This window comes from Plecotus auritus, assembly GCF_963455305.1.
Source record: "Plecotus auritus genome assembly, chromosome: 6".
NCBI lineage: Eukaryota > Metazoa > Chordata > Mammalia > Chiroptera > Vespertilionidae > Plecotus > Plecotus auritus.
Window position 1 is genome coordinate 35633223 of NC_137773.1, and position 72089 is coordinate 35705311.

Consider the following 72089-nt stretch of genomic DNA (forward strand, 5'->3'; position numbering starts at 1 on the left):
TTTCTTTAAGCGCGGGTCGTAGCTGCTTCTACCACCGAAGGTTTCAGGATGGGTGCGTCCATTTCCTTCCACCCTTCCCTTTAGAAAGTAGCCCAAGGCGGGCAGGTGTGTGTGTGTGTGTGTGTGTGTGTGTGTGTGTGTGTGAGTGTGTGTTGGGGGCGGGGGGAGGATAGGGGGATGTCTCTCATTCCCAGGAGGAACTGGAGTCAGAGGAAAGAGCACACTTGTGGTAGAAGGCCAAAACGGGCGAGGCTGCGAGGGGTGTTTGGAAGCTAGGCGAGGTCGGGGGCCCTGAGAAAAACCCAAGCCTCTGCCCAGCCATTGTAGTCGACCAGCCATCTAGGAGCAGGGAAAGGTGTGTGCCAGGGGAGTCAGATGCACTGCGCAGCACTCCCCCGGGAGGTACACCCTCCTCCGCCTACGAGTGACCTAATTACAAGGTGCCAACCAGAGGTGGAGGTGGCCTCCACCCAGGCTACAACTCAGCGCTTGTTCCTTCCCACAAAGATGCAGGAATCCCAAGCAATTCCAGCGCTGCTGCACCGTGGAGGAGCGGTGAGGTCGCAATTCTCGTTTCCGATTTGGTTGCAGTAGCCGGTGAAGAGCCGAGGCGTAGCCTTTCGTAAAAGGTCTCTGGCAGTTGGGAGGCCCCTCCCGCCAGGACTGCGCTGCGCCAGGCCCCCGCCCCGCCGCGTAGGACTTCGTGCCCCAGGATTAGCCCAGTTCCCCGCCGCGATCACAGCGCTGGCTGGGGCTCGGCCCGCCCTTCCCCCTGGACCCCACCCTTCTGGAGGACCACGCCCTATGTCCAAGGTGCCTGTTACCAGCGGGCTATGTTGCGCTTGCGCCTTGGTCCCGGGTTCCCGCCCCTATTCCGGTCTGGCGGCCGCCCAGGGTCGGCTCCGCAGTTGCGCAGCTCGTGCCGCGGCCCTTCCACCCCTCCGCATCCCGCCGCCTCCTGACGCCTGGCGTGACGTCACCACGCCGGCGGCCGCCATTACAGAGAGCCGAGCTCGGGATCTATAGCTAGCTGAGGAAGACAGCGGCCAGCGGCCGAGCACTGCGGGGAGAGCCAGCGGACCAGAGCTAGCGCCGAGCAACCGCCAGTAACCACACCAATACCTCGGGAACCGGCGGCGGCGTGTGCGTGTGGCCCGTGTGCGGGCGGCGGCGCGGGTGTAGCGCGGAGCGGCAGCCTGTTCAGGCGGGTGGCATCATGGACGAGAAGGTGTTCACCAAGGAACTGGACCAATGGATCGAGCAGCTGAATGAGTGCAAGCAGCTCTCTGAGCCCCAGGTCAAGAGCCTCTGCGAGAAGGTGAGCTACACTCCGGCTGCGGGAGCCGCCGTGGGCTGAGCCCGCCGAGAAAGAGGTTGCCGTCGGGAGGGTGCAACATGGCGGAGGCCGCCAGCCCGGGCCCCCGGCGCTTCCCAGACCGGGGTCCGGCGCGGCGCGGTCCGGCGGTGATTCCCAGGCGACCCGGCGCCCCCTGCCTCTCGCGCAGAGATTGGTTGTCCCTGCCACTGCCGCCTAAAATGGCGCCGTTCACCCCACTCGGAGGCTTCGGAGCCTCCCGGCCTCGGCGTCGGACGGGTGCTGGGGGAGCGGAGACCCGGGTGGGGGACGGTTTTGAGATCGGGGCAAGAGACCTTGGGTTCTACAGCATGGAGACAGAGCCTGAGACCACTGTGAGGTGGGCAAGAGGCTTTTCACTTGGGCTCAGGACTAAGCCTTAGCTCCAAAGCTGTCCAGAGGGTCCCCCCCAAAGGCAAGCTTGTATGCCAGACCCCAAGACCTATCGAAAGGCCCCACTGCTTTAGTACTATCCTAGGTGGATGGCGCTAAATTCACTGAGCAATCTTTTCCAGTCTTTTTGTAAAGCGTGTTTTTTAAGGATTTAAAAACAAATCTCTAACCTAGTTTCTACGAAGGTCATGGTGGTAGATAGATATAGGGAGGAATATAAGTTGTTTTTCATAGAAGAAATGGAGAATTTGGTGAATCATACTATATATGGAGTTTTGGGATTGGAAATCAAATGTCAGTTGAATTTATGATTTATATGCTGACTCAAACTGGGTAGTGTGAAATCTTTCTCTAAGCTTAACGTACTTGGCATTTTGCCATTTATTTTTTTTAAATGAGCAACAAACTAAGAGCAGCAGATTTTGTATCCTGGCTCTTTGTTAGGAAAGTTACTTGTTTGTATTTTTGTGGCTTTAAGTGGTAGTATCAATAATAGCTATCGATTGAGCGTTTACTGTGTTGCGGACTTGTGCTTACAGATGCTGAAAACAGAATCTTATAGTCCATTTCATAAGTCCATTTTAGTTACCCTTTTTAAAAGTGAACTTTGCAGCATTTTAATTTAATACAGAATTGTGAAATATTGTGTTATCACTTTGTATTAGTGAAGAAAGTTATTACAGAGCAATTATGCTGACTTGTTTGTGGTTTGATGTGAAAATTAGGTTCATGAGTTTGGCCTATATACCCCTAAAATAGGCTTTTAAAGAAATTTTGCTATAAATAATTGCAGTTTAAGTGAATCAAATTCAGATTTATTTATCCCAAGCCCAAACAAAACTCTCCTAGTTAATGAGGTGGCACATCATCTATTGGAGCTGCATTGTAATGGTAGCTTCTTGATCCTTAATTCCCCTGCATAAAATGAGGATGGTGTTTATTTTAAAGATTTATAAATAAGCTTTTCAAAATTATTTAATGTATATTATCAGGTCTTAATTTGTAGGTACCATAAGTGATTATTGTAATGACTTTTAGAGTTTAATACTTTACATAAAGACTTAGTCAGCAGTTGGCTAGATGACTAGTCATTTGTGTAGAAAATATTTGAAGAGAAGTAATGATGTAATAGGAAAATCATGGGACTGCAAAGTTAGACTTGGACACTAGTGAATAATTGTGACTGACCTTGGGGCAACCACTTCACTTGGTCCATTTTCTTTTTTGAAACATCGATTTGTTGTTCCACTTATTTATGGATTCACTGGTTGATTCTTGTATGTGCCCTGATGGAGGATTGATCCCACAGTCTATTGGGATTACGCTCTAACCAACTAAGCTACCCTACCAGGACCCATTTTCTTGTCTATAGACTTAAAACATGTTTAATTTGAGATTATACAATTCGATTTTAAATGAGTGCTTTGTGTTTAAATATTGAAAACCTACTGAATATCCAAGATTGCTTCCTTTTATGAGAGGAATGGAAAGCAATGAGGATATAATGTTTATTCTCAAGAAGTCTGAATCTAGTTGGAAATCAGTAGTAAATGGACCACAGAAGTAGAGTGTTTGTGTTGGAGACTACAGACGAAATACTTGATGCTAAGGTAGGGTGTATAAAGCTTGGTGCACCTAGTAAATGTTCGTTGTTTTCCACATTTTTGTGAAACTTAAGATGAGTGAGATTAATCAGTTTATGCTTAGATTTCTATTGCTCATCCAGCCTGTCCAGATTTTAATTCTCAGAGCCAAAAAGATGGAAATAATATTTGGAGTTAGGTTTCCAAGAAATGGATGAGCCTTTTGGGGGGATACCATCACACAGCCTTCCTATTGTCTTTAGCTTTTAAGTATTTCAACTTTTGGAATTAGATTAACCTTCCAGACTAAATTAATTTGAAGGCAGTTTTTTAGGTATGTGAGATGAGTTAGGATACGTGACTTGAAATGATCTTTTGTACAAGTCTTCCTAGTAAAAAAATTCTCTTTTCACTGTTAATATTTGTATGGCTAATAACCCATCTGGTGAAAGCTACATATTTTAAAAATCTAGAGGGAAAATTTTTTTCATTAGTACAATAGTTTTTTATTTTAAGAAAAGATACTTGTTGGAAATAGCTACTTAGTAATAGTTGATGATTTCTTTGATTATGAGAAGGCATGATAATTTCAAAACCTTTTATATATCTGAAAATGCCTGATCTGAATGAAATATTTAAAGTTAAGTAGTAAAGATCATCATAAGAGATTATTGTAATTTTTTAAAATGCAGAGGCCATTATTATGGTATCTCATCAACACTGAACAGTGGTAGGTGTTCAAATGCAGAGAATCCAAGAGTGAACATAGTTTTTTTTTGTTTTTTTAATATATTTTATTGATTTTTTTAACAGAGAGGAAGGAAGAGGGATAGAGAGTTAGAAACATCCATCAGCTGCCTCCTGCACACCCCCTACTGGGGATGTGCCCACAACCAAGGTACATGCCCTTGACCAGAATCGAACCTGGGATCCTTAAGTCCGCAGGCAGACGCTCTATCCACTGAGCCAAACCAGTTAGGGCAAGTGAACATAGTTTTACATTATTAACAAGTCAAGCTCCCCCACCCTTCAGATGTGATAAAGGTTTATATCAAAGCCAAGGTGGTTGTGTGTGTGCAGTATGCCTTGTCATTTTTGGGATCATAATTTGTTGATTGTTTAAAAATTTGTGGTGAGTGAGTGCAGTTTTGTGTCAGGCACAATTCTGTAGTCAGTAACATGACTACATCTGTGTAACTGGACTGGTATATTTCCATCTCCAGATGGGAAAAAATATTAGTGTCAACTTGGCTTTCACATTAACTACAGTAAACAGTCTTTTATTATATGACTTCAGCAGTGGTTTAATTTAGGTATGATTTTTGGCTTTGTGCTTTCAGTTCTTACCAAACTTGTGGAGAATGTTGTTTGATAGCCAGATTTTTTTTCCTTAAAGCAGTTCTTTAACTAGGAATGCTGTTTTCCATTGCTCTACAAGCACTATAAATAAAATGGAGTCATTAGGCCTCACTTAGTGTTAACCTTTTTTACATGAGTATATAGAAAACAAATCCCTTCTTTCTAATTAGATGAGCTACAAAATATTTGAGCAAACGTAATTTATGAAGTGTAATATGATTTTTGCTAGTCTGTATATGTTTTTGGTTTACAACATTGTTTGGTTCATTTACATAAAAGTAATATGAACATTGAAAACAGTTGGCAGGGAAGCGTAATACAGAATATTATGTTCATCATACTTTCACATGCATAGTTCTCTTAAGTTTATGTAACAGTTATTGTCCTCAATTATAAATAGAAACTAGAGGCTCAGAAAGGTAAAGTTATTGACTGCAGGGGCCTAAATTGAGATTGCCTAGATTTAAGGATTCTAAGACCAATGTTCTAGCCTTGCTTCACAGCCCCCCTTTAGATTCTTAGGTAGTATTAATAAAAGATGCAGGTGAATTGAGGCCAGACTGAATTGTAGAATCAACAGCTCTGTAAAATAAAGCATTACTTTTATTTTGATTGCTTGAAAGTTCCCTATTCCTGTCACATACTGTTGTTTTACTGTGTCCTGGAGGAGTAAACAATAATTACTCTTCAGTTTTGGATGTGGCTAACTGCATTCCCCCCCAAAAAAAAGATTAATGAGGTGAAAACTCCAGTTTATTTTCTATGTATTCTCAGATGGCGTAAATTGTGATCCATAGACTGAGCTCTGAAATATTCTAATAAAGCATAACTGACATTGTTTATTACAACGTGTAAAATGCCTTTCTTTTTATCCTCATAGCTTCCACAGTCAAAGCTGTTTGTGCCTCTGTGTTTCATGGTCTTCCAGGCATAAAGCAGTAATGCCATTAGTTTTGAGTTGACTTAATGAGGAAACACCAAAAAGGTGAACAGTACTATTCAGATACACAAGTTCTGCAACTCTTTTTTTCTCAGAGTCAAGAGTTCTGTGTCTACAAATATTGGTAGTAGGGCTAAAGTGAAACTCATGCTGGAGAAAGAATGATGAGCACTTCAGGAGTGTATGGGATAATATTTGCATCACTACTCTGGTGTTCACCCTTTTTATGACAGCAGGTATTTCCCTATCTCATAAGTCACATGGAATATTAGTTTAGTTTAGAGGAGTTAAGCTCGGAAAACCAGGAGACAATTGGATTTGGGTTGAAGAAATGGTAGGCAAGAGTCTTTTTTTTTTTTTTTTAAGGTACTTAGGAGAGATAGGAAATGTTTTGTGTGGCAGAGGACCCCTCCCCCCCTTCTTTAACTCTTTTCTACTTGGTCCAGTTCTCTCTTTTCACTTTTTAAAAAATTCTTTATTGTTTAAAGTATTACATATGTCTCCTTTTTTCCCCATTGACCTCTCCCCCATCATCCCCTCTTCCCCCCAGCACGTGCCCTCACACCCCCCCACCACCACTGTCTGTGTCCATGGGTTATGCTTATATCACTTTTTTTCTTTAATTTCTCATTACCATCCTTGTCTGAAAAAAATCCTCAACCTGTACTTCTACGCAAGTGAAATCTGAATTGGACTAGAAATAGGAAGGAGAAAGATTTCCTTTTGTTGTTTTAAATAGCTTTCTCTCTACTTCTGGAGCAGAAGTAGTAGAAGAAGCTGAAGTTGAGACTTATGGCTTGTCAATAAATGGTTAGGTTCTGAAAGAACTACAAAGTAACAACCTGGGGTTAATAGCTTAATTTCACAATACCAAGTTACTATTGCCTAGTAAAGTTATATATTGGTATTGTGGTTTGAAATGGATGAACAAGGCAGTGACAGAGAAATGTGTGTCTAAAGTTTGTACATGACCAGCTGGCCAGGCGCTCTGGCACCACTCCCTGTCCCCACCTCTGCCTTAATCACTTAATTACTACTACAGATTGGAATTTTTACATTTATGTTGTTGGGGCTGAAAGAAGCGTGAGAACCTTTGTTCTAGAGTGCCCTGGGAAACAGTTTATTTAGCTAGAGTCATATACAGAAGTGTAGTTGACAAAGATTATGGAGTGTCATTTGATGCTATTAACACTGTGACACTGTACATTTGTTTTTGGAATTCATTCAACCAAAATTTTTAAGCCCCTATTACATGCATTACTGACTTTCAGTATTTAGCTTTGTCTAAATAGCATCATAGGGATTTGTTAGTTTGCTTTTTGTTTTGTTTTGTGTTTTTTTTTTTTTAAATATATTTTATTGATATTTTACAGAGAGGAAGGGAGAGGGATGGAGAGCTAGAAACATTGATGAGAGAGAAACATCGATCAGCTGCCTCCTGCACACCTCCCACTGGGGATGTGCCTGCAACCAAGGTACATGCCCTTGACCGGAATCGAACCCGGGACCCTTCAGTCCCCAGGCCGACGCTCTATCCACTGAGCAAAACCGGTTTCGGCTGTTTTGTGGTTTTTTTTAAATCCTCACGGGAGGATATTTTTCCATTGATTTTTAGAGAGTGGAAGAGAAGGGGGAGGGGGGGAGAGACAGAAATATTGATGTTTCTCAATGAGAGAAACATATTGATTGGTTGTCTCCTGCACACTTCCTGACCAGGGCCCAAGCTGGGGAGGAGCCTGCAACCAAGGTATGTGCCCTTGACTCAGATCAAACCCAAGACCCTTCTGTCTGCAAGCCGTTGCTCTATCCATTGTGACAAAGGGGTTAGGGCTGCTTTTTGTTCTTAATAGCAGGGTTTCAGATAAGTCAGGAGGTTGAACTTTTGTAAACTATATAGGAAAGATTTTAGAACATTTGTGCTAGTGGTGATCAAGGGAATTTTATTTCTCTGCATCCATCATTTGTAAACTAGTAGTAATGCCCACCATCTATTTTGTTGTGTGGCTCTGAGTTTTCATTAAAAGACTTTTAAGAAGGACTTTAGGATGTAGTAGAATTTTAGTGTTAGAAGGAAACTTAAAGACCTAGGCCAAGTCATCTTTTATGTATCAGAGAGGAAACAGACCTAGAGTGGCTGAATCTAGTTGTATGTTGTGAGAATTTTTTAATCAACTATGTATGTAGCAACATTTCTCAGTTTAGTAGTTTAACGTTTTTTTTCTCCCCATGCAGGAATGATTGGGAATGTTTAATTCATGCACATGTGTAGGTTGGTTAGTAAAGATTGAGGTCAGATATATGGCTTTAAAGAAAATGATCATTAATTTTGGTTAGAGATGAAGATTATTTGAAGCTTAATCATACAGATTTTAATCAAAGAAGACTGAATTGTTTCATAAAATATTAGAACCATCTGTTTGGTATAATTAAAGACAAGTAGTATAAAAAAAGGTTTGATAATTGAAGATAACTAACATAAATTCATTTGCTTCCAGAGCTAATATGCACTACCTTATGTATCACACCAAAATAAAAATCTAGCCATATATATTAATTTACCATAAAACATAATTTTTGCATGGTTATGAAAATCAAAGAAACCTATCTTTTGTCTTTTTTAAAGCAGCAAAAAGCAAAGTTAAATTCTTTTAAGATATTGAAAAAAGTATTCTTGCCTGCAAATTTAATTATTTTGCTGTAAATGAAAACTTTAAATTAAAAGTTTTAAAATGTCTTGAATTGTTTAAACTGAGAAGTAAAATTCAAAGATTGCATTTTTCTCAGCTTCTCTTATGCCTTTATGGCTATATTGGTGAAGATGTACTCAACTATGATTAGAGTGTGAAATGTTAGATTTATTTGAACTAGAGTTTCAGTGAATATTAGCATTAATAATCAGATTTTTAATAGAAAAATACATAAGATCATCACCCAACTCTGTGACTACTTGAAGAGTATGTGTGGACAATTTGTATAAGAGGAGAAATAACTGGTAGTAAATAAACATGGAATAAAAGGTTAGAAATCTTAAAGGAAAAGTGCCAGTTAAATCAGGAGATAGCATTTTATATCTGAAACTAGAGGCCCAGTGCACAAATTCGTGCATGGGTAGGTTCCCTAGGCCTGGCTGGTGATCAGGGTCGATCTATGGGGTGACTGGCGGGGCGATCGGGGCCCCCACTCACACCCACCTTGGCTGGCCTGGGGCCGCCTGCTCGCTGGCCCCGCCCCCCACCAGTCCGGGCCTGCAGGCTGGGGGCAGCTCCTGCATTGAGTGTCTGCCCCCTGGTGGTCAGTGCGCGTCATAGCGACCGGTCGTTCTGCCGTTCAGTCAATTTGCATATTAGGCTTTTATTATATAGGATAGCTGAGCCTGTTGAATAACAAGTTGGGCATAATCTAGTGTGTATGTGTGTGTGCGTGTCCATGCACTATCTTGTGTGCGTTACAGGCCCAAACTGTTAGATACAAGTATACATTCCTGCTTAATACAGGAAGAAAAGGTTTACACATTATTAACTTTTCCAGTTAACGTGCAAACATAAATAATAATGATCTCAGTTTATAAGTTTACTAGGGCCAGAGCAATTGGCCAGTGTCTCTTTACTGCTAGACTTACTGGCTATAAATTGCAGATGAATTTGTGTCCTCTTCTCTCATTCTTGTCCAGAGACATTTTGATGTACAGTTGCAGTACAGCACCTCCAGCCAAAGGTAATGTTTTTAGATAAGTACTTGGTTGCTCTGAATTTTACTTACCATTATAACCTATTTAATCACAGAAGAACCCCTACAAAGGTTGAGTTCAAGGTCGCATACAATAACAGGTGATCACAGTTTTGAAGTCTGAGATCACAGATTAAAAACCACTGGTGTACCATTTATATAAGATGCTGATTGTCTCTTAAACTACATATTGACTCCTTGTGAACATATTACAAATAAAGTAGTGCATCTAGGACAATCAGTTGCACAGTTCACACAGCCCTGGAAAGTTTTTCAGTGCCAACTAACAGTTGGTCATGAGACGCGAGTGAACTTGAGATTCTGTCCATTTTTTAAGATTTAGTCAGAATTGGCTAAACCATTGGAACACCTCTTGCTTATGTAGGCTCTGTCCTTCCCCTCTTTCCCTCACAGTTTAGTGTTTGTATTGTTTTGGTTGCACATGACAGAATGCTTTTGATCATTTTGCAAATCAGGAAAACCAATGATCTAAGACTATGACAGGATCTTAAGTAGGCTGATTTGTCCATTTCAGTTTGCTGGTTGGTGGGCCCCTCTAAGGACCTTCATTTTTCCTTCAAGTATCCCAGAAGATGAGTCTGAGCATCATCCCATCTCTTTTTTTTTTTTTTTTTTAATTGAACTTATTATGGTGACATTGGTTTGCAAAACCACATTAAAACTGGAATGTCCAGCCCAGTATATTAAAAAATCACCCACACAACAAAGTTTCTATAGTCTTCACAAAACCTGGAATTTCCACAAGATGTCTGATCTTTATAATCCAAGCAGTCATCCTTGAAGTTAAACTTCCAGGAGGCAGTTTGGTCCTTATAATCCAAGCAGTTAAGTAGTTGAAACCAGGCTTGAAGCTATATATCCCTGGGTGGAAAGAGAATCTGAGTACTGATTGAGATGGCTGGTGACTGTAGTGGTACCAATAGGTTGTGTGTGACTCCTGGTCCAGGAAGCTGGTGATGCAGAGGTGTCAAGTAAGATCTGTAATCCATGCCCCCAAAGTAGAAAGTTGAGCTATTGTATTCTTAACTATAACCTGAAACCTCAGTATAGGCTATGAGCTATAGGTCATGCATGCAGGAAGAGAAGGTGGACAAGGGATCTAACAGTGGGGAGATGGAAGCTGGACTCCAGATAGATACAGGAGCACTGCTGCTGGAAATGGTTGGAACTGGGATGCTAGAGGGGTGAGTGAATTGGCCACTTGCTCCACTTCCTGAACTCACTTTCTGGGCTGGAAATTCCTTTTGGCAGGTATCACTTTTTTTTTTTTTTTAACCTCCATTCTGTTGCTGCTGCTGTTGGTGCCACTTAGTTCTTTGATTTTTAAACTGTATTCTGGTAGCCCAGGAATTCGGCAAGTCTATGCCAAAAGTGGTCAGATTCAGCCCATTGACTGCATAAGGCAGTTGTTTAAGATAAAGCATCATGCTAAGGTTGTTAGGACATACAAAGTCAGCCTAAATGGGGAGTGGGTGAGGGGGGTAGGATCCAGCTAGGAGGTCTTGCTTCACCCAGGGTAGACAGATTCAAGGGCCCTTGGGTGGGAGGGTTTGGAGTGGTGGAACCAAGTGAAAAAGCTTGCTTACTGCTTCAGAGGCAGCAGCAGCTCTTCTACATTCCACCACTAACAAAAAGCATAATCCTGTTGTACAGTACATATGAAACTAAAAAATACTATCTTGCTCTATAATCCCATAATTGAAAATTTTCTGAAAGGAAATCATTCAAATAACAATAATACGTGCATAAATCTGTTCAGGAGGATGTTATACAGCAGTTTAAAATGATCACTATAATGCTGTAGGAAATTGGGTTAGTGAATAGAGATGTTGACCAATTGTAGACATGAGGTCTGTGTGTAGGTAAAAACTGGAAGAAATGAGAGTAGTTTTGTTGGTGTGGTAGGATTAAGACAGTCATATTATTATTTAAAGTTTTTCCACTGAAATTAATAATCTCAACATTTTAATGCTTTTTGGTCTTTTTATTAAAATTTTTTTTCTTAGTTGTAATCATATTGTATTTTTAAATGTTTGCTTGATTATAAGTGGTTAGTGAATCTGTTGGTTCATGTTTTTTTTTCACTTTTACTTCCTTAAAAAATCTTGGCTTGGATGATCTGTGAGGTCTAATTTAAGACTGCTTTGCTTGTAATTTCATGTTCTTATGGTGGCTAGGGATGACCTATATCTAAGAATGTCAAACATCTATATAAGTCATTCACCTTATACTTGATTGCTTTATAGCAGGTTGAAATACAGTCTGATTTCTGAATCTGAACTCAGAATGCTGAGAGGATGTTGAAAATAAATTAATACCCCTAAAGGTTCCTTTCCTTCAGGTGATTTTCCAAATTGTTTATTAGAATGGTATAAAATTTTAGCTTCACACTGTTATTTGTGATGGCCTCTTATTAATAAAACAGTCTATTCCCACTTTAACCATGTTCCAGGAAGTTTTTTTAAAAATACATTTTTATTGATTTTAGAGAACAGGGAAAGGGAGAGAGAGATAGAAACATTCAGTGATGATAGATAATCATTGATTGGCTGCCTCCTATTGGGGATCAAGCCCACAACCTGGGCATGTGCCCTGACCAGGAATCACCTGAGACCTCCTAGTTTGACATTCAACCACTGAGCCACACTGGCCAAGCTAGGAAATTTTACATCAAATCTTTTTTCCTTGAATTCATTCATTTCATTATTTACCACTTGACTGAATTTCAGTAGGGTTCCAATTTTTAAAAAATGAATATGGTGCTAATTACACTGTGTTTTTTAAACTTGATCCTTTTTTTCCAAATGTTAAGTAGCTGAGACATTTGAAGGTCTGAAAAAATGTTTTAGGGGTTTAGGAGAAGCAAAAATGTTTGGGAGTGTGTGTGTGTTTTGGTTTTTTGTTTCCATGCATAATTCAGGGACATAGGCTTTAAATTATAGCAGTCAGAATACCAGAGCATGAGTCCTGCCAGTGTAGCTCAGTGGTTGAGTGTCGACCTATGAAACAAGAGCTCATGGTTCAATTCCCAGTTAGGGCACATGCCTGGGTTGCAGGCTTGATCTCCAGTTAGAGGTGTGCATGAGGCAACTGATCAATGATTCTCTCTCATCAATGTTTCTCTCTCCCTCTTTAATGTTTTATCTCTCTCTCCCTCTCCTTTCCTCTCTGAAATCAATAAAAATATATTTTTAAAAAAGAAGAAAAAAGTGCAAACTACTAGATATACTAATAAGTCCACTTCATACAGGAAATGTGCCTTCATATGTATACAAGGGAGCAAATACTAGGACATACATACAGCTGCCCTCTCCCCCCAGAGTATTATCTTCTATCTATCTATATATATTCTATATATACAAAAGGCGAATATGCAAAGTGTCCCCTCGGGAGTTCAACCTGGAGTTCGATCACTTGCTATGACATGCGCTGACCACCAGGGAGCGGCAGCTGGAAGGCCCCGATCAGCCCTGATCACTGGCCAGGCCTAGGGACCCTACCCGAGCACGAATTTCATGCACCAGGCCTCTAGTCCCTCAGATAATACTCCATGTCCAATGTGAGAAATTAACCAGGTCTATATATATATATGCATTCTGAACTCCAAGATCTATTGGTAAGGAGAAAAGCAGACTGCTGAACAATATTGTTTCTAGTTTAAATATGCAATTATATTTCTTCAGACACATAATATGACTTAAAATGTGTAAACAAGGTTTTGAAAGGATATACATCAGAATGCTATTGGTGGTTACTCTGTCCAAGTGGGGGAGTGGGGTTGTGGAGAGGGTCAATAACGTTTGAAAATTTCTTTGAAGTAAGGCCTGTCATTTCATTCATACTATTTTCATTAGTATGTAGACATGGTATTAATGCCAAACAGTAATAGAATATGTCTTGTGAACTGCTTTTTAGTAATAATAAACCAAGGAAGGTTGGAATTACACTAGAGATGTAGATTATATGTATTTCTTTAGAAATATCCCTTTTTGAGGGCAGTGAATATTTTTCTACATTTAAAAATGTTAGAGCAAATTAATAATTTTGGATGTCAGTGGTTGGTGAATGTACTGAAATAGGCTCCAAAATATTTAAAGACTTGAAAACAGTGGTTCTTAAACTTGGCTGCACGTGAGAGCACCCGTATGGGGTGGGGAAGGGAGACTTTAAAAAATTATTGATGCTTGCCTGAAGTGCCTTCTACATCTCAGGCATTGTTCTAGCAAGGTTCTGTATACACAGTTGTAACTAAAATGAATCTGGTGAACATTGTAAAAATTGTCAGTTTGTTGCATGGAACATAGATTAGAGACAGGAAAATGGGACAGGGAGGCCAGCATAGTAATCTAGGTGAGATGATGCTGGCTTGGCTCAGGGTAGTAGCAAAAAAGATAGAAGCAAATAGATTTGAGATATGTTTCAGGAGGAGACTGGGCAAGACTTGCCTGTGGATTGGTCCTGGAATACTATTGGCCTTTAAGCTCTACTCCATTTCAGATACCCACAATACTACATTCTATAGCCCCTACCTCTGAAATACTATATTCACTCATCAACTTTGCTGCCAGTGGATCTTTGTTCCAGTACCACTTTGACTAGACTTGTTTTTCAGTCTATATCCATGCTTCATTCTCCACCTACATTTTCTACTTGGAGTGACCAACTGTCATGGTTTGCATGGGCACAGCATAGGCATTTCCTGGGATGCAGGATTTTCAGTGTTAAAACCAGGGTAGTTGGTTACCCTACCTCCACCCCAGTCCACCCTCTTCTTTTACTCTTGTGTGTTATGCTTCATCCATGTTAATTTTTCCCTCCTTTAACTCCTGAGACATTTCTACAAGTAATTGCATCTGCCTGTGTAGGACCTCCTCCCATGTTCTACTTTCATCCCCTTTGTGGAACTAAATCACTCATTTTTTGGACCTCAGGCTCAGTCAGTTTTTCCAGCTGTCCCAGGGATTGTGATCCTGGAACACTGCTGCTTACTCTAGCATGTCTTAGCACTTGGCCCTTTACAGATCACTTTTTAAAAAATATTTTTATTGACTTCAGAGAGGAAGGGAGAGGGAGAGTTAGATAGAAACATTAATGATGAGAGCCCTGACCGGTTTGGCTCAGTGGATAGAGCGTCAGCCTGCAGACTGAAGAGTCCCAGGTTCGATTCCAGTCAAGGGCATGTACCTTGGTTGCGGGCACATCCCCAGTAGGGGGTGTGCAAGAGGCAGCTGATCGATGTTTCTCTCTCATCGATGTTTCTAACTCTCTATCCCTCTCCCTTCCTCTCTGTAAAAAAATCAATAAAATATATTTTAAAAACAAGAAACATTAATGATGAGAGAGAATCATTGATCGGCTGCCTCCTGCATGCCCCCTGCTGGGGATCAAGCCTGCAATCCATGCATGTGCCCTTGACCGGAATCGAACCCTGTACCTTTTGGTCCACAGGCTGATGCTCTATCCACTTAACCAGGGCTGTAATGATCATTTTATTGTCTATCTCTACTGTGTGCTTTTTGAGCTGTCTTGTTAGTTGTGATATCTTATTTAAAGTGGCCTCCACCAGTTACTGTCTCCCTTTCATTGCATTTAACCGTCTGTACTCTGTTACTTAGATGCTTGTTTGTGGGCCCGCACCCCCTACCCCACCATGGGAATGACCTACCTTGTTCACTATACCTTCAGTAGATAGCACAGAGTCTGCCTGACACATAATATCATTCAGATAAATGTAACAAATGAGTGATATCTTCCAGTGCTCTTTACAGTTTCTGACAAACAGTAATCCTATTTAATAAAGAGGGAATATGCTAATTAACCATCACTCCATAACAAAGATGGCTGCAGCCACAGCTGAGGCCAAGTTCCCATAAGGAGCCTTAACAAGCAATCAGCAGGGACCTGAGGCTACGCCCTCCCCCGCCCCCCGTGGGGCTTGACAGGGGACCTCAGGCTGTGCCCCCCCCCCTCCCCAGCAGGGCTTGACTGGGGCCTCAAGGTGTGCTTCCCATCCTGGTGCTGGGCTAGGGGACTTCAGACTGCTCCCCCTGCCCCAGTGCCAGGCCAGGGGACTTAAGGCCGCGCCCCCCACCAGATGGGGCTTGACAGGGGACCTTAAGGTGCACCCCCAGTACTGGCTTGGGGGAACTCAGGCCACACCCCCCGCCCAGGGGGGGACCTCAGGCCATGCCCCCCACCCAGCAGGGTTTGACAGGGGATATGAGGCCATGTCCCATACCTGGCAGGGCTTGACGGGGGACCTCAAGGCATGCCCCCCCACCCCAGTCGGCTGGGGGACCTCAGGCCATGCCCCCCATCCTGGCACTGGGCCAGGGGACCTGAGGCTATGTTCCCTGCCCGGCGGGGCTTGACAAGGGTGGGACTAGCCAGGTCTGGATCTATCCCAATGAGGGCGGGGGGCAGCCGGGTCTGGGTCTCATTCGATTTTGAGGCACATGTGAGTGGGCGGGGACTTGACTCTGGGTCCCGTGGTGTGCCCCAGACCCTGATAGGAGGAAGGTTTTCACATATATTTTACTAAATTTTCTTTCATCTCTGACACTTCTATTATAGAGAAAGGGCAAATAGCAATATTAAATTATTTCCTCCCTTTTAATGTGCACGAATTTCGTGCACCAGGCCGCTAGTGTTCAATAAGTGTGTTGACTGAATGAAATGGTATTGAGAGATAAATTATGTTGTCCTTAAAAGTAATGTTTGAATTTGTGACTTTGTGGAGGAATGCAATCAAACAGTCTTCTAAAAGCAGTATAAAACCCATGTATATTGAATAGGTACAAACTGTAAAATAAGAAGCTTGTATTTTAGTATACTGTGAAGTGTAAAAAGTATATTAACATACAGATAAAATTTTAATGTCTTTCAACAATTAAAGTCAAGCAGGACTAAGAAACCTCCTCATAGCTTGGATTTTTGGAATGCCAGCATTATAGTTAGAACTCTAAAGCTAAGGAATTAGGTACCTGAATGTCTTGCTCCATTTTCATTGATCTTTTTTTTTTTTTTTTAAATATATTTTATTGATTTCTTCACAGAGAGGAAGGGAGAGGGATAGAGAGTTAGAAACATCGATCAGCTGCCTCCCGCACACCCCCTACTGGGGATGTGCCTGCAACCAGGGTACATGCCCTTGACCGGAATCGAACCTGGGACCCTTGAGTCCACAGGCCGACGCTCTATCCACTGAGCCAAACCGGTTAGGGCTCATTGATCTTTATATAGCTACTAATAATATAATCTCTTTAGTGTTTACTTCGATGACAACTAATAGGCCTAAAAACTCTTGATACTGATGAGAGAAATAGGGCTGTGCATCTTGATACACATTTGTTTTTGGATTCAGGGGAGAGATAACCAATGGAATAAAATCTTGCCCTCTTATAATGGGATCATAATTACCTGCAATTTCATTTTCTACTGAGATTGCCCCTTACACTACATTAAGTATGAAGAAACATATCTTTGTTAGTGTTGTTTAATGTCAAGTGTATTGGTTTATTTTATTTTTTCTCTCCCATCTGTAGGCTAAAGAAATCCTGACAAAAGAATCCAACGTGCAAGAGGTTCGATGTCCAGTCACCGTCTGTGGAGATGTGCATGGGCAATTTCATGATCTCATGGAACTGTTTAGAATTGGTGGCAAGTCACCAGATACAAATTACTTGTTTATGGGAGATTATGTTGACAGAGGATACTACTCAGTTGAAACAGTTACTTTGCTTGTAGCTCTTAAGGTAACTTCAATTTTATGTTCAGATATTTTAAACTGGGTAATACAGTCCTTTTGAATGTTCTTTTTTCCAGAGATTTGTGATTTTCTCTGTCTGAATATTAAGTTTTAGAATAAAACTTTAAATTTAGGATTGCAAGTATTCAGATTTGGGACTTAGAAATCATAGGTCTGTCTTCTTTTTGAGTAAGGGGATGGTATAGAATAAAAACAAAAAGGGTTTTGTGTTTATGGAGAGTTTTTTTTGTTTTTTGTTTTTTTTTAAAAAATACTCTTTTTTTAAAAATATATTTTATTGATTTTTTACAGAGAGGAAAGGAGAGGGATAGAGAGTTAGAAACATCAATGAGAGAGAAACATCGATCAGCTGCCTCCTGCACACCCCCCACTGGGGACGTGCCTGCAACCAAGGTACATGCCCTTGACCGGAATCGAACCTGGGACCCTTTCAGTCCGCAGGCCGACGCTCTATCCACTGAGCCAAACCGGTTTCGGCTGTTGTTTTTTTTTTTGTTAATCCTAACCTAAGGATATTTTTTTTTATTGATTTTTAGAGAGTGGGAGGGAGGGAGAGAGTGAGTGAGAGAAGCATCAGTGTGAGAGAGACATATCGATTGATTGCCTTTCCACACACGCCTCACCTGGGGCTGGGGATTGAACCTGCAACCCAGGTACATGCCCGTGGCCAGAAATCGAACCTAAGACTCCGTGGTGTTTGGGCTGATGTTTTAACCATTTAGCAACACTAGCCAGGGCAAAAAAAGCTTATTCCTTAAGGAAGAAAATAACTTTCGATTATTTGAAAAAACATTAGAGGGCTGGTCAAATAGATTTTAGATCAATAAATTGGGATATGGAGGGAATATAATTACTTTTCTAGACACTTTTGAAGTATTTTAAAGGAATGAAATATCAGTTGTTGGAATGTTTATATCCTTTGAGACAGTAGTCCTATTACAATTTTATTGAGGTAGAAATTCAAGAGGAAAAGAGCTTTATTTATATGAAAACATAAATTGCAGCACTATTTTTAATATGAGAAAGAGAATTGACCTAAATATCTAACACAAAGTGAATATCTAAATTATAACTTTTCTCAATGGACTAGTTTATAACCATTAAGCATGACATGATAATCTAGAACAATAGAAATGATAATTAAAGCAAGTTGCTTTATATCAGGTATAGCTTTGGGAAATGTACAAAGGTCTGAAGGTGAAACATGAAATGGTAAATAGCGTTCAGTATGGTAGGCTTCTGTCTTTTCCATAAAAAAAATTGACTTTACCTTTTGGGGAAAAGATTTTATTAAATTTGCAGAATGGTAAAATGGCTTCCAAAGACTTCTAATATTGGAGAAGCAGTGAGGTGTGGTTTTGGCAAGAGCTGAATTATAGGCAACTGATATAATGTATGTGTTTGAAGCTACTAGTCGGAATCATTTAAAGTGCTACAGAACATTTTTGGAGGTCATTATGTTCTGCATCTTCTATAAAATAAAGAAGTTAGATTAAATGATGGAAACTTTCTGTGGTAGCTCTAGATATTACAAGAGCAGACTTATAAACTGACCTTAAAGCCCAGGGTGAATCCCAGTGCTCAGAAGGAATGAATATGTTACCTTTAAGAATTCACGTATGAAGCTATTAAGGGTTGAATTGTGCCGCTACTACCACCAAATTTCATATGTTGAAGACCTAACCCCCATTACCTCAGAATGTGACTGTGTTTGGAGATAGGGTCTTCAAAGATGTAATTAAAATGAGGTCAGATGGGGAGCCCTAATACAATATGACTGGTGTCCTTATAAGAAGAGATTTGGACACAGATACAGAGGAAAGATGATAAGACTGTTGGAGAAGATAGACATTTACTAGCAAAGGAGAGGGGCCTTCAGATGTAACCAATCCTGCCAACATCCTCTATAACTGTGAGGAAATACATTTGATATTTAAGCCACCCAGTCTGTGATGCTTCGTTATGACAGCCTATTCTTTGTTATGACAGACTAATATAGGAGGAAGGAAACTAACAAATAGTGATAGAACAGGAGCATCCAGTTACAAACAAAAAGAAGAGAGAGGGGGAACTTAAGTACCTCATACCATACAAATGGATCATAATTGATCATAGACCTAAATATGAGAGCTAAACCTATGAATTTTCTAGAATAAAACTTAGAAAATCTTTGTAACCTTGGGTTAGGCATAGATTACTTAGCTATGATACCAGAAGCATGATCCATTAAAAAATTAATAAATTTACTTCATCAGAATTAAATTATTTTTGGTCTTCAAAAAGCATCATTAAGAAAAATATATTTGTATTCATATATATTTTTCAAAACCTGTTATAACTAAGATGACAATAATTTAAAGATGGACGAAGTATTTGGATATTTCACCCAAGAAAATATCAGTAAGTACATAAAAAGATGCTCAAAATCATTAATCACCAGGGAAACGTAAATTAAAGTCACAGTCACAGCCAGGCAAATGGCTGTCATCAATAAGGCTGATAATACCAAGTGTTAATGAATTTGTGGAGAGATTGAATCTTTATGCGTTGCTGGTGGGAATATAAAATGCTCTGCACTTTGAAAAAGTTTGGCAATTTCTCAAAAAGTTAAAGATATGCCTACCATATGGCCCAGCAGTTATACTCAGTTGGGAATCTACCCAGGAGAAATGAAAATATGTTCATATAAAAACTTACATGGCCTTAGCTGGTTTGGCTCAGTGGATAGAGCGTTGGCCTGTGGACTGAAGGGTCTCGGGTTCGATTCCAGTCAAGGGCACGTGCCCTGGTTGCGGGCTCGATCCCCACTGGGGGGATGTGTAGGAGGCAGCCGATCAATGATTCTTTCTCAACATTGATGTTTCTATCTATCTCTCCTCCTCCCTTTCTCTCTGAAATCAATTAAAAATATTTAAAAATTAAATTAAAAACTTACATGCATTAACTTGGGGTGGTAAACACCCAGTACAATATATAGATCATGTATTAATTTTAACCATGCACATTCAAATGATTATAGTAACATTCATTGTAGCCCCAAACTGCATACAATCCAAGTATTCATTCAACCGGTGAATAAAGAAACAAAAGGTGGTATGGCCATACAATGGAATACTATGCAGCAATTAAGAAGGACAAACCACTGATCCATATACAGTTGAGCATCAAAAATATTCTGCCTAAGTGAAAGAAACCAGGCACAAATTACTGCATGTTGTGTGATTTATATGAGATTTCTAAAAAAGCAAGTCAATAGAAAGTAAATCAGTGGTTGGTGGGAGTGACTGCAAATAGGCACGAGGGATCTTTTGGGGATAATGGAATGATTATAAAGCTCGACTGTGATGGTTGTTGCATAGCTATAGATTTACCAAAAATTATTTAACAAATAATTCATGAACAGAGTGTTATAGCTGATAATTCTCTTGGTGTAAAATTGGTGGTAGCAGGATTTGATTTAGTTGAGATGGGGTTGACAGATACCTCATGGACAAATGCCTGTAGATCTGTGGTATCAGTTCATTGTGATGTAAGGATTTGGAATGGTTTTTTTTTTTGTTTGTTTTTTTTTTTTTGCCCCCAATAAAATTGGAACTCTGGATTTCCCTGTGGAAGGTTTGCTGAATTATTGTTTGGTTTTTGAAGGAGCCAGCATTTCATGTTGTTTTTCATTTTGTTGTTTCAGGTTCGTTACCGTGAACGCATCACTATTCTTCGAGGAAATCATGAGAGCAGACAGATCACACAAGTATATGGTTTCTATGATGAGTGTTTAAGGAAATATGGAAATGCAAATGTTTGGAAATATTTTACAGATCTTTTTGACTATCTTCCTCTCACTGCTTTGGTGGATGGGCAGGTATGTAGGTCTTCTTAAAACTTACATTGCTGATTAAGTACCAGTAACTTCTTTTTCCACTCACATCCCTTTGGGGCCTCTTTGAAGTGCCTTTGTATCAGGCCCTGAACTATATGTTGGGACTACATCCATCCTCTCAAATTGTTTCTGGACACATCTAGGAGATGTAATTAAGGAAACTGTAATAAAATTCTGTGCAAAAGAAGATAATAGTCTGTGGTGAGAGTGAAATCAGAGAAACATTTTCTTGGAGGAGCAGATTGAAGTGGAGTCTGCATAAAGTAGAGATGGTTTATCAGGAAGAAAGGGAGTGTACTCAATAGTTTAGAGTGGGTTGGGAGGAAGATGGCTTAGAGTGAGGTACAGAGACAAGCCTGGTTGTGGAAGAACACAGAAATACAAGTGGGGTCAAATAATGTGGGCTACTGTCTGCACCTTAGTCCAGAATGTTTCAACTTTTTTTTAGGTGAGGTTAACATTATAAACCACTCTTTTCAGATCTTCTGTCTACATGGTGGCCTCTCGCCATCCATAGATACACTGGATCACATCAGAGCACTTGATCGCCTACAAGAAGTTCCCCATGAGGTAATGACTTTTATTTGGGTAATAAAATCTTTTTAGCAAACTTCTTGGAGGAGGAAAAATTGAATTGTAACTTAGTTCATTATATGTATTTTGTTTAATTCTCAAAAATAACCCCATGTAGTGTGAACACTCTTGTCCACCCATTCTTCAGAAGAAGCTAATATAAGGAACCTGCCAAGCTACCATACTTGTGGGACTGGACTTAGGACATAGGGTGTAGTTTTCTTCAGAGTCTCTGCCTTAATTACTAGACTCTAGTGCCTAACATTGACATTTGTATACTATAGGCAAATTATTAGTTAGGGTTTGTTGCCATTGGGGTTCATTGATTGGGGCTATTTCTCTTAAAGACATCTGGAAATAGTTTATTTATTTGACATAGATATTTGACTTGAACTATAAAACCTTTTACTGTTTTAAGCAAACACCACTTAAAAAGAAATAAACCAAAATATTTTAAGTAGTCTTTGGATGGTAAGATTACAGTGATTTGAAAGAAGAAAAAGGAAAAATGGGCTCAATTCTTAGCATAGAACATTGATTTTTAGCATACAAATAAAATTAGGGTCCTGTTTAGATTAATTCTAATACAATTCTGTGATGATCAATAAAGTCTGCTTTTGATGAATTATTCAAATCATTTATTAACCATTTTTGCAAGTCTGTTTAACTTAACTTGCTTTTTTAGGGTCCAATGTGTGACTTGCTGTGGTCAGATCCCGATGACCGTGGTGGTTGGGGTATATCTCCTCGAGGAGCTGGTTATACCTTTGGGCAAGATATTTCTGAGACATTTAATCATGCCAATGGCCTCACGTTGGTGTCTAGAGCTCACCAGTTGGTGATGGAGGTATGTTCTGTTCTTTGAAACCTGATTTGCTTTCTATGTAAACTTAATGAAGGAAGATATTAGGGAGTTTTAAATGAATGATATTAATGAGAACATATAGCCTGAGCCTTTTCAGTAGGTGCACACTAGAAGTAAAATCTCAAGCTTTGGTCACCATGAAATTCATAGTTAATGTTTTCAGAGATTCTTTTTTTAAGTTTACTTGAGTCAATGTTGATTAGTAACATCATCTAAATTTCAAGTGTACAATTACAATATTGTGTGCTCACCACCAAAGTCTAATCTCCCTCCGTCACCATAAATTTGACAGAGATTCTTTTTTAATGTGTTTTTATTGACCTCAGCGAGAGAGAGATAGACACATCAGTGAGTGAGCCCAGGTTGGCTTGGCTCAATGGTTGAGCATAGACCTATGAACCAGGTCACAGTTTGATTCCCGATCAGGGCACATGCCTGGGTTGCGGGCTTGATCCCCAGTAGAAGGCTTGCAGGAGATAGCTGATCAATGATTCTCTCTCATCATTGATGTTTTTATCTCTCCCTCTCCCTCCCTCTCTGAAATCAATAAAAGTACATTTTTTTAAAAAGAAACATCAGTGAGCATCATCGATCCAGCTCTCTCCTGTATGTCCCCTACTGGGTATTGAGCCTGCAACTGAGGCATGTGCCCTAACCAGGAATTGAATCGTGACCTCCTAATTCATATGTCGACGCTCATCCACTGAGCCACACCAACCAGGCTTGACAGATTCTTAATGACCGGATAGTACTTGGGATTTAAGAGTGGGAAAGTAAGATTCAGGGGGCAGGAGAAGGGGGAATGTAATATTTTATTATCTCAATTTTGTTACTTCCTATATTTAATGTGTATGTGTGGAAGAAGAGTTTGGGAAGAAATAAACCAAAATATTTTAAGTAGTCTTGAATGGTAAGGTTACAGTGATTTGAAAGAAGAAAAAGGAAAAATGGGCTCTTAACATAGAACATTGATTTTTAGCATACAAATAAAATTAGGATCCTGTTTAGATTAATTCTAATACAATTCTGTGGTTATCAATAAAGTCTGACTTTGCTAAAGATAGGGAAAGAAATTTGTGAACAATACTTTAAAAGTAACTCATGCATTTGAATAGACTGAGGGAATAAAGCCAGAAATGCTAGAGCATCTATTCTTTTTACCTGGGCAGTGACCAACTTGGGACCTTTACTTACAACTGATGAGAGTTAATAAGGTTGTAGTCTCCTAGGAGTATTTATCTGCCTTTACAAGGAATGGCCATATACTCATTCTTGGATCATGTTTAGAGCCACTGCAGTAGGAGAGGCTGATGAGACAGATACTGCTATTTACAGAAGGCCAGATATTTAAGAAGATATATTGGTTATTGGTTCTAATTTAAAAAGTTGTGTAAAGCACAGAAAATTATTGTTGTCTAGAAACAGTGTTGCTATTTTTCAAGCCTTTTTGAGAGAGGAGTTTTTTTTTCTTGAGTGGAGTCACATTTAGTTATGTAAATAAGGGAGTAAAATGTATTTTTATGTCCTTTCTTTTTTCCTTGTAGGGATATAACTGGTGCCATGACCGGAATGTAGTAACGATTTTCAGTGCTCCAAACTATTGTTATCGTTGTGGTAACCAAGCTGCAATCATGGAACTTGATGATACTCTAAAATACTCTTTGTAAGTATTTACACCTGAGTAGTTGATTGCTATTATTTGAATATATAGTTTTAATGGGAGTTTTAAGAGTTGAAAAGCTCATGCTAAATACATTCCAATTTGATTTTTAAGTTTCCTTTGAAACAGACCTATGGTATTTTGAAATACATCAACAGAAACTTGTGATATATAGATCCTAATATAAATTAGAACTTTAAACCTATATTTTACTTATTTAGTAGAGCCCATCTTACAAATGATTATATAAGGAAGCCTAGTATATAAAAGCATATCCTCTCTGGCTGAAGTTACCTTGGCTTTTTGAGGAGGCATTCAGCTAGAAGACCCTTATTAAAAGCATGATTGAACTATAGTTTTGTTACATTAAGGCAAGCTGAAATTTGATAGGAAAAAATAGTGTGAAGTTTGAAAGAATAATGTTCTTGATTTTGATTGTCCGTACAATGGTATCTTCAAGTATAAACAACAAATATGTCTTGTTTTCAGCTTGCAGTTTGACCCAGCACCTCGCAGGGGCGAGCCACATGTTACTCGTCGTACCCCAGACTACTTCCTGTAATGAAATTTTAAACTTGTACAGTATTGCCATGAACCATATGTTGACCTAACGGAAATTGGAAGAGCAACAGTAACTCCAAAGTGTCAGAGAATAGTTAACATTCAAAAAACTTGTTTTCACATGGACCAAAAGATGTGCCATATAAAAATACAGAGCCTCTGTCATCAACAGCCGTGACCACTTTAGAATGAACCAGTTCATTGCATGCTGAAGCGACATTGTTGGTCAAGAAACCAGTTTCTGGCATAACGTTATTTGTAGTTACTTTTGCTTTCTATGAGAGACTGCAGATAATAAGATGTAAACATTAACACCTCGTGAATACAATTTAACTTCCATTTAGCTATAGCTTTACTCAGCATGACTGTAGATAAGGATAGCAACAAACAATCATTGGAGCTTAATGAACATTTTTAAAAATAAGTACCAAGGCCTCCCCTCTACTTGTGAGTTTTGAAATCGTTCTGTTTATTTTCAGGGATACCGTTTAATTTAATTGTATGATTTGTCTGCACTCAGTTTATCTCCCTTCTCAAATCTCAGCCTCATGTTGTTCTTTGTTATTGTCAAAACCTGGTGAGTTGCTTTGAACAGAACTGTTTTTCCCCCTCCTGTAAGACAATGTTAACTGCACAAGAGCACTGCAGTGTTTTTCATAATAAACTTGTGAACTAAGAACTGAGAAAGTCAAATTTTAATTGTATCAATGGGCAAGACTGGTGCTGTTTATTTAAAAGATACATCAGTTGATAAATTTTAGAATTTGTAGGATGCTAGGTAAAGAAAAATAAAAATCAAGTCCATTACATAATCTCTCTGGTAACTCCTTAACATTCTTCAGATGAATTTCATGATTTATAGTTCAGATAGTACAATTTATCAGATTGCCAGTGTGTTCTTTGTGGGTTCTTCCTGCATATTAACTTGTTTGCAAGAAAGAAAATCTGTGTGCTACCACAGTGAGAACGGACTGTAAAACCATGTAACTTGAGATTTAAGGTTTTTGGGTTTTTTAATAAAACAGCATGTTTTCCGGTAGAGCCACAAAGTAAATAATGTGTCTACTTATCATTCAGTGCAGTTTCTGGTTATAAATATATTGTTATATATGGACTCTTTAAAATGATTGACAGATTGGTAAGTTCTTAAATATTTGTACATTACTTGTCATGTGTTCTAAAGTTAAATTTGTCTCAGATGAGAAAGCAGTTAACTTATTAACCTATTATTAAGCTCTTTAAGTGAGACTAATTAAACCAAATAGAAAATTATTGCTGGATCATTGTTTAGTGTAAATATGCAGGACAAAAATGGCATTTGAAATGAAGGGCAGAGACCACTTAATGAGTAGTTTCCCCTCCCTCCTTTTATCCTTTGGGGTCTGGAAATTAAAACAATTCTCCTATAGAAACTAATATTTAATCATCTTAAAGCTATCTGAGTAAACTTCAGGACACTTAATCATTATTCATGTTAGCGTAGAAATAAAAGGGTTTTTGGCTTTGTACTGTGTTGAATTTAGAACTGACAAGGAAGTTTTTCTATTTCTCTTTCATAAGTGGCTTTTGGAAAATATACATACTATGTATTTTCTTAAATGGTCCACTTTTTATCTCTTCTGAGATGGCTTACAGAGTTGATTGTACAAAGCAAAAAGCCCTTAGTTTTTCTATATGTTTCCATTTCACTTTATTATTTAATGCTTTCACAAGAAATACATCTATCTCTCTTTTTTGCTTTCTCACTTTATGCCCTTTCTCTCTGACTAAATAATTAATCAGTGCCGTAGTTTTAATCCAATGGCCCTGTGATCTAGATACCAAGCAGCTGTTTTAGATATCAGAATTCGCTCTAAAGCAATGGTCACCAACCAGTGGTCCGTGAGGTCCAAAAGGTTGGAGACGGCTGTTCTAAAGGAAATGCAGATCTTGTAATAGACATGTACTCTCATTCAGATACATATTTCTCTAAAGTAAGTCTTTGTGATATCAGAAGAGGGTTTGTGGCCAGAATGGTTTGGATTTAGAATGATGACCAGAGTTTAAATTGTCTAATTGTAGATACTGTGGGCTTTGGTCATCTAAATTAGAAAGCATTAGTAATCTACCTGATTATGAAATAAGTAAAGAAAATGCATTGGTAAGTATAGTAATTTCCTTTAAAAATTTGTAATTGCTGTTGTTAATTTCTCGGTAACAGATTAAATAAAATTTTCATAATATTTTAAAAGCTTCTTGTTCAAAAAAAAGATCAAAGACTTGTCAAGTAAAAATGAGTATTTTGAATATACTGAGGACTTGAGGAAGTTTGCTTTGGAATGTATGGGTAAAATGAATTGGTAAAATTATGGGCTCATTTCTTAGGTTGAATATCCTAAGCAAAGATAGATGACCTTTTTCTTGGTTGCAGTAGTGTGTTTTAAATTAAAGTGTAGTATGTCAATATTAGCATGTCAGAAAGACTTAGCCTTAGCTTTGTAGGAAAACAGTGGTATTTCTGTGGTTTTCATCCTTGTTGCAGAGGTTCTGATTTAGTTTGGAGGAGGAGGGCTCAGGTATATGTATTTTTAAGTTTCCCAATTGATTTTAATTTACATGTAGATTTAAGAACTCAGTTTTCCAACTTCACATTTAAGAAAATGGTTTTTTGTGGTGGATGATGATGGTTGTGGGTTTTGGTAAATAATTAAGATATATCACGTGACTCTTACTTTGTTTCAATAGTGACTTTTACCTGTCCTGTATATAGTAAGCAGTCCATTAATTTCTACTGTAGTGTGGTCCTAGAATTGGACCTTAAAATTTAGTAATAGGCATGTTTATTTTGAGGTGGAATCTGTTCCCATGAGTTAAAATTATTTTCATTAAAGCCTTAATCTTTTCAAATCTTAGGGTTTTTTTTTCCTTCAGTTAATACATTTATTCTATTGAACTAGAGGCCCTGCACCCTCTCCAATCTGGGACCCCTAGGGGGATGTCCGACTGCTGGCTCCCAACCACTCGCCTGCCTGCCTGACTGCACCTAACTGCTTCTGCCTGCCAGCCTGATCACCCCCTAACCACTCCCCTGCCAGCCTGATCGACACCTAACTGCCCTCCCCTGCAGACCTGGTCCCCTCCAACTGCCCTCCCCTGCTGGCCTGGTCGCCCCCAACTGCCCTGCCCTGCAGGCCTGGTTGCCCCCAACTGCCCTCCCCTTCAGGCCTGGTCCCCCCCAACTGCCCTCCCCTGCAGGCCTGGGTCCCCCACAACTGCCCTCCCCTGCTGGCCTGATCGCCCACAACTGCCCTCCCTGCAGGGCATCTTGTGGCGGCCATCTTACTTGTTGGAGTGACAGACAATTTGCATATTACCCCTTTATTAGATAGGATAGCCTTATAAATATTGTAGATGTATTATCTTGGGCGTGCCTGATGATCTCTATATTTGTTGCCATTATAATTTTTAAGCCTTATGTCTTAGGGCTAAGTACATTTTATTTATGCTTTTTATTATATACTAGAGGCCTGGTGCATGAAATTTGTGCACGGGGGTGTGTGTCCCTCAGCCCAGCCTGCACCCTCTCCAATCTGGGACATCCCTCTCTCAATCCAGGACTGCTGGCTCCCAACTGCTCGCCTGCCTGCCTTCCTGATTGCCCCTAACCGCTTCTGCCTGCCAGCCTGATCATCCCCTAACCACTCCCATGCCAGCCTGATTGATGCCTAACTGTCCACTGCCAGCTTGTTTGCCCCTAACTGCTGTCCCCTGCAGGCCTGGTCATCCCTAACTGCCCTCCCCTGCAGGCCTGGTCACCCCTAACTGCCCTCCCCTGCAGGCCTGGTCCCCCCCAACTGCTCTCCCCTGCAGGCCTGGGTTCCCCCCCAACTGCCCTCCCCTGCAGGCCTGGTTGCCCCCAACTTCCTCCTCTGCCAGCCTGGTCACCCCTAACTGCCCTCCCCTGCAGGCTTGATTGCCCACAACTGCCCTCCCTTGCAGGCCTGGTCCCTCCCAACTGCCCTCCCCTGCTGGCCATCTTGTGGTGGCCATCTTGTGTCCACATGGGGGCAGCCATCTTGTGTGTTGGAGTGATGGTTAATTTGCATATTACTCTTTTATTAGATAGGCTATTTGGTTAATTGCATAGGTACTGACTGCCATGTAGACAAAAAATGGGATGTTGACTTGCAGTCCTAGTGCTATCCTATAAATAGGTCACAGTGTTCATTTATCAGCTGTTGTATAAAATTGAGGGAAGGAAAAAGTGGATTATGGATATTTATAATGTATACATTTTTTACAGGTTGAACATACAACTTACAAGTAGACTGGGCAGCAAACTCCAGGTTTATATTTCCTGTCATACTTGGACTAGAATGCCTTTCCCAGGAGGTAAAAAAATAAAAATTAAAAATAAAAGGTAGTTATAGCTAGTGATTGAATGCTCAAAATAAGGCCATGTTTCTTTAAGACAAACCACAGATTGTCATGGCTGAAGTTTAACTGAATGGAGTTTGTATCCTAAACAGGTTTAGGATAAGTAGCTGATCTGTTTCTCCACCTAGAATGCTGCTAATGTAACAAACCACTTCATGTGGCTTATTTTGCTACTTGGACTCTGGAAATTTCTCTTGAGATAGCCTCAGTCAACCAGAGTATTGTTATTAGAAAAGTCCATTTAGGCTTTAACGGACAAATCAGTTGTTCTTACTAATGTTAGAGGTGATTGAGTGCAGTGGTAGGCTGCAGCTACCACAAGTCCAGTGCCCATTGGTGGAAGTCAAAGACCAGAATTGTGATAGAAAGGGAAGTTAAAGGAAGGGTACTTGCTCTGCAGACACTTGAAGACCAAAGTAGAAAGTATAATTAAATCGCTTGGAAATGCCAGAGGCCAATGAGTGCTTCTACTTCAAGGCTTAGCATATTCTTTTTAACAGGCTTAATCCACTTTATTTTTCTTGTATAAAATTATATGGTAGCTACAGCTAGAGCCTGGATCCTCTGCACAGAAACTGTGGTTTGAGTCTTCACAAGATGATTAGTGAATTCTTGAAAGGGAGACTTTGTGAACACAGTCTCTTTCTAGAGGTCAGGGGTGAGATAGCTGAGGTCTTAGAGGTGGCATCAAAGGTGGCCTTGGTGAAGTTGCTCAGGGTGGCAGTGCAGCCCCTGGCCAAGGTGTAGCAGTCATTAGTACTGGCCATCAGCAGCTGCAGCATCTTGGACATGGGCTGAGACAATGCCAGTGCCCCTGGGGGCAGGGATGAGGCACACCAGCACAGCCACAGTGGCAGTCACCCTGCAAGGGACAGTGTGCGGCTTGTCAATGTTGTTCTCACAGTAGCCTCGCCACACAGGGACAATAGAGAGTTTGGCTGGTATGATGGCCCCACAGATGGGCTACTTCCTCTGAGTACTTAACACCCAGACCAACATGTCCATTGTAGTTCCCAATAGTGATAAATGCCTTCAACCAGGTGCTCTGGCCAGCACTCCTGCTTTTACACAGACACACCTTTAAAACCTCGTTTTTGAGGGTTGCCGGCAAGGAATGTCATTATCTCAGATGCTTTGATGGGCAGGGAGAAGAGAGATCTCCAGGAACTTGATCTTCAGGTCCTTGGCCTTGCCTCCTCGAGCTCTGCAACCTCAGCCTGGGAGCGACCTTGGCCCTAGATGCCACTGCCAAATCCTCCACTGAAGCCACCAGGATGTCCCATTCCACGGCTCTCCGGGCCCTCCCACAGTACCATCGTCACCCGCCATTTGGTGTTTCCTCAAAAGAAGCAAGGCTTAGCATGCTTTCTGAGCTGTAAGGAAACTCAGTGATTTAATTTGTTTTTGGTATTTTGCAGTAGATTCAGAACTGCTTCAGCATGGCAGTGGTACTTAGGGGGCAGGGGTAAGGGCCAGTGGTTAGGTTTTGTAAGCCTCGTCAAGGGTAGACCTGACTACAAAGTCAGATATGTCCAAACATGTCTCAGGAGAAAAGCCAGGTTAAGGTTAGTCCCTTGCCAACAGCAGTGAGGGTCTGGGGTGTGTATTGAGTGCAGCAGGCAGGAGTGGGAAGGGAAGCTATATAATGGATGTATTTGGTCTTGGGCATTCTTTATTTCCCAGAACCACATGTGAAATAAGTGTGATTAATCTTTACCCTGGTTAAAATAAAACTACCATTTTAATTTTAATCCTCTCAATGATCTAACTGAAAGTACACCACAAAGACAAACCTAAGCCCCAGCTCACTATTCCTTCCCCATAGCCACACTGGAGCTGGTTGTAAAGGGCTGGAGAGATAGACATTTAAATCAGTTCATCAAGAACTTTGAGGTGGCAGTGCAGTAGCTCAGGGATTTTCAATTGGTGTGCGGCAAGTATTTTTAAGATATGCAATAACAATTTAGTTGGTCATGTTCTCTTTTCCTGTTGATTGTCAAATAAGAAAAGGACGATAGCTAACACAACAATAACATCCAGTGTGAAAGAATCAAAATTACACCTATTTGTTTTGTCAGATGGGGAACAAATATACATACTTTGGGTGTGCTGCAGAATTGTAATAGTTTATGTGTGCCATGAGATGAAAAAGGTTGAAAATCGCTGCAATAGCTCATAACCTCTGAAAAGGTCATAGTGATGAGAGATCTGGTTATGACCTCTCTGCCTGGTGCCACGCCACGGCATCATATTTTGTCTTTGGCACTGAACTTCTTTAAAACAAAACCTTAGTGATTGTGTGTAGGCCTTTGGGTTTTTCCAACTTCACCTCAGATCCTAGGAAAAGTAACCTTACTCTAGCCCCGTGGTCGGCAAACTGGTGGCTCGCGAGCCGCGGTTTGCTGCTCTGTTGACTAATGAGTTTGCCGACCACTGACCTAGACTCTCGATTCCAATAATTACAGGCTGTTGTTCCTTGTGATTAAGCCCCTATCCCAGTGTTCGGCAAACTCATTAGTCAGCAGAGCGGCAAACCGCGGCTTGCAAGCTGCATGTGGCTCACGAGCCGCAGTTTGCCTACCACTGCTCTAGACAACCAGAAGCCAAGGTGTTGTGTTTGTGTGTGTGTGTGTTTTTAATTTAAAGAGTGGAAGGGAGGGAGAGAGAGGAATAGTGATGTGAGAGAGACACATCAGTTGGTTGTCTCCCTCGTGCCCCAGAGATCATATGGCCCCTTGAATGGGAATCAAACCCGTGACCCTTCAGTGAGCAGGCTAACACTCTTAACTACCAAGCAATACAGGCCAGACAGAAGCCAAGATTTTTAAAATAGGGTTGGGAATGGATAGATGACTTGGATCTTCATAATGAATTTGTTTAAGCCACCTCTTGGAAGCATTTGGACATTTCTGCTATCAACCTGGGTGGCAGATGGACCTACATCATTAGGTATCTTAGAAGAGTACGTGGCTTCTAAAATACATAATTTTGATATTGCAATCCTAAAAGATATAGTTGACATTCTGAGTTGGGTTAGGGTTCTGGTGCACTCAGCATGTGAATGAGAGTAGAGTACTGAAATGACCATTACTGTAAAGGGTTGCGTTGAATTTAGAGTGCCCAAGAGAGCAATAGTCCTTGAAATGGCAGAAATAGCTAAGTGAATAATGTCTAACAGTGAGCGTTTCCCATGTGCCAAGCATTTTACATGAATTATTTTAAGCTGTTTCAACAGTTTGAAAAATGACTCAGAAAGCATTAGAGTTCTTTTTAGTTTGGTGAAATATATATTTAGTGGCCTTTGAAGGGTGGGCAAGAGCCTACTATAAAATACTAAACCAAATTAAACCATTGAGTTTCCTTACAGTTTTTGGGTCTAGAGAAAGTGACGTGTGTGCCTCACCCCTGCTTCAGGAAGTCAAATGTGTGGCAAACCCTTTGGGAATTATAGTGAGGAAGGTTTGTTTGCACACTGGCCCTCTTGAGTTTGGACCAAGTCAAGTATAATCTGGTCACTGCATTCCCAGAGCTCATGGAATGACTTGACTGTGTGTCTCAAGGACATTTATATGAGCCAGATTTGAAAAAGCTAAGTCTGATCAAGAAAATGATTTTCAATTCAGCGCCAGCCACAACAGCCTAACCATTGTTCCTGAGGATAAAGGAACTTTCACAGTGGACTTAGATCAACAGATAGCTTAGAAATGAAAGGGGTTTCTTTTAAGGAGGTATATATGGAATGAGACACCCCATTCCAAATTTTAAGAGAAGTATTGAATTCACAGCAAAATTGAGAAGAAGGTACAGAGATTGCCCATATGCCCGCTGGCCCCACATAGAATCTCCCCACCTATTAACATCCCCTACCAGAATGGCACACTTATTAAAATTGCACCTATATTAACAATCACTCAGAATCCATAATTTACATTAGGATTCACTTGCTCTTGGTGAACATTCTGTGGATTTAAGCTGTACATTCAATTCATGGTTGTACATTCTATGGGTTTGGACACGTGTATTTATTTACATGTATCCACCATTATACAGAGTATTTTCACTGCTCAAAAAACCTTTGTGCTATTTACCACTCCTCTACCTCCATCTGTTATTATCTAAGTGAAATAATTTCGCCTTTCTCCCTGAAGCCAATTTGATTTTGGAGTATTCTTGGAGAATTATTTTGTTTTTTTTAGACTCTAGTAATCTGGTATTCTGTATAAGACTGTTAGAAACTAGTCAGCTGTTTAGGCTTTAACAAAGTGTAGTAAATGGAATCTTATGCTAGCCCTTCATCACCTGACCATTTCCTCACCTTACTGAAAACCCTTGTAGGCACAGAGGCCTTTCTCACCCTCACAAACTTGACGGAATCCAAGCTCTGCTTTGGCTCTTATCTGGGTTCCTGGTGATGGAGTGAGGGAAGTGGTATCTAGATGAATTGACAGATGTGAGTTGTGAATCCTAAATCTATCTGTTGGTTGGCCTGGTGTCTTGGATCAGCAGGGACCTGTCTTTAAAGCCTATGACTCCCTGATACCCAACATTCCAAACCTTGTGCATATTCATGCTCTTGTTTATGAGAGAATGTTAAGGCTTTCCAAGCCTTGAGGCAAAGGACAGATATATTTGTCTAAAGGGGAGATCAGAGGTAAGAATAAATAGGCAGGATTCATTGTATAGGAAGAAGGGGAAAGCAGGGTTTCTGTGTGTTAGAGGGGTTGGGTATGTGATTCTAGCAAAAGGGCTTAGCTTTCTTAGCCAGAGTGTAGTTAGGGGCTGCTGTCATCTGGGCGAGTGTGGCAAATGAGTTGAGCAAGAAGAGATGTTGCCATGGTGTTTTAATAATGTCCATGGGAGTAAGTAAGCCACTGCCAGGTACCAGCTGAGCTGAGTGGTTTGGTAGAGTGCTGGTAGTGGCTGGTCAGGTAGTGTATCACAGATACCTTGAGTCAGACAAGTGACTAGATGGCATGGGTGGACTTAGAAGCTATTTTTACTTCATTGCAGCTGTGTCCTGTCCTTGTAAGACAGAACTGTTGTATGTGCAAAGGAAACAGAAGGGTAGTGAAGCCCCCAATCCCAGGTCCTGGGTAATCGCAGCTCTGAAATTTCATTAGCCACTTCTCTGTGTTAGCCAGGAGCCTTTTAAAATATAACAACCTTTAAAGGGAAAACATAAGGAAATGCCTTTAAACAGTCAACAACTCTTTGCTGAGTACCTGTTATATGCCAGGTACTACTATTAGGCACTGGGAATAATACAGAGGTATACAACACCAAGTGTCTGCCCTCGCAGAGCTTATCTGAGAGACAAATATAAAAGGAATATCATTTGCTATGAAGAGAAATAAAGCAGGGCAGGAGGCAAGAGAATGAAAAGAAGTACTCTTTTAGCCAGAGCTGGTGGTCTGCACAATTCAATTAGTTTGTGAATTAAATTTTAAATTTTATTTTAAAAAATTTTATTGATTCCAGAGAGGAAGGGAGAGGGAGAGAGAGATAGAAACATCAGTGATAAGAGAGAATCATCAATCGGCTGCCTCCTGCACGCCCCCCACTGGGATCAAGCACGAAACCTGGGCATGTGCCCTGACCAAGAATTGAACCAGTGACCTCTTGGTTCCTGGATCAACGCTCAACTGCTGAGCCACATCCAGCTGGGCTAAAATTTTAAATTTAGGTAAATTTGAATTAAATTTAACAATGCACTGATTGGGTGAGTAATAAGGCTGGTGGTTTCTGAGGAGGTGACATTGAGCTGAAACCTAAAGGATGAAAAGGCACTGTCCTTTTTCACCCATCTGTATGAGATACTATCATATTATTTAGACATTTTATTTTATTTTTAAATATATTTTTATTGATTCCAGAGAGGAAGGGAGAGGGAGAGAGAAAGAAACATCAATGACAAGAGAGAATCATTGATCCACTGCCTCTCGCACACCCCCTACTGGGGATCAAGCCCAGAACCTGGGCATGTGACCTTTGGTGCTCAACCTTTGAGCCACACTGGCCAGGCTATTTAGACATTTATATATATAATAAATTATACATATATATATATATATATATATATATATATATATGTATAATTTATTTTATTTTATTTTTTTATTTTTTTACAGAGAGGAAGGGAGAGGGATAGAGAGTTAGAAACATTGATGAGAGAGAAACAGATAAGCTGCCTCCTGCACACCTCCTCCTGGGAATGTGCTCCCAACCAAGGTACAGGCCCTTGACCGGAATCGAACCTGGGACCTTTCAGTCGCAGGCCAGCGCTCTATCCACTGAGCCAAACCTGTTAGGGCTATTTAGACCTTTGAAAAGAAAAAAACCTGAAATCTGCTTTGTAGAGCCAGCACTGACTGTGACCTGACAACATCTTTAGGGAGTTCTTCAGCTGCGGGGGGCAGAAGGTCAGGGACAACAGGAGGGAAGTTGCTGGTTGGGAACCTGTTGTAGTCCAGACTGGGATTTTCTGACCAGAACCTGATGCCTACATCTGAGCAGTAGGGCATGGCTAGAGATACTGACACAACTATAATAATGGTAGGGACGCATTTATACAAATGTCAAAGAAACCATAGTTACTGCCAGACAATCCCCTCCACTTCCTGAGATTCTTTCTCAGGCTTCAAAAGGACTGATTCACATGTTCTCTTCTCAAATTGCCAGTACCTCCCCTCCAGAACTCTAAAACTCTGATGACCTTGCCTATTAATACTTCAGAGTACAATCAGACAATATCTCTTTCTTCTTCCTGCCACCACCTCCACGAACTTCTTTGCAGCTGCACCTATAAAGTGGACCTCCTCAACTGGATTATTCCTAGTAGCATACAAACAAGGCTCCAGTATCTTTAATCCTAAAAACAAACTTCTCTTCATTGCAAACCTCGTATCTGCCCCTTTTCTATGCTCCTCTTGTTAGCAAAACTAAAATTGTTATCTATTCTCTGTCTACTCATATTACATTTCACTGGGCCACTCCACTAAAGTAATTGGCTATATCAAGATGATTTTCCCATTGCTTAGTAGATATTTTTCTGACTATTAAATTCTAGTTTTAGCATTTGAAGTGATGAACAAAATGATGTCCTGGAAATAATTTGTCTATCATTACACTAGACTTGTTTTTTTACTTTTTGACTGTTGCTGCCAAACTTCCTTTGCTAATTCTTTTTTTTTTTTTTAAGTATGTTTTTATTTCAGAGAGGAAGGGAGAGGGAAAGAATCAATTATGAGAATCACTGATCAGCTGCTTCCTGCATGCCCCCTACTGGGGATTGACCCTGCAACCCAGGCATGTGCCCTTGACCAGAACCGAACCCAGGACCCTTCAGTCCGCAGGCCGATGCCCTATCTCCTGGGCAAAACCAGCTAGGGCCATTGCTAATTCTTATGTCCTCTAAATCAAGCATGTTAAGGTGACCTAATGTTTATCTCTCTCTCTTTCTCTCTCTCTCTCTCTCTCCTCTACCTAGGTGATCTTATCTAGTCCCATTTATATGCTGAAGAATCCCAAGTTTATATCCTTAGACTAACTTCTCAAACCCTGTGCTCCAGAATCATATACCCAGCTGCCTCCATGATGTGACTCAAGTGTCTAACATAGATCTCAAACTGAATTCCTGAGCTCCCACTCAAACTCCTGGTGCTCCCTACCTCAGTAAATAGTACCACCATTCATGCAGTTATTATCCACATGTAGTCCATTAGCTATACCTCCAAATATGTCTTTCTTTTCATCTTACAGATCTTGTCCTAGTTTAAGCCTCCTAAAAGATCTTACTACTTTCCTTCTTCCTCCAACTACAACCCATTCTCCATACAGTCACAAGAATGATCTTTAAATTGTAGATTAGATCATTCCACTTGCTAACCCTCCATCCCCTGAGGTTGCTAAATGCAAATAGAATAAAATCCAACTTTCTTATGGTGTCCTCCCTATAAAGCTCTTCATGATTTGATCCTTACCTGCTTTTCTGCCTTCATCTCTTTTCACTCTCCCCCATTCATTCAGTTCTAATGATGCTGGCCTTACTATTTCTAGGACATACCAAGCTCATTCTTTTTTAAAAATATATTTTTATTGTTTTCAGAGAGGGGGAGAGAAGTAGAAACATCAGTGATGAGAATCAATGATCGGCCCCCACTAAGGATGGAGTTCGAAACCTCGGCATGTGCCCTGACCAGGAATCAAACCGTGACCTGTTGGTTCATAGGTCGATGCTCAACCATTGAGTCACACTGGCTGGGCCCAAGCTCATTCTTATCTTAGAGACTTTGCAAGTGCTCCACTTGAATACTTATCCCACCTCTTCCCATGACTGGTGCCTTCCTCTGCAAGTTTCTGCTTAACTGTATTTCATCCCCGCCCTTCCACCTTTACTTTCTAGACAACTCTTTTTTTTTTTTTTTTTGTAATCTTTTTTTATTTTTATTTTTATTTATTTATTTATTAAATAAATCTTTATTCAGATTATTACAATTATTTCTCCTTTTTCCCCCCATAGCTCCCCTCCACCCATTTCCCACCCCACCTTCTGCCCTTACCTCCCCCCCACTGTCCTCATCCATAGGTGTATGATTTTTGTACAGTCTCTTCATGAACCCCCCATACCTCTTTCCCCCTGAGAATTATCAGTCCACTCCCTTTCTATGCCCCTGATTCTATTATATTCACCAGATTATTCTGTCCCTCAGGTTTTTAATTCACTTGATTTTTAGGTTCACTTGTTGATAGATATGTATTTGTTGTTCATAATTTTTATCTTTACTTTTTTCTTCTTCCTCTTCTTTAAGAATACCTTTCAGCATTTCATATAATACTGGTTTGGTTGTGATGAACTCCTTTAGCTTTTTCTTGTCTGTGAAACTCTTTATCTGCCCTTCAATTCTGAAAGATAGCTTTGCTGGGTAGAGTAATCTTGGTTGTAGGTTCTTGCTATTCATCACATTGAAAATTTCTTGCCACTCCCGTCTGGCCTGCATAGTTTCTGTTGAAAAGTCAGCTGACAGTCGTATGGGTGCTCCCTTGTAGGTAACTAACTGTTTTTCTCTTGCTGCTTTTAATATTCTCTCTTTGTCTTTTGCTCTTGGCATTTTAATTATGATGTGTCTTGGTGTGGTCCTCTTTGGATTCCTTTTGTTTGGGGTTCTGTGGGCTTCCTGGACTTGTAAGTCTATTTCTTTCACCAGGTGGGGGAAGTTTTCGGTCATTATTTCTTCAAATAGGTTTTCAGTATCTTGCTCTCTCTCTTCTTCTGGCACCCCCATAATTCTGATGTTGGTACGCTTGAAGTTGTCCCAGAGTCTTCTTACATTATCTTCAACTTTTTGGATTTTTTTTTTTTGCTTTTTGCTTTTTCGGTTGAGTGTTTTTTGCTTCTTTGTAATTCAATTCTTTGACTTGATTTTTGTGTTCCTCTTGTCTGTTTTTGGGTCTCTATATAATATTTTTTATTTCAGTCAGTGTATGTTTATTTCTAGTTGGTCCTTTTTCATATCTTCGAGGGTCTCGTTATATTTATCGGCCTTTTCTAGGATATTCTTAAAAAGCCTTATAACCGTGGTTTTGAATTCTATATCCAGTCGTTTGTTTTCCTCCATTTCTTTTTTTTTTTTTTTAATATATTTTATTGATATTTTACAGAGAGGAAGGGAGAGGGACAGAGAGCTAGAAACATCGATGAAAGAGAAACATCGACCAGCCGCCTCCTGCACACCTCCCACCAGGGATGTGCCCACAACCAATGCACATGCCCTTGACCGGAATCGAACCCGGGACCCCCCAGTCCGCAGGCCGACGCTCTATCCACTGAGCCAAACCGGTTTCGGCTCAATTTCTTTCGTTTGTGATCTGATTCTTTGACGCTGCATTTTGACTGCTTCCCTGAGTTGGTAAGGTAGATTTGTGGGCTAGGTTTCCAATATGGCCCAGTGGGTCTGCCTCCCCAGTTAACCTGAGGTGGACACTCTTGGTGCACCCCTTTGTGGACTGTGTGTACAGCCTTGTTGTAATTAACTCTTGATTGTTGTTGGTATCACTGGGAAGAATTGACCTCTAGGCCAGTTGGCTGTAAGGATCAGCTGTGTCTATGCTGGGAGAAGTTCGGTGCTGGAGACAGCCTTATAGGATTAGACTTGCCAAATTGCAATAGCCTCTGTGCTCAGCTTGGATAGGGTGGAGTCTCAGTCTTGGCTTCCCGTCAGCCTTGCCCTTGCGCGCACGTGCGTGCCTTCAGACCTCTGCCTTCCCGGCTCCCGAGTCTCCGCCCGAGAGTCCAGGCTCCCCCTACAAGAGCGTGGGTCCCCAGGGGCTCGCCTGGAACTGGGGTTCACTGCAGTCAGAACTGGGGCTCAGTGCATTCAGGAGCCTCTGACTCCCTTCCACTAGGGAAAGCCTGTGGCAACCTCCACAGCCTTTGTGCGCACTGGCGCGCGCGCGCTTTCAGTCCTCCGCCTTCCCCGGCTCCCGAGTCTCCGCCCTAGAGTCCAGACTCCCCCCGTAAGAGCGTGGGTCCCCAGGGGCTCGCCCGGAACTGGGGTTCAGTGCAGTCAGAACTGGGGTTCAGTGCGGTCGGGGGCTTCCTTCCCCCTTCCGCCAGAGAGTCAGCCAGGCTCTCAGCCGCCCTTCCTCTCTGCGCGCACAAAGACCCTTTGCCGTACCTCCAATTCTCTGTGAGCTTTTCTCTTTCCTTCTAGTTGTAGAATTTTCACGCAGCCAGCTTTCCTGTGGTTCTGGATGGTGTCCGTTCTGTCTTTTAGTTGTAGTTTTGAAATTGTTGTGCGAGGCAGCAGTTTAGGTGTTTACCTATGCCGCCATCTTGGTTTCTCTCCTCTAGATCAACTCTTGACAGTACTTATCTACCTAACATTCTTTAATTTAAGCTTATTCTATCTACCCCACTAGAATACAAACTCCCTGAAGGCAGAAATCCTTTTTCTGTTTTGTTTACCACTGCCTAGGACTTGAGCAGAGAGGATACTAGGTAAATATTTACTGACTGACTGGCACAGTCCAAACTGGTAGCTTTCTGAGCCAGTTAGTGGGCCATTGGCTGGGCCTGGACTCAGAGATTCTCCTCGGGAAATCTTTGCCACTCAGTGGCCCCTTGGCAGGCAGGTCTTCCTGACTGGGCATTCAGCATTCACAAACTGGCACTTGGCTTATAGGACATGCTGAAGTCACACTCGCCTTAACCTCATGGATGTCTCCTGCATCTGGCACAGGAATGCTCAGCATCTCAGGGCCTGGCCTGGGGCTCCATGGGTAGCCAGCTGGCAGGCTGGGCTGCAGTCTTTTCAGACAGATTGTCCTCTCTGGTGGTCTTTTCCCCAGTGTGCTGGTTCCAAATGTCGCATTGGTGCTGGGGTCCTCCGGAACCCCATAGAATCAGACAGATGGGAGGACATAGCAGGAGATGGTAGGTCATGTCTGTCATGGTTTTGTCATCTGTAAAAGACGCCTTGATGCACTGCACTACCCCACTCTTGACGGAGCCTACCCAATCCCTGCTGCTAGGATTTGCTGTGAACTTGATTTCACAGAGGGACACTAGCCCATAGGGTTAGAGGCTGTTTCCAGGGTCACACTGTGGGTGTATGATCAAGCTGCCCTGGCACCCAGTCTCTGATGGCCATCCCAGGGATCTGGTCAGGAGTCTGGGACCTGGAGAGAGAGGACAGCTTCTGGAGGCATCTCAGTGAGGGGGTAGGTTTAGTGATGATGCTCTCTTTGGATAGCCATCTGACCCTCTAGCACCATCTGCTGGCTGGAGCCAATCAGCACTAGTACTTCTTGGGGACTGGTCAAGACCGGACTGCGGGCAACCCCAACCCTGACCCTATTTTTGCTGGGACCAGCATGACCACTCTCAGACCACAGTGGGCACCCATGTATCCCCATAGACTCCTTCTGGAGGAGGGAGTGGAACAGAGGGTAGCCCATGCTATTGTGGGAAGCTTTGACTCATCTATGGTGAGTCAGACCTAGGTTCAATTCCCTACTGTGTGGCCTGGGGCAGGTTACATAATCCATTTCAGCCTCATGGGCAGGTCCACTCTGATAACCTTCCAGTCCATCTGGGGCCCACAGTCCTCTGATGGTGATGGGTACAGATAGATATGAGCTTAAAAGTTTTCTCCTTTACCATTTACTAGTAGGTGGGATGTCACTTCTGCCTAGAGGTTGCTTCCATAGCAGCTTCACAAGGATGGGCCCATAGCCCACCAGGGAAGGCACTGCACTGGCTGACTGAGATAGAAGCAAAGAAGCTGATGAGTGTTCCTTTCTATAGCTTTATCCAAGGCCTCAGTTGAACTCCTGGGCAATGGGCAGATAAGTCCTCTCTGGGCCTGTGCAACAACCCCCACTTTCCCTTCCAATATCTTCCATGAGCCTTGACTGTGAACTGTTGGGCAGCCATGTGAAGGAGAGGCTACAGGGCCTCAAAGTTCCTTCAGGAACTGACACTGACGTCGTGCTTAGCATACACTATCACATTTTTCACATCCTCCCTTTGAAATTTGAGTTATGACTTACATGCAGTACACAATGAATGTGATTATAGCTCGGTGAATTTTTATATATACATAGGCCCATGAAACTACCACCTGTATCAAGATAGAGAGTTTATAGCATCCCAGAAGCTTCCCTCATCAATACCTGCCTCTCTGCCAAAGGTAACTATTATTTCATCATCTCTAACCTAGATTAGTTTGTGCCTGGTTTTGGTCTTCATTTCAGTGGACTCATATGATCAGTTATCTTGTTTCTAGCTTCTTTTGCTCAATATTATTTCTGTGAAATGAATCCATAATGGTGTTTATTTCAAGTTTCTTTCATTGCTGTTTGGTATTCCATTGTATTAATATACTGAAGTTTAGCCGAAACCGGTTTGGCTCAGTGGATAGAGCGTCGGCCTGCGGACTGAAGGGTCCCGGGTTCGATTCTGGTCAAGGGCATGTACCTTGGTTGCGGGTGCATCCCCAGTGGGGGGTGTGCAGGAGGCAGCTGATCGATGTTTCTCTCTCATCGATGTTTCTAACTCTCCATACCTCTCCCTTCCTCTCTGTAAAAAATCAATAAAATATATTTTAAAAAAATATACTGAAGTTTATTTTTCATCTTACAGTTGATGGGTCTGTAATTTCTAGTTTTTTTTCTCTTATGAATAAAGTTGCAGTGAACATTCTTTTTTTTAAAAAAATATATTTTATTGATTTTTATACAGAGAGGAAGGGAGAGGGATAGAGAGCTAGAAACATCGATGAGAGAGAAACATCGATCAGCTGCCTCCTGCACACCCCCCACTGGGGATGTGCCTGCAACCAAGGTACATGCCCTTGACCGGAATCGAACCTGGGACCCTTGAGTCCGCAGGCCAACGCTTTATCCACTGAGCCAAACCGGTTTCAGCTGCAGTGAACATTCTTAAACATATATTTTGGTAGACAAAGGACTTATTTCTGTTGGGTATTTGTCCAGAATTAAAATTACTGAGCCATTGAGTATATGCATATAGTATTTAACGACAGTAGATACTGTCCATTTTTTGAAGTGTATCAATTTGTACTCCACCAGCAATGTGTGAGAGCTCTAGTGGCTCCACATCCTTGTCAACACATGGTATTGTCACTGTCTTAAATTTAGCCATTCTAATGACTAAAATATTAATTTTCACAAAAATGCTGTGGGTAGGTCCTGCTATAGGCCCCATTCTGCAGACAAAGAGACTGAGGCTAGGGAGGGAAAGTCACATATGCCACTTAGATCGTATATGATGTGAGCAGCAAATAGGCAGCAGCAGGTCTGCATGATTCTTGTCTACCTATAGCTGTATGGAATTTTAAAGTCAGAAAACTCAGATGTGGCTCTGGTTGGGTAGCTCAGTTGGTTAGAGCATTGTCCCAATATGCCAAGATTGAGGTTTTGATCACTGGTCAGGGCACCAGGGCACATACTGTTACAGAATTTACCAGGTGACCGAAATATACACAGGGAGTACTCCAAGATCCAGGATAAACCCATTTATTTCCAGATGTACCAGTACAGTGATTCAGGGGTCAGTTCTCCCAATCCCCAGGTGAGTGAATATGGAGGAAGCTTTTCCCTTTATATCCTTTGGGTTTTTTGTTTTCTGTCTGTTTCCTAACTACCAGGCTTTTGTGGTGGGCTTCCACAGCCCCTCCTGAGTCAGTTAGAAGGGGAAGCTAGATTGTATCTAAATGCCTGGTCTGGGTGGTGCTAGTAACCTCCCCTGTAGCAAAACTGTTACATTCTTTGTTTATGGCTCCTTTGTAAATTGGGAGTAATTAGGAAAACAGGTCTTGCTAGACCAGATTGTTAAGAAAGGGGCAGTGACTTAATTATAGGCTATCAAGAATGTGCTTTAGGCTGTAACTGGTTTGGCTCAGTGGATAGAAGTCGGCCTGCTGATTAAAGTGTCCCAAGTTCGATTCCGGTAAAGGGCATGTACCTTGGTTTCGGGCACATCCCCAGTAGGGGGTGTGCAGGAGCCAGCTGATCAATGTTTCTCTCTCATCAATGTTTCTAACTCTCTATCCCTCTCCCTTCCTCTCTGTAAAACATAAATAAAATATATTTCTTTTGTAAAACATAAATAAAATATATATATTTTTTAAAAAGAATGTATATTTGGTTACTGGCACAGATTCAGATTGCTAGCCCCCCCCCCCCAAAAAAAAGTCTTATATTCCCCATCAATACAAGAATTAACCAATGAATGCATAAGTGGAGCAACAAATCAATATTTCTCTCTCTCCCTCTCTCTTCCTCTCTCTAAAATAAATAAATACAATGGGGGGGGGGGAGGGACATATGTAATACTTTCAACAATAAAGAATTTAAAAAATAGCCCTAGCTGGTTTGGCTCAGTGAAGAGTGTCGGCCTGCAGACCAAAGGGTCCCTGGTTCGATTCCAGTCAAGGGCACGTACATGGGTTGCAGGCTCCTCCCCGGCCCAGGCCCTAGTGGGGGCATGTGCTGGAGGCAACCAATTGATGTGTTTCTTTCACTTCGATGTTTCTGTCACTCCCTCTCTCTTCCAATCTCCCTGATAATCAATGGAAGAAATATCCTTAGGTGAGGATTAACAACAACAACTAAAAAAGAATTAAAAATAGATAAATAAATAAAAACACTGTTTAAAGAAAACTAAGGCCGAAACCGGTTTGGCTCGGTGGATAGAGCGTCGGCCTGCGGACTGAAGCGTCCCGGGTTCGATTCCGGTCAAGGGCATGTACCTTAGTTGCGGGCACATCCCCAGTGGGAGGTGTGCAGGAGGCAGCTGATCGATGTTTCTCTCTCATCGATGTTTCTAGCTCTCTATCCCTCTCCCTTCCTCTCTGTAAAATATCAATAAAATATATTAAAAAAAAAAACCTGAAAAAAAAATAAAAATAAAGAAAACTAAGGTGTGCCAAAACGATAACTTATTTTCTTAATTACTTTCTATAGTACCTATTACCATTTGATAGCAGAAATGTAATCTGATCGCCGAAACCGGTTTGGCTCAGTGGATAGAGCATCGGCCTGCAGACTGAGAGGTCCCGGGTTCGATTCCGGTCAAGGGCATGTACCTTGGTTGCGGGCACATCCTCAGTGGGAGGTGTGCAGGAGGCAGCTGATCGATGTTTCTCTCTCATCGATGTTTCTAGCTCTCTATCCCTCTCCCTTCCTCTCTGTGAAATATCAATAAAATATATTAAAAAAAAAAAAAGAAAAAAAAAGAAATGTAATCTGATCACTTCCTGGTGAATTCAGTTGGGTGAGTGCATGATCACTCAGTCATTTCAGGGGTACACTCAGTCAGGTTGAAGGTTCTGTCCCTCTTCTGCTAGCTGAGATCACAGCTACATTCTGCAGAGCTTATATGGTCATGGTATGGAGTGGGAGGTGAGGGAGCTGAAGGTTGTCTGGTCTTTAGTCATCATACATCTTCCTCTACTGCTCAGGGAACCAGGCAGACCTCGCCCCTACTAGGTTGTGAGCTGCCATCCTTGGTCTCTACTGTGCTCACAGATGTCTGCATTGGTGCCATGGTCTCTGGCTTGGAGTTCATCTGCTTTTGTGCTCCCTTTATTACATCCCAGAAGCTCCTTCCTGGTCCCCTACCCCCTCTTTGAGCAACTTTCATGCTGTTTTAGGGCCTCAGGACATATTTTAATGCTCCTTGGGATCCTGATACATTAGGCATGAGCCTGAGATGCCCTCAGGTCCACCTACCTAAGTGGAAGGCTTAGAGTTTGGCAAAAAGGAGGAAGGAGAGGCTCAGCAGGGGAAGGTGAGGCTCAGAGGGGAGAAATAACTTGTCCAAGATCACCTAACAGAGTTGCTGCGCTTACCATTCTATCAGGAGAGCATGACTAGGGAAGTTGACACAGAAGCAGAGCAGAGTGCAGCCAGGAGATCTCTGACCATGAGAATGGTATTACTTCTTAGTTTACATGCCGTCCTATGGGATGGAACACACATGCAGAGTCTAGAATCCAGTCTGTCCCATGGGTGGTAGGTGCCAGATGAAGGGAATGTGAACTGAATTTTGTCCCATTTTAGATGCTCTGAGAGGGCTGGTCCTTGAAGGAATGAAACTATTTACAAAGGGAGACCATCTCTGGAAATTTCACAATAAAAACCAGGACTACCTGAATCCAAAGCCTTTACCTTCTCAAGGTAGTATGCAGGGAATAGTTGTAAATCAGAAAACATTTCTGGCATTTGAGGGATGGGGCTAAAATTCAATATATGGGCTGTGGTGGCAGAAGCATAACTGGGCCTGCGCCTCAGCCCTGCTCTGCAGTGGTTGTGTGACACAGGAAAAGTCCTTTTCTTTGGTTTTATTTCCTTCCTCTGTTAGAACAAGGGGTTTTCATTATGTAGTGTGTGGAGTGATTGAAGTAAGAATGACACCTCAGCCTTCTCAGGGCTGAACCCCTCCATCCACACACACCATGGGGACTGTTGGAGGCCAGTCCTTTCAGACTTAGGCTGGTGATTGTAGTTATTGAGTGGAGATGAGTGATCCCTAGCTTGTACCCCACAGTCCAGCTATTGCCTTGTCCCTCCTGAGTGGAGGGTTTGAAAGAGGGTAGGGTTGATTAAAAAGTATGGAGCTAAACCAGTCACCTTTGACAGACATCCTGGTCCCTTCTTAGCAGTGCTTCATTACTGAGTCCTACTGCAGAGGTTTTCCAACTTGTCCTGGGCTTAACAGTCACTTGGAGACTTGTTTAAAAGGCAGGAAAAATCTGCCCCCTGGGGAGTTGATTCATTAGATCAACAGTTGACCCAGGAATTTGCATTTTTTCTTGACCTGAAGCCAATTTATTTTTTGAAGAAAAGTATTTTTGACATATGTAATACATTCATATGGATTTAAATTGAAAAGATAGGGCCAAAACCAGTTTGGCTCAGTGGATAGAGCGTCAGCCTGTGGACTGAAAGGTCCCAGGTTTGATTCTGGTCAAGGGCACATAACTTGGCTGCGGGCACATCCCCAGTAGGGGGTGTGCAAGAGGCAGCTGATCGATGTTTCTCTCTCATCGATGTTTTCTAACTCTCTATCCCTCTTCCTTCCGCTCTGTAAAAAATCAATAAAATATATTTAAAAAAAAAAAAGATAGGAAAGGGTATAAAGTGAAAAATCACCCCAACTCCTGCTCCCTAGTCACCGAGTTCCCCTCCCCTGAGGCAAACAATTTCTTGTGTATTTTTCCTGAAATAATCTATGCGTATAATAGTATGTATGAGTAAATGAGATCTGAATGTTAAAAGCAAGCATCTTTTTTTTTTTTTTTTTTTTTTGCTTTGAAAAAGTTCCTTTACTCATAAAAAATAAAGCAGTTAGTAGCATGCAAAATACACACAGGATGTCCCAAAAAATGTATACACACTTTGAATGATTATAAAGTCAGTGTTTATTAACATACAGTTCATTTTCAAAATTTAAAAGAATTTACAGAAATGAATAATTGTTTTTGTCAATGTCTGTTTTCAAACTGATGACCGTTCGTTCTGGTCCAGGCACTGCTGATAACTCAAAGCAATGGAATCACGAACATTAAGAATTATTTTGTTTAGTATTTGTGTGTCCTCAATTCATTGACTGTTGCTTGGTTTTGTACCAGAAACTTTATCTTTTATGAATCCCCATAAAGTCTAGAGGCACTTTAGGATAAATTTTCTTTGTTCAAAGCTTAGTCTAGCTTCACCCATTATTTCAAATCAGCTAAACCTGAAAAGGAGTGAAAATTAAGTGAGTTATCAGCTGTTCAAGTGTGTATATATTTTGAGGGGACACTTTATATTTGTTATGATGATCTCATATCACTATATATTGTTATTTTATTTATTTCAGTGGAATTTGTGGAATTACTTTTTAAGTTAATTTACACACTTCTGTGAGAAAGAAAACACTATTACATGGTAATTGCTGTAATTCAGTGTTCTCAGTATTTATAACACTACATTAAGGCAAAATAAAAATAATTTTTTAAGAACCTAAAAACAAGCATCTCTCGGTGATTCTAATACTGGGGGTCCTCAGACAAATTTGGAAAAACATACACCTTCTGCTCTAGCCAGTTTGGCTCAGTGGCTAGAGCGTTGGCCTGTGGACTAAAGGGTCCCAGGTTTGATTCTGGTCAAGGGCACATGCCTGAGTTGGGTGCAGGAGGGGGGTGTGCAGGAGGCAGCCGATGGATGATTCTCTCTCATCACTGGTGTTTCTATCTCTCCCTCTCCCTTCCTCTCGGAAATCAATAAAAATATATTTAAAAAACAAAACAAAACAAAGAAAACCATACACTTACTTTATGCCAGACCTTGTGCTGGGTACTTGGGCTAGATGTGTGACATGGCACTGCCCAGTCCTGCTTAGGATACTCAACTGAGTTTACAAGGTGCCATTTTGTATACCAGGGGCAAACGGGGCCAAGGGGCTCCAGTGGGCCTTGCCTCGGAGACCTGAAGCTCAGTTGTTGAGCGCAGGGCTGTGTTATGGAAAAAAGTAAGAGCTGTAGGTCCTTTCATCTTCCTCCATCAGCTGTGGCACCTGGCAGATACTGGATACCGCTGCTTGTAGACAAAGACCCGGTAACTCAAGAAGCTGCTTGGCCTCCCTGCCCCAACCCATCCCATCAGAACTGCCGGCCTCTGATTTCTTTAGAGGGCCCTGTGTGGAAGAGTCTTTTGTCTCCCTGGCGTCAGGAACACATCATGTGCCTGCTGGTTAGGTGAGCCTGGCGCCCTAGTCTCCTAGGAAGGGTGGCAATGTTCCCGAAGCTGAGCAGGGTAGAGCCAGGTAAAGTCCCTGAATGGATGGTAGGGGAGGGGATTTTCAGACCAATCCTTTCTCTTTAGGGTTGGCTTCATCCTATGGACTCTATCAGACTTCAGGGAGCACCCCATTAAGTGTTCCGTCCAGGCTGGACCCTGGCTGGCTGGCCAGCTAGTTCACTGCGAATCCCCAGCCCTGTGCCCGGGCGCGAATGGATATCCATTGCCGGAGGGAGGCCTCTCCTCTAGACCTGGGTTTTCCTGGAAACTGGTTATCTTGGGCCCAGAAGTCTCTTCAGAAGTCGATGGAAGTAAAAGGTTAAGGAGCACCAAACTGGGGAGTAAGGATCACATACTAGCTTTGCCACTGAACTGTTCAGAACCTGTTCTCTCACATTTAAAGGAGAAAATGGGTAATGATATTTCACCGCAAGAGTTATTATGGACAGTGAGCTAACTCATGTTAGGTTCGGTGGAGGGCACTGAGGCCCTGAGCAGAATCTCAGCGGTGACTGCCAAGCCCCATCTGCCTTCTTTCTCGGAGCCCCAGCTTTCCCGTCTCGAAATGGGAGCCGCAGCCCCTCCCAGACACTAGCAGTTTCTAGGCTTTTCAGGACTGGGGTCATCAATTCGACTTGGGGCAGCCCCTGCCTGAAAGACCCTTGCAGGTCGCAGAGTGCACCGGCCAGTTCCCGGTTGCCTCTGAGAATAACGAATCCCGCTTCCGAGGGTGGGAATAAGAATCAAGGTCCGCCCCGTCGCGCCCTCCGTCTTTACGCCCGGCCCCGCCCCTCCGGCGTCCTGGGGCCACCCTGTCGTTTTCCACCTGCCGTCAGGCGAACTCGGTGGCCAGCCCCGCCGCTCAATGACGCCACGGGCCCTGGGGTCCTCGACTGCCGCTTATATAAAGACCGACGCCGGCCCGCGCTGTTGCTGTAAGTGGCCTTGTTCTCCACCTTTTTCGTTTGTTCCTGCTGACGCTACCCGGCTCTCGTCAGCCTCCGGCCCGCTCTCTCCTTGAGACCGAGCACCGTGAGTAGCCGCCGACAGAGCTGGAAGGGGCTGTGGCGCCGCGGATTGCGAGCTGGTGGCCGCACCACTGCGGCTTCGGCTTGCCAGAGGCGGGAGGCACCGGGGCCTGGTCTGCCCTCAGGCCCGGTGCAACCCGTCTCAGACCCTGTTCTCCGGGAGGTGCCGGCGGCCTCCGTTCTCTCGCTCTGCCCCTCCACTCGGCGAGGCCTCTTTTGGTCGTGCGTCGTCACGACGCCCCTTGGGCGCCCGGGCGGGCGGGAGAAGGTGCGAGCCGAGCCCGGAATTGGGCCTTTTCTGCTCGGGACAAGCGTCAGCCGGCGCAGAGCTCGGCTACAAGGCCCAGGTTGCGGCCGGCGCCTCCCTTGATATTGAGTCTGCCGGCCTTGGGGACCCAGGGCGGGGATGGCCGCGGGGTCTTAATGGAGGTCCTGCGCTGTTGTGAGCGTGGGCGTATGTTCGTGTTGTTTTGGTGTGAGAGGGAGCGTGGCGGTGCTCCGAGAGCTCTTGATTCTGGCTCTCATCCTCTCTCCCCTGTCTCAGGCGTCGCTAGTAACCGGTTCTCCGCCAGCTGAGGTGGGGCCGAATCTTTGCAGATAGCTGCCTGTTCCTCTTGAATATTCCTATTATTTTGCCACAGCCTAGAGTTGGTGAAACAACGGTTGTAATAGCAGGTACCATAGTTAACAGGGCGTGACTTTTAGGAACTCTTAACACTGAAGGTGTCTGGCTTTTAAAAAATGAACCTGATTGGGTTCACGTTTTTTGCTTTTTTTTTTGCTTTGGATTTTTGTTTTGTTTTTGCTTTGGATCATTTTTTAATGGAGACTTCGGGTTTGAGTTTTTGCGTCATGAATTTTTTTTTGTGTGTGAGAACGTCACAATAGAATGTATCTGTGTCGTGGAGCAATGCAGACCTCTACTCTGCCCTCTGAAAAGAGGTGTCACTTATAACAGTTTTTTTCTCTTTATGACGTTGATAGAATTCACATCATGCTAGCCATAGAGAGTGATTTCATTTCCAGCTATAGGAGCCTAAATAAATGAAGGAATGGTCTTGAAAGCATGTCAAATCAAAATTTCATCCATTATTTAAAATTTTTGCACCAAATTCCAGTTGTATAACACTAAAAAAAGTTCTCTTTAAATATTAAGTTTAGGATTACAATGTGCATCGAATTACAGATTAGCTGATTGACTCCCTGCTATTTAATAAGACCTCAACTCCCTTAAGAGTAACCTAATATATGAATTTGACTATGACTAAGCAGATCTTATTTGAGAGTTATTTGAAAAAGAAGTGGAATGATAGTCTTGCTTAAAAATAATTTTATCAACTGCATTGCCAGACTTGTGATTCTGTAATGTTTATTCCAGTACTATGGAACATAAAAAGAACAGAATATTTTCTAATTAAAAATTGGGCTTACGTTAAAATATTTCTTTTGGAGATACCTTTTTTTTTTTTTTTGTCTTGTCACAGGGCAGGTCCTCTGCCCTGGGCCCTCTGCATTATGGCAAGCACTAGGCAACATGGAGAAGCAGACCTATTTGTAAACTGAAAAGTGAAATTCAATTCTTTACAATCATGGATCAGTGAGAGGATATTTCAGTGCCTGGTTTTAAAACATACCTTTACCTTTTTGCTTCCTTTCCCTAATAGCTTGTCTGTTTGGGGGATGGAGATAATTGTCTGGGAAAAGCTGATCAACATTTTAACTGATTTAATGGGACTTAAGAAATCTTTAAACCTAAAATGAATGAATGTTTTAAATGCAAAATTATCCACTTTCACGTTAATAGTGACATCACAGGATTAAGACTCTCAGAAGCCTTTAAAACTTATACTTGAGCCCCAGCCAGTTTGGCTCAGTGGATAGAGTGTGTCGGCCCATGGACTTAAAGGGTCCCCAGTGCGATTCTGGTTGCAGGCTCATCCCCGTGTGGGAGGCTACCAATGGATGTGTGTCTCACATCAGTGTTTTCCTCTCTTGGTCTCTCCCCCTCCATTCTCTAAAAATCAATGGAAAAATATCCTCTGGTGAGGATTAACAAAACAAAATAAAACAAACAAAATGGATCATAAAATCTATACTTGAATTTGAAGAGGTCTTGAATTAATCTTTATCGGCAGGTATTGCTATCCTTTCTCTCTCCCCCCATCCTCTTCTCCCCAAGAATGTGAAGAAGGTAAGAAAATGCTGGCTTAGAAATTTTAATTTTAAACAATTTTTTTTTGGCCAGAATTCAAGTCCTTGGAAGTTAATTGCTTAATTAACTTTTATGTAAGAGGTGTCTTTTTCCTAATGACTCAATCTTAGTTAATAAATACATTTTTGAAACGAGTAGTAGGTTATTACTATGAGGATTTTGGCAGAAGATCTCAAACTTGGACACCTGGACAGTCAGTAATGAAAGATAAAAAGGATGCTGTGCAATTTGTTTCTTATTTGGCATGGGGAATTAGACTGACATCTGTTTATCCTTAGCTCTTTATTCTGTTATATGATCTTGCATTGATCCAAACATAAATACTAAGTATGTCATGATCGACTTTGGATTTGAACTTATTTTTCACTGGTAAGTTTCACTAGAGGAAAATTACTATTTTATTTGGTAGCTTTGTTTATTTTGGATGGCCCTCCCTCAGATTTGCAGGAGTTAATTGTGACAGTTAACTTCAAATGCAATAGTCAGTATTGAGTAAAAGCAGAAAGGCAGACAAAAAAAGTAAGTTCCATTTTAGAAATATTTTGCCTCAAAAGTATGGAATGTAACTCTAAATTTAAACCAGCAATGAGTTCAGTAGGGAAGGCCTTAAGAGCTTCTGTTTCTAGGAATTATACTTTGAAAGAATTTTATAGAAACACTTAGCCCATGAATAATCACTCACAGTGTTTTACAGGGCTATATACTACAGGTTTTTAGGATTTTATAGTTATGGAGGGCTTCTAAAAGGCACATCTCATCCCACCCGAAAAAAAACAACGAAAAGCCTTGATTTTACTTTTAAGAAATAGGTAGTTTATGGAAAGAATATCTCTTAAATTTCAAATTCAGTATAATGCCTTTTTTTTTTTTTTTTTAGATGCCTTCAATTAAATTGCAGAGTTCTGATGGAGAGATATTTGAAGTTGATGTTGAAATTGCCAAACAATCTGTGACTATTAAGACCATGTTAGAAGGTAAGTTATTTTAAAAGCCTGGGTCGGGGGGAAAAATAAGTAGTTTGAGATAACCTGTGAATATCGAATTTATACAAGTAATCTGTCAAAGTTCTCAAGAATATGAAGGGGTGAAGTTTACCTTTTTTAAATTTAAAGTACTAACTGCATTTTTTTATACAGGTCATCCCTTCTGCATTGTCTGAATTATTGAGATTTTCCCCCCCTATTAAACAGATAAGACCAATTTTCTGTTTCGAGTAAATTTAGATTCACAATTTCTAATGACAAAAATTAAAGCCTTTGGAAAAGAGATCCTTTCTATAAGGTTGCTAAATAGAGCACCTGGTTTCAACAGAAGGAGTAAACTGAGTAGATTGTAAACCGAGTAGATGTGTGTGTTTATTTTTTTAACCAAGTTTTCCCTTTTGTCTAGTTTGTTATTCCTCTGAAACTACTGCAAAGTTTATGTGCAGCACAACAAAGAAGTAAGACAGAAAAACCAGTTCTGAAACATTTTTGAAATTTTTTACTAGTTAATGTGGATACTCTTCTTAATATTACAAGTAGGCTGGTGGACATTAATATAAAATGGAGACATATAAATCAGTCTCTAGAATTGGTGGTGGTTGGGGGGGAGATTTACTAGTAATAAAGAGTGTTCTTCAGAAATTAGACCATTGCTTAATTTTTCAAATGTCAGATGCTTTTATATAGGGAAGATCTGTAGCTAACAAATGCTTAAGTGACTTACCTACTGCAAAGTATATGTGCAGCACAACAAAGAAGTAAGACAGAAAAACCAGTTCTGAAACATTTTTGAAATTTTTTACTAGTTAATGTGGATACTCTTCTTAATATTACAAGTAGGCTGGTGGACATTAATATAAAATGGAGACATATAAATCAGTCTCTAGAATTGGTGGTGGTTGGGGGGGAGATTTACTAGTAATAAAGAGTGTTCTTCAGAAATTAGACCATTGCTTAATTTTTCAAATGTCAGATGCTTTTATATAGGGAAGATCTGTAGCTAACAAATGCTTAAGTGACTTACCTACTGCAAAGTATATGTGCAGCACAACAAAGAAGTAAGACAGAAAAACCAGTTCTGAAACATTTTTGAAATTTTTTACTAGTTAAGGTGGATCTCAGTGTTACTAGTGAGCTGGTGGACATTAATATAAAGTGAAGACATACAAATCAGTCTCTAGAATTGGTGAGGAGGGGGAAATTTACGAGTAATAAGAGTGTTCTTCAGAAACTAGACTATTTCTTAATTTTTCAAATGTCAAGTGCTTTTATATAGGGTAGATCTGTAGCTTACCAATACTTAAGTGAGTTATGTGCCAAGCACTAGCTATATTCTGGTGAAAAGAAGGTAAGTGAGAAATAGTTTTTGCTCTTGAAGGATTTTTAAACCAGGAAGGGAGACAGACACCAAAGAAGTCAAACTGCTACATGGTATATATAATTAGTGCATTAATAAAATTGTGTGCCAAATGGTGCTGTGGGAACATCTTGGCTGATGCTATTCTTCAGGCTTGTGGAGAGACTGCAGTGTGTAGTCTTAGGTGATATTTCAAATCTAGTAGAATTAGAATGTTTTGGAAGATTATTCTGTAGTAGAGAGGATGTGTTAGAGAAAAGTAAAATCAAGGTTTTTTAGTTGGGTTTCTTGGAGTGGGATGAGATTGTGATACTGTAGTTGGTAGAGCTGAAGAATGGGCCTGAGAGGAATGGAATTATCTATGGCAGTAAATGGAATTGGGGCAGGAATGTAGAAGTCAGGAGTGGAGAATCAGTGAAGTAGTATTTGTGGAAGCCATGGTAAGGGGGAGGCATTTTGAGGTGAACAGAGTGATTGTTGGATTCATATACTGTTGACTGATCACTTAGGATTTTACAATTAATAAGTTAGAGGACTTCTAACAGCAGATAATAGGTGTGGTAGAGGTGGAAGCTGAATTGCAGAGGGTGTGTCTTCCGTTTTCTCAGTGTGTGACTTCTGTTGGCTGATAAAAGCTGAACATATAATTCTTTTTGGTCATTGATACCAATCATGTGGTACATTCCTGTATTCTGATAACTTACATACATAGATCATTTCTATTAAGTTGTAAAACCCTTGCTATATCCCACAGTCACTGTTCATCAAGTTTGAAAAAATCCAAGTATCCCTAAAGGCAGTTGAGTAAGGCTTTATCTAGAAGATGTAGAAACTGATATCACAATTGTTGCCTGAATACTTGATTTGGCAATGAAAGTGTTTTTTATTTCATCTTAGTTGGTGCCTGGCAGACTAATCTGTTTTGTACTGCTTCAAAGAAGCATTTGCCAATGTAAGAACATAGGGCTCCTTGAAGGTTTTTCACACCGACTTTGCCTACTGAATCAAGTGGCATGATAGCAACAGTTAAATGATTCATTTCCTCCATGGCATTTGGCTTTGTCTTAAGTACCAGTGGTTTATCTAGACGTTTAGCCTCTTGAGGGCTAGAATCTATTGAATTAAGCAACTTACTGCTTTCCTTGTTTTGCATATGCAATATATTATGGGTTCTTTTGTGACTCAGAAAACATAAATATAAACTTCTAATCACAGGACAATCAGAAGTGAAAATCTTGGTTTTGTACATGTGGATTGACTGATTTGTTCAGGTAGGTACAGGGTGTGGTATCATGATACAGGTGTCTCTTAGTTCTTGAAACTAAATAGCTTAAAGGAATGACTGTTGCTACTTGTGCATTCAGTCTAAATGCAACCCCCCCCCGCCCCAGCAAATCCTTAGTTTAAATCAGTGGTTCTCAACCTTTCTAATGCCGCGACCCTTTAATACAGTTCCTCATGTTAGATGTGTTAGAGAAAAGTAAAATCAAGGTGACCCCCCAACCACAAAATTATTTTCATTGCTACTTCATAACTGTAATTTTGCTACTGTTATGAATCATAATGTAAATAATCAGGTTGAGAACTGCTAGCAGGGTCGCCTAAGACCATCGGAAAACACAGATATTTACATTACGATTCAGTAGCAAAATTACAGTTATGAAGTAGCAACGAAAATAATTTTGTGGTTGGGGGTCACCACAACATGAGGAACTGTATTAAAGGGTCGCGGCATTAGAAAGGTTGAGAACCGCCGAAACCGGTTTGGCTCAGTGGATACAGCGTCGGCCTGCGGACTGAAGGGTCCCGGGTTCGATTCCGGTCAAGGGCATGTACCTTGGTTGCGGGCACATCCCCAGTGGGAGGTGTGCAGGAGGCAGCTGATCGATGTTTCTCTCTCATCGATGTTTCTAGCTCTCTATCCCTCTCCCTTCCTCTCTGTAAAATATCAATAAAATATATTTAAAAAAAAAAAAAAAGAAAGGTTGAGAACCAGTGGTTTAAATGTTAGAGAAGTAATCCTTTGCAACCATTTTTATTTTTTTATTTAGTATTTACCAGAGGATAGATTTTTATTGATTTGAGAGAGAGACATCGACATCGATGAGTGAGAGAAACATCATTTGTTTTCCTCCCCTACGCTACCTGGGATTGAAACCTGCGTATATGCCCTGTTTGAGAATTGAACCATGACCCTTTGGTGCTCGGTACAACACTCCAACTGAGCCACACCAGCCAAGGCTAAGGCCCTTATTTTTTTTTATTTTTTAGTATATTTTTATTGATTTCAGAGAGGAAGGGAGAGGGAGAAAGAGAAATATCAATAATGAGAGAGAATCATTGATTGGCTGCCTCCTGCACACCCCCTACTGGGGATTGAGCCTGCAACCTGGGCATATGCCCTCGACTGGAATCAAACCTGGGACCATTCAGTTAGCATAGTCAGCAAGCTAATGCTCTAGCCACTGAGCCAAACCAGCCAGGGCTAAGGCCCTTATTTTTTTATTTTTTAAATATACTTTATTGATTTTTTACAGAGAGGAAGAGAGAGGGATAGAGAGTTAGAAACATCGATGAGAGAGAAACATCGATCAGCTGCCTCCTGCACACCTCCCACTGGGGATGTGCCCGCAACCAAGGTACATGCCCCTGACCGGAATCAAACCCGGGACCCCTCAGTCCGCAGGCCGACACCCTATCCACTGAGCCAAACCGGTTAGGGCTAAGGCCCTTATTTTTAATGTGACTTAAGCCTTCTTCCAAATAACATTTGGATCTAAAAGATGGTCTTTTGTATTATGTTTTCTCTAAATCTTAATTCCTCAAACAAGTATTTCACATAGTAAAACTTTTTTCTCTTCCTTCTGATTAAAAATATTTTATACTAGTTCAGGAAAGGGGTAAGTGGTTTGATCCAAATTGGGATATTATTTTTATTTAAAAATATGGTTTTATTGATTTTAGAGAGGAAGGGAGAGAGAAATATCAATGAGAGAGAAACATGGATTGGCTGCCTTCTGCATGCCCCGTACTGGGGATCAGCCCACACCTGGGCATATGCTCTGGCCCAGAGTCAACCAGCAACCTCTTGATGTATGGGACAATGCTCAACCAACTGAACCATACAGGCTAGGAGAGGATAGTATCATATTTTAGTTTTACTCTGAGCAGAGATGGGATCAGGAAAAGACTTTGGTGGGAAAGAGGAGAGGGGAGATGAGTAACCCTAACACACACAGGAGAATAAGATACTTTTTGAAACTACGTGTTGTCAAGTGCATCATCTTGTTTCATTTCTCATCTAGACCTATTGACAGCATCTGACAGTTGGTCATTCTCTTCTACATTTGGTTTCCTGGATATTTTACTTACTAGTACTGTACCTCTGTCACAGCCTTCTGTCTCCTTGTCTTTAAAGCCTGAAGTTCCCCAAGGTGTACTTAATCATTGGGCCTCTTCACTATATTTATACTGATTTATTCCCTTGGTCATCTCATCTAGTCTTACAGTGTTATAAACCATCTATACACCAATTCCCAAACTTACCTACAGTTCTGATCTCTTTTGATTTTTAGACTTGCATATTTAACCACTTTTGTCTACCCTTATGTATCTAATTTAAATTTCTTGTATCTAATTTATATCTCATACTTATGAAAGTAGAGTTCTTGATTTTCTGTCCTTCAAAATCATAGTTCTCTAACTGCCTTCCCCATATGAATTAATGGCAACTCCATCTAGTTGATCATGTCTTAAACTTGAAGTCTTCTCTGACTTCTTTCACATTCTACTTCCCATCTGTTGGTAATTCCTATTGCCCCTACCTTCAAAATGCATACAGAATTAGACCATTTCTTTATTTTTCCATGGCTGTAAATCTTTAAGCTATCATCTTGTGCCTGGATTATTGCTAGCCCCATAATTGGTTTCCCTCTGCTCTCTACCATCTTTAACCAATACAGTAGCCAAAAATACAGAAGGCCCTATTACTGTCAGGCCCCTGTTATTGATCTCTTCTGTTCCTTTAACCCTTGCCCATCCTGCTCTAGCAACACTCAGTTCCTTAGTGTTTTTAAAACATGCCAGACACTCCCGTCAGAAGGCCTTCCCATTTGCCATTCCCTCTCCTTAGGTGTTCCCTCCTCCTCTAAAAATTACTGAAACGTCATCTCCTTTATGAGACATCCTGATCTACTCTAAAATTGCAACAATTCCTCCCATTCTGTATTCATTGCTGACTCTTAACTGCCTAGGACAGCACCTGGATATATCAGGGACTAAAGTTTAATTCAACATAGGCCATGTCAGTATAACTGATACTGTGCTATACTGATAGAGTACTGTAGTAACTTTTGGCCTCTAATCTTGGTATGTGCTAACTATTAAGCAACTTTCTTTGGCATCTTTTTTTAGTCTTGTAGAAACCTAAGGACAAAATCCATTTGGTTTGAAAAATATATAGAATCTTGAAAGACAAATCTTTAAATAACATGGATTTTTATGTTCAGTTTTGTTTTTGGAGTTTACCAGCCACTTTGAGAATCGGAAAGGTAGGCCTTTTAACCAGAGAAACTTACAGATTCAAAATTATAGGTAATATGTATACGATGAGTAACACTAAAGGTTATACCCTGAAACTGAGTCACTCAACCTACATTCTTGTTAACTCCCTGGACATACTTTTAACAGTTCCTTATATATCCTTATGGAAATATTTTAAATATAAATATATATTCCCTTTTTTATTCAGATAACATTATTTATTTTTTAAAACTTTAATCTTGAAATTATACCAGTGTGTATGGAGCTGCCTGCCTCGTTTTTGTCAGTGGTTGCATGATATGTTGTGTGTGTTGTGTGAGATTCTGTTACATGTGATACTTGCCGATGGTCTTAGGCTCTACAGCAGCAGTTCTCAATCTGTGGGTCGCGACCCACAGGTTGAGAACCGCTAGCAGGGTCGCCTAAGACCATTGGAAAACACAGATATTTACATTATGATTCATTAACAGTAGCAAAATTACAGTTATGAAGTAGCAAGAAAAATAATTTTATGGTTGGGGGTCACCACAACATGAGGAACTGTATTAAAGGGTCGCGGCATTAGAAAGGTTGAGAACCACTGATCTAGAGAGTTTAGTATAAAGAATGAGGATAAGAGTTTAGTTTGTGTTTTTTTCTAAATGGTTGCCCAGCCATCTCAGTCACACTTATTAATTTTCTTCCTATTTAAGAACTCTCTTGATATAATTTTACTATATTTGTCCACTCACAACTTTATATAATTTTGGGTGGTTCATGGACTTTTTTGTTTTGTTTTTTTTGTTCATGGACTTTTTATTAGGAGCCACCAGTTTTAAATGCTGTTAAAAGAACTATTCTTAATAAAGTACTTTTTATACTCTTTCAGACATGTCATGTTAGTCACTTGTTTGAGAAATAGCCTAGTTTTGTATAAATGTTATAGTGAAGTTAGGAAATAATGGCAAATCTCTTCTGGTTTTGTTAGATTTGGGAATGGATGATGAAGGCGATGATGACCCAGTTCCTCTACCAAATGTTAATGCAGCAATATTAAAAAAGGTAAATTAGCAAACTATATACTTGTACGTGATCTATCTTTCTTAACAGTATCCTGGTGATCTTTCTATATCGATAAAGAGATAGCTTCCTTTTTTAAAAAATCCAGAACTCACTCACTCTCTCTCTCTCTCTCTCTCTCTCTCTCTCTCTTTCTTTCTTTCTTTCTTTTATTTTTTTAAATGCAGATTCCCGGGCCTGCCCTTGGGACCCGCACCGGGGATCTACATTTTTTTATATTTTATTGATTTTTTTTTTTTTTAGAGAGAGGAAGGGAGAGGGATAGAGAGTTAGAAACATTGATGAGAGAGAAACATCAATCAGCTGCCTCCTGCACACCTCCCACTGGGGATGTGCCCGCAACCAAGGTACATGCCCTTGACCGGAATCGAACCCGGGACCCTTCAGTCCGCAGGCAGACGCTCTCTCCACTGAGCCAAACCGGTTTCAGCTCCAGAACTCTTTGTAGTATGATTGACTTAAGTATTTGTTGTAGTTTATTTAACCTGGCCCTTGTCTAGTCTTTTCATTAACACATTTAAATTACTTAAATATAACTATATGTGATTAGCTAAAAGGAAAATTCTTGTGTTGTTTGTCTACTGAATGGGTGCCTCAAAGGGAACTTGAGAACAAGAGATGTACTTTTGTTATCTTAGTTGATCACCTTACCTTGTGTCTAAGCATAAACGGCTCCACATTGAATAGGGTTTTAGTGTTTCAGGTCACATGGCTCCTTAACAGAACCAGCTATTTAAATTGAATTCTTATCTGAAAAAACAGCAACCAGTTTCCACATTGGGGGAAAAACTTGCTAGACTTAGAGGAAAATGGATAGAGAAAAATATATATTAAAAAAAAAAAGATTATTTAGCCCAGCCAGGTGTAGCTCAGCGGTTGAGCGTCGACCCAAGAACCAAGAGGTCACCGGTTTGATTCCCGGTCAGGGCATATGCCCAGGTTGCGGGCTCGATCCCCAGTGGGGGGCATGCAGCAGGTAGCCAATCAATGATTCTCTCTCATCATTGATGTTTCTATCTGTCTCTCCCTCTCCCTTCCTCTCTGAAATCAATAAAAGTATATTAAAAAAAAAAAGACTATTTAAACCTTAAGTATACTGAAAAATCACATGATCCAAAACCTAAAAATATATGATAAAAATCTCTTGTCTCTCATCTAACCAGAAACCTCCATAAATAATAATAAACGTTAATTTCTTTTATACTCTTTCAAGAGTTTTTTTAATGCCTGTATAAGCAAATACTGATTGCTCCTTTTTTTTTTTTTTTTTAAATATATTTTATTGATTTTTTACAGAGAGGAAGGAAGAGTGATAGATAGTCAGAAACATCGATGAGAGAGAAACATCGACCAGCTGCCTCCTGCACACCTCCCACTGGGGATGTGCCCGCAACCAAGTTACATGCCCTTGACCGGAATCGAACCCGGGACCCTCCAGTCCACAGGCTGATGCTCTATCCACTGAGCCAAACCGGTTCTGGCTGCTCCTTTTTTTTTAAAAAAAAATATTTTTATTAATTTCAGAGAGGAAGGGAGAGGGAAAGAGAGATAGAAACATTAATGATAAGAGAGAATAACTGATCGGCTGCCTCCTGCACACCCCACACTGGGGATCGAGCCCACAACCCAGGCATGTGCCCTGACCAGGAATTGAACCTGAGACCCTTCAGTCCACAGGTTGATGCTCTATCCACTAAGCCAAACCAGCTGGGCCTAAGTGCTCCTTTTCTTTTTTTAAATATATATATTTTTATTGATTTTTTACAGAGAGGAAGAGAGAGGGATAGAGAGTTAGAAACATCGATGAGAGAGAGACATCGATCAGCTGCCTCCTGCACATCCCCTACTGAGGATGTGCCCGCAACCCAGGCACATGCCCTTGACCGGAATCGAACCTGGGACCCTTCAGTCCGCAGGCTGACGCTCTATCCATTGAGCCAAACCGGTTAGGGCGCTCCTTTTCTTTTTTAAATATATTTTATTGATTTTTACAGAGAGGAAGGGAGAGGGATAGAGAGTTAGAAACATCGATGAGAGAGAAACATCAATCAGCTGCCTCCTGCACACCCCCTACTGGGGATGTGCCCGCAACCTAGGTACATGCCCTTGACTAGAATCGAACTTGGAACTCTACAGTCCGCAGGCCGACGCTCTATCCACTGAGCCAAACCGGTTAGGGCAAGTGCTCCTTTTCTTACAAGACTGAAATACTTCTTAAAAAGCTATTGTTTATATCATTAAATCCCCTTATTATTGGCTTTTCCTTCTAGAAATAGCTCTTTACTTTTTTTGCATCTTGGCAGTAAAATTTCTTGGCCATTTTTTCTCAGCATTTCCCCTCAATATTAATACTGTGGAAAAATTTTAATCATACAGAAAACACCCATTTGCCCACCACTTAGATTCTACAACTTAATACTTTTGCTGCTGGTTTTGGTCTTTATAATTGTACATCTAGTCTAGCTGATCAACTTCCTGAAAATTTAATTATAATGTGTTCATTTCCCTAGTAAGGGAACATTTGGGCTTTTCCTGTTTTATTATTACATTGAGTAGTCTTGTGTATGTGTCTGTGTATTTAGAATTGTTTGGTGATAATGTATGTACATACTCAGTCTCACTAGGTCAGTGTTGGCAAACTGTGGCTCTGTTGACTAATGAGTTTGCCGACCACTGCACTAGGTAGTGCTAGATTTTTTCAAAGGGGTTATTCCAATTTATACTCTCCTGCAGAAGAGGTTGTTACCCTTACATTATTGCTAATAATTCGTATTAAAATCTTAATATGCCCTAGCCCAGTGGTCGGCAAACCGCGGCTCGTGAGCCGCGGTTTGCCGCTCTGTTGACTAATGAGTTTGCTGACCACTATCATATACTACCCTTTACCTCTTTGCATACAGTATGCCACAATTGCCTAATCCTCACAGCTTGCAACTACACGGTAACGTTTAGTCTAGTCCAGTGGCCGGCAAACTCATTAGTCAACAGAGCGGAAAACCGCGGCTCGTGAGCCGCGGTTTGCCGACCACTGCCCTAGCCAGTTAGGCTCAGTGGATAGAGTGTTGGCCTGTAGACTGAAGGGTCCTGGGTTTGATTCCTGGTCAAGAGCAGACACCTTGGTTGCAGGCTGATCTCCAGCCCTAATTGGGGTGCATGCAGGAGGCAACCAATAGATGTGTCTCTCCCACATTGCTATTTGAGGGGGCGGGGGAAATATATATATATATATATATATATATGTGTGTGTGTGTGTGTGTGTGTGTGTGTGTGTGTGTGTGTGTGTGTGTATATATATATATATATATATATATATATATATTTTTAGCATCTAAACTAGTTGCATCTGACCAAAGTGTTAATTTTGCATCTAGTGAGGCTTAGCATTTCCTCCTGTTTTACTAATCAGATTTGTGAATTGGCTGTTTGTTTTTAGCTTATTTCTTTGTAGTGATTTTTAAGATTTTATATTCTATAGGGTAATCCATTGCTAGTTGTATGTATTTTCCAGTCCTTTCCCTGTGTGACTTAATTATCTTTTTGCACAAGAGCTTTTTAATGTGGTCAAGTATAGTAATCTGTCTGCCGGTTTAGCTAATATCTAAGATCTTCCACCCTCTAGAGTCGTGAAGATTTCTCAAGCTTCATTTTTGCTTTTTGAGCATGGCTACTAACTTTATTATGCAAATCAACTTCTAGCTAGCTAGTTCTTAGCTCCTTATAGGAATAACCTTGCCCAGCAGTAGAATGAATACCTTGTGATAAAATGCCACAGAGGAATGAATTATTGTTTTTGTTGTAGGTCATTCAGTGGTGCACCCACCACAAGGATGACCCTCCTCCTCCTGAGGATGATGAGAACAAAGAAAAGCGAACAGATGATATTCCTGTTTGGGACCAAGAATTCCTCAAAGTTGACCAAGGAACACTATTTGAACTAATTCTGGTAAGTTTGTTTTTTAATAATGGAAGGTTTATTTAGAAAGTTATAGAGGCAATGGAATGACCCTTGGAGCTTAGGAGAAAGAGGGAGAGAGGCATGTGCCTTGAGAGATGAAAGAGGGAGGAGATGCAGAGGGATGCACTGGGAAAAGAGAGTGCACTAGAGAAAGAAGGGGATGGATGAAGGTGTGGTGTGCTCCATAGAGAGCTGCTATTCTGGTGTGTGTGTGTGTGTGTATGTGTATGTATGTATGTGTATATATATATATATATTTTTTAAATATATATTTTATTGATTTTTTACAGAGAGGAAGGGAGAGGGATAGAGAGTTAGAAACATCGATAAGAGAGAAACATCGATCAGCTGCCTCCTGCACACCCCCTACTGGGGATGTGACCACAACCAAGGCACATGCCCTTGAACGGAATCAAACCTGGGACCCTTCAGTCCAAAGACCGATGCTCTATCCACTGAGCCAAACCGGTTAGGGCTATTCTGGTATATTTTTAACGAACACTGTAAGATACTCTAGTACAGAGCCTTTAGACTTCTTATAGAGTTTAATTTGTTAAATTGATACTGAATTTTAACACTTAGAACTCAAATCCACATATCAATAATCACATTAAATATAAATAGTCTAAATACCACAATTAAAGGGTAGAGATTATCACATTGGATTAAAAAGAAGCAAGACTCAGCTATGCTGCCTACAGAAAACTACCTTTAAATATGAAGACACAATAGATTTAAGGGGGGAGGGGTTATATATTATACTAACATTAATCAAAAGAAAATTGGAGTGACTATATTAAGTAGAATTCAGGGCGAAGAATATTACCAGGATTAAAAAGGGTTATTACATAATGATAACAGTGAATCAGTTCATTATTAAGAGGGCATAGCAATTCTAAACATTTATCTGCCTAAATGCAAAACTTCCAAAAAGTTAAACAAAAACCAATAGAACTCAAAGGATAATAGACAAACAAATCTACAGTCATAGTTAGAGATTTCCAGGCCTCTATAAATAATTGATAAAACAAGTAGAGAAATCAGTAAGGATATAGAAGACTTACGTAACACTGTTGATCAACTTGTCCTAATTGACATTTACAGAACATTATATATAATGACAGCAGAATACATATTCTTTGTATATTCAAATAAATACTATCAAGGTTCGACATTCTGGGCCATTAAAGTCAGTCTCAAGTTTGAAAGAATTCAAGGTATTTTCTGATCACAGTGGAATTAAATTAGAAATCAGTAACGGCTATCTGGAAAATCTGCAGATATTTGAAAACTAAAAAACAAATTCTCCATGAGTCAAAGAAGAAATCAAAGAAAAATTATAAAGTATTTTGAACTGAATGGAAATAAAGCAGAATACATGAAAATCTGTGAGATGCCACAGAGGAATGAACTTTTGTTTTTGTGGTAGGTCATTCAGTGGAGCACCCACCACAAGGATGACCCTCCTCTCCTGAGGGTCATGAGAGAGGAATTGATAGCACTAAACACTGATAATTGGAAAAGAAGAAAAGTCTCAAATTAGTGATCTAAGCCTTTACCAAAAGAAACTAGTGAAAGATGAAATTAACCCAAAGATAAAGAGAATGTTAAAGAGCAGAAATCAATAGAAAATGGGAAAACTAGAGAAAATCAAAGAAACCAAAAGCTGACTATTTCAGAAGATCAATAAAATGTAATGCTGTAACTGCTTATGTTTGAATTCTTTAAATGTCTTGTCATGATTTGACAACTGTGGTGCTTGTGCACTCTCGTTGTGCGTGTGCGCACCCACCTACCCACCAGTTGTGGCCATTCTTTAACGTTTGAGGTGTAGCGTATATAGTTTACTTACGGCAGCAGGAGGACTCATTATTATAGAGGTATACAAGGAAGGGTATGAACAAATACCTTTCACAAAACTTGTCTGATTTACTCTTCTCCATTTAATTTCTTAAAATTAACTAGCATTTTAAGCTTAATTAGATATGAATTATCAACTGCTAACTTTGTATTTAGTTTAAACCATTAAATATACTTTAATGAAAACAACAATCATTTCACAGGCTGCAAACTATTTAGACATTAAAGGTTTGCTTGATGTTACATGCAAGACTGTTGCCAATATGATCAAGGGGAAAACCCCTGAAGAGATTCGCAAGACCTTCAATATAAAAAATGACTTTACTGAAGAAGAGGAAGCCCAGGTATGTAGTCCAAAGTTTGTTCTTGATCACATGCTTTTTAAAAGAGAATAAAATCCTAACATGCCAGGAAAAAAAGTGCCTGTATCAAAGAATGTTGACTTCATTTGAGGTATAAGAGGTAGGTACTTTCTATATCCTAAAACATTACAGGTACCTTCTGTGTCCTAAAATGAGTCTAGACACTTGAATGATACTGCTTTTTTAAAAAATATATATATTTTATTGATTTTTTACAGAGAGGAAGGGAGAGGGCGAGAGAGTTAGAAACATCGATGAGAGGAACATCAATCAGCTGCCTCCTGCACACCTCCTACTGAGGATGTGCCCACAACCAAGGTACATGCCCTTGACCAGAATCGAACCTGGGACCTTTCAGTCCACAGGCCGATGCTCTATCCACTGAGCCAAACCAGTTAGGCGATACTGCTTTTTTATAAACATAAGAACAATATACTTTTCAGCCAAAGGTGCTCTTTGATACTTATTCCTTAGCAGTTACTCGTTTTGGCATCTGGGACTTTACATGTAAGCCATAAGTGACTTCAGAGAAGCAGGGATGGTTGGATGCTAGGATACTTTAGAGCAGTGGTCGGCGAACTCATTAGTCAACAGAGCGGCAAACCGCGGCTCGCGAGCCGCAGTTTGCCGACCACTGCTTTAGAGCAACTTAGTGAACAGGGAAGAAATGAGTGAGTAGATCAGAATGATTTTGTTGACACAGATACAAACTGAAATAATGTGAATGAACTATTTGAATTTGTTCTGTTAGCTCTGGTGACTAAAGCTATAATTGCCCTCTGCCTTTGCTTTTTAAAAAAATACGTTTTTATATATATATATTTTTATATATATATTTTATTGATTTTTTTACAGAGAGAAAGGGAGAGGAATAGAGAGTTAGAAACATCAATGAGAGAGAAACATCGATCAGCTGCCTCCTGTATACCTCCTACTGGGGATGTGCCCGTAACCAAGGTACATGCCCTTGACCAGAATCAAACCTGGGATCCTTCAGTCCGCAAGCTGACGCTCTATCCACTGAGCCAAACCCGTTAGGGCCATATATATATATATAATTGATTTCAGAGAGAAAGGGAGAGGGAGAGATAGAAACATCAATGTTGAGAGAGAATCATTGATTGGCTGCCTTCTGCATGCCCCCTACCAGGGATTGAGCCTGCAACCCGGGCATGCACCCCCAGCTGGAATCGAACCCTGGACCCTTTAGTCCATAGGCTGATGCTCTATCCACTGAGCAAAATAGGCTAGGGATTTTTAATGTGTGTTTATTGATTTTTAGCAAGGGGAAGGGAGAGGGCAAGAGATAAAAACATCAATGATGAGAGAAAGTCATTGATTGGCTACCGCTACTGGGGATGGAGCCTGCAACCTGGGCATGTGTCCTGACAGGGAATTGAACCAGTGAACTCTTGGTTCCTGGGTCAATGCTTAACTGTTGAACCATACTGGCTGGGCATGCCTTTGCTTTTTTGATAATTTCAGCAGGGCAAAATAACCTAGTGGGGGGAAAAGAAGGGTGACTAGGAAGTTTACTATTAACCTGGTGTTTTTCCAGTTTTCCATCTGTTTCTTTATGATCAACCTCAGAGATTATTAATGAATTATTAGGTATTAGTCTTAGGAAAGACTACTTCTTAAGGTACTTTCTTATATCCATCTCTTTTTCTAGGTACGCAAAGAGAACCAGTGGTGTGAAGAGAAGTGAAAAGTTGTGCCTGACACTGTAACACTGTAAGGATTGTTCCAAATACTAGTTGCACTGCTCTGTTTATAATTGTTAATATTAGGCAAACAGTAGACAAATGCAGCAGCGAATCAATTGTATTAGCAGAATATTGTCTTCATTGCATGTGTAGTTTGGGTACAGATTCCAAACCTATGGCTGAGTTTCTTCCAGTATGATCAAAAGTATCTTTTTTTCTTTGCTCTGAATAAAACTGAATTGTGGGTTCTCTATAGAAAAGTGGCATTTTGGGCTTTCCCTCTTTTTTGCAAAGCGATTTCTGCCTAGTTTATTGTCTAGTTAACTTTAGTCACTTTTTAAAAGTTGGCATTGTAAATAAAACAACTTGCAAAAGTTTTCTGAAATAGAATTAACAATTATTCATGAGTTGGGAGCTGGAAAAGGCTACTTGAGGTAAATGTTCTGAGTGGGATTATTAGGATGTCTTCCAGCTTCCTGGAGTCAAGGAATACCACTGGTATTGATTAGCCCATATGTAGCAGGGCTTTCTTAATTGAATCTGAGGACTTGTTTTTGCATTTTTAATCCTATGTTGGTTAGAGACTCAGTTACTACTCAGTCTGTGGTTTTGGGGGAAATAGAACTATGCAGTTGTTAGCTTTTCAGTTAAAAAAGACAACCCTTGTGGTATGTCATCTTTTTATAATCAGTGATCCCATATGGGAGAAACTATTTACACTACTTGCATGTAAAAAAAACACAAAATTTAACCTTTAACATTAAAATGTGTGGCAAAACCCAGAAAGCATCCAGCATGAATGCAAGATACTTTCAATAAAAAGTAAGTTACATAGTAGGTAGTAAACGGTTTGCTTTTGTGTACTTAAATGTGTCTCTTCACTTAGTATTAAATGAGTTAAATTTATGTACGGTTGTTTAGCTGAAAAAGACTTGTATGCAGTACTAGGTTGTTGAATCTGCTGACATAACAATAGGTTTCTGATAGACTTTTGGTCTCCTCCAATGTCATTGAAAGGTTGGCTGGAGCCAGTATTTTAGTTCTTAAAAAAAAATTATATATGTATTTTTACTGATTTCAGAGAGGAAGGGAGAGGGAGAGAGAGATAGAAACACCAATGATGATAGAGAATCATTGATCGGCTGCCTCCTGCATGCCCCCCCCACTGGGGATCGAGTCTGCAACTTGGGCATGTTTCTGACCAAGAATTGAACCTTGACCTCCTGGTTCATAGGTGGACATTCAACCACTGAGCCACACTGGCTGGGCCAGTGTTTTAATTCTTTTTTTTTTTTTTTTTAAATATATTTTATTGATTTTTTACAGAGAGGAAGGGAGAGGGACAGAGTTAGAAACATCGATGAGAGAGAAACATCGATGAGAGAGAAACATCGATCAACTGCCTCCTGCACACTCCCCACTGGGGATGTGCCCGCAACCAAGGTACATGCCCTTGACCGGAATCGAACCCGGGACCCTTCAGTCCGCAGGCCGACGCTCTATCCACTGAGCCAAACCGGTTTCGGCAGTGTTTTAATTCTTAAGTGGTGTACTCAGGCACACAAAACTGCACTGTCATTGTTTCCAGCCTCTCCCCTACAGAAGAATGAAGTTTTTTTGGTGGCATGAGATGGCTCACAAATGTGTTTACTTTTTTCTTCCTTTCCCATTTAGCATCATCTGTATTCACATGTAGCCTTATTGTATTCTTTTCATGAGCTGTTCTGGCCAGATTATTGACAGCAGCTTAACTCTACTTCACCTCTTATTTGCTCCAAATCTGCTTTATTACATAAAGTCCCATATGCTATATCAAATGAATCCCCATTTGTTGACTGTACTGGAGATAGCATACCACAGCCTGTGTGTGGGTGAAATCCAGCTCACCAGCGTTTTTGCAGTCTGAGTAAAAATGACTTTTACTTTTGTTGTTATTTAAAAAAATTTTTTTTTTAAAATCTTACCCAAGGATGTGTTTTTTTCATTGATGTTAGAGAGAGGAAGGTGGAGGCGAAACAGAGACATTGATGTCAGAGAGAAACATTGATCAGTTGCCTCCTGTGTGCACCTTGACCAGGAACTAAGCCTGCAACCTAGGTATGTGTCATGACCAGGAATCGAACCTGCAACCTTTTGGTGTCCAGGATGATGCTCCAACAGAACCACCTAGCCAATGCTGAGTTTTACATTTTTAAAGGATTGTTAAATATACACACAGAGAGCCCTGGCCAGTGTGGTTCAGTTGGAGTGTTGTCCTGTACACCAAAAGGTGCCGGGTTTGATCTCCGGTCAATTTAAAATTTAAAACACACACACACACACAGACTGTACTTGACTAAAAGCCTAAAATGTTTACTTTGTCAATCCCTGTGACTACCTCTGGATCCCTGATTCCCTTTAATCTCAGAGAGTAAGCTTGTTTTCCATTTACCTTGGTTTTAGTGGGGAAGATGGCAGAGTCCCATCCTGGCTGGAGTATCTCATCTGCTAAAACCTTAAGCACCCCAAGTATATCCCTAGCAATATTATGACAAACACAAATCTTTACTGAAAGCTAAAGATTATTAGCATATGCTGTGTTTAATTGGGAAACGAAGTATTAGCTTCTAGGAAACAAAAGCTTATTACTATTAGCTCTTGATCTGTATAATTCCCCCAAATTGTTAGGATTACAAGACTAAATAACTTTACTACCTGTATATAAAGTATACTGGGACCTTTCTGAATAGCTGAGATGAGTGGACAGACAATAGAGCAGTTCAAATTTTTGTTCCCTTCCTTTCTGTAGACCATGGCTCTAGTCTTTAAACAAACAAAAAGGTCCCGATAATCTTAAACTCATCTATATATATAAAAGCCTAAGCGACTGAACGACTGGTCACTGTGATGCGCACAGCCAATCTCCCACGGCCAGCCAACCTCCCGTGGTCCCTCCCCCTGGCTGGCCGGCCCCGATTGGCCCCAATGTGAGGGCCAGCCAGCCAACCTCCCGCGGTCCCCAATCGCTGGCCAGGCCGAGGGACCCCACCTATGCACAAATCCGTGCACGGGGCCTCTAGTGTTTAATATAGATCTGACAGCTCATCCAAGAGTAGGCCATTTATAGATATTGTGTACCCAAATGAATCATAGGCTTGGTATTAAGAGGCCCTTCAATCTAACAGCAGCACTCTTCCTACCCTTTTCCCTCTTTCTTGCTATCTGCTATTTTTTACTATGTCTACCAAGAGTTTTCCACGCTCTCATCTTATGCAGAGAGTGGCCCTTTCCCATAGTAGCCAAACCTGTCTTCAAAGATATACCCACTCCTGCCTGTCCTCTCACTTCCCAACTTTTCTAAACTAATACTGTGGCATGAAGTCATACTGTAAGGCTGGAGTCCTTTTTAGTGCCTGCATGGCCTGGATAAGTTGGAAATAGTAGTTAACCTGCATTGTGGTGCTATTGGTGATTAAGACCTCTGAAAGTGGCTTTTCAGAGGCTTTCATGGCTACTGAATTAGTGGCTTTTCAGTTTTTCATTGACTATGTCACTTGTGATAGAAAATTAAACCAAAGCCCTTATTATTTCTCCCTAACATTGCAATGGACTGAGGATGTAGATCCTTAAATAGATTCTAATTTTATATTGTAAAAGCAAGTTTATTAGCTTGCCTTCATAAATCTACCTTTAGCAACACACAAGGTAGGTATTGCTTTATAATTTTTATATTTTTCCAAAGATTCACAAAGACATCCCTTTAAGTTACAGATGCTTGAGTGACATTATAGTTGTGATTTGTTTATTCTACAACTGTTTGAACACACCAGCTGCTGGAACTAAGCAAGACCTATATTACAATTTGGTGGACTGCTAGAACTGTGCTGAGGTTAGCTTGGAACTAGCTGGAGAAGGTAACAGTGAGTCACTATAGGCATGTGACTTAGGGTGGGCAGATATTCCAAACCTCACAATCTCTTAATTTACTTAAAAATTGGCCAGTCCTATAATTTGTTTTCTGATCCAAGGGTAAATTAAAAAATTATAGGTAGGTTGTTTAGGCTCTTAATAGGGCAGTTTGAACAAGAATAGGAAGGGGCTTTCACCAGGAAAGAGAACTGAGAGAACAGCAGACTTCGTGCTCTGAGCACCCTTTACCGTATCCATAGACATCAGAATCTTACTCATCTTTCAAAGCTTAACTTGTTTGCCACCACTTCCATTTGAAGGTCGTATGTTTATTTTTCTGAAGCTCAGTATACATTCAAGTGGGGAGGACTCAAATGTTTTCCCTACTAAGTTGCTTGAGCTTTAAAAAGTTGATAATCTTCGATTATCTAGATTTATGTGAAAACTGATTTCCAGCTAGGAAGGAAGAGAATAAGGGAGAATAATGCAAGTAAAAGCAAAGCATATGAAATGGTTGAATACTTAAAGTGTAGCTCCTGTCTTATCCTTTGTAGGAAGGGTAAGACATGGTTGCCTGCTTGGGAGCTTTTGGAATATAGTTAAGGTGGTAAAGCATAAATACTGCTGGGAGAGAATGGGTAACTTTAATAACAACGTTCCTGGACAGAACAAGATTAATTAGTAAAGTGGGGGCTAGAGGGCTGGAAGGGTCTAGGAGAGGTTTCATGAGGAAAAT

The 72089-nt window shown here is 40.8% G+C and overlaps 2 protein-coding genes and 1 pseudogene across 4 annotated transcripts; 2 read left to right on the forward strand and 1 right to left on the reverse strand.

The window, feature by feature from the left end:
- Positions 1-449: 449 nt before the first annotated feature.
- PPP2CA (protein phosphatase 2 catalytic subunit alpha) lies at positions 450-27570 on the forward strand. Its single transcript, XM_080672833.1, has 7 exons — positions 450-1318; positions 16921-17130; positions 20830-21003; positions 21502-21591; positions 22280-22441; positions 24004-24122; positions 24609-27570. Exons 1-7 carry the CDS (start codon positions 1217-1219, stop codon positions 24679-24681), a joined length of 930 nt encoding a protein of 309 aa, XP_080528959.1. The 5' UTR covers positions 450-1216; the 3' UTR covers positions 24682-27570.
- Positions 27571-29627: 2057 nt separating this feature from the next.
- LOC308250726 (small ribosomal subunit protein uS5-like) lies at positions 29628-30425 on the reverse strand (annotated as a pseudogene). The gene has a single exon. The product of its transcript is annotated as a small ribosomal subunit protein uS5-like (transcript).
- Positions 30426-49210: 18785 nt separating this feature from the next.
- On the forward strand, positions 49211-67729 carry SKP1 (S-phase kinase associated protein 1). 2 transcript variants are annotated; one of them, XM_080672842.1, is made up of 6 exons: positions 49211-49336; positions 52519-52615; positions 59491-59564; positions 63382-63525; positions 65601-65741; positions 67432-67729. In XM_080672842.1, exons 2-6 carry the CDS (start codon positions 52519-52521, stop codon positions 67465-67467), a joined length of 492 nt encoding a protein of 163 aa, XP_080528968.1. In that variant the 5' UTR covers positions 49211-49336; the 3' UTR covers positions 67468-67729. The 2 variants fall into 2 exon arrangements, with proteins under 2 accessions (XP_080528968.1, XP_080528967.1); XM_080672841.1 differs by having other exon boundaries at positions 49275-49433.
- Positions 67730-72089: the final 4360 nt, after the last annotated feature.

Coding starts and splice junctions, on each gene's coding strand:
- PPP2CA (XM_080672833.1), top strand. CDS start 1,217: ATGGACGAGAAGGTGTTCACCAAGGAACTGGACCAATGGATCGAGCAG. Junction 22,442..24,003: donor CTCACCAGTTGGTGATGGAG/GTATGTTCTGTT, acceptor TTTTCCTTGTAG/GGATATAACTGGTGCCATGA. Junction 24,123..24,608: donor GATACTCTAAAATACTCTTT/GTAAGTATTTAC, acceptor TCTTGTTTTCAG/CTTGCAGTTTGACCCAGCAC.
- SKP1 (XM_080672842.1), top strand. CDS start 52,519: ATGCCTTCAATTAAATTGCAGAGTTCTGATGGAGAGATATTTGAAGTT. Junction 52,616..59,490: donor TATTAAGACCATGTTAGAAG/GTAAGTTATTTT, acceptor TGGTTTTGTTAG/ATTTGGGAATGGATGATGAA. Junction 63,526..65,600: donor CACTATTTGAACTAATTCTG/GTAAGTTTGTTT, acceptor ATCATTTCACAG/GCTGCAAACTATTTAGACAT.